This window comes from Pomacea canaliculata, linkage group LG1, assembly GCF_003073045.1.
Source record: "Pomacea canaliculata isolate SZHN2017 linkage group LG1, ASM307304v1, whole genome shotgun sequence".
In the NCBI taxonomy this organism is placed as follows: Eukaryota; Metazoa; Mollusca; class Gastropoda; order Architaenioglossa; family Ampullariidae; genus Pomacea; species Pomacea canaliculata.
This window is the reverse complement of record NC_037590.1, coordinates 2,846,602-2,907,549: the sequence shown is the minus strand read 5'-3', so window position 1 is coordinate 2,907,549 and position 60,948 is coordinate 2,846,602. Positions and strand designations below refer to the sequence as shown.

The 60,948-nt window shown below is 49.5% G+C and overlaps 1 protein-coding gene across 1 annotated transcript; it reads right to left on the bottom strand.

Moving 5' to 3' along the window:
- Window positions 1-835: 835 nt before the first annotated feature.
- LOC112562018 (AF4/FMR2 family member 4-like) lies at window positions 836-38,349 on the bottom strand. Its single transcript, XM_025234979.1, has 3 exons — window positions 36,424-38,349; window positions 9,402-10,879; window positions 836-6,174 (listed from the first exon to the last, which is right to left on the bottom strand). Exons 1-3 carry the CDS (start codon window positions 36,994-36,996, stop codon window positions 4,368-4,370), a joined length of 3,858 nt encoding a protein of 1,285 aa, XP_025090764.1. The 5' UTR covers window positions 36,997-38,349; the 3' UTR covers window positions 836-4,367.
- Window positions 38,350-60,948: the final 22,599 nt, after the last annotated feature.

Here is a 60,948-nt window from a genome sequence, read left to right as displayed (position 1 = left end):
AAAGCTATTTTTAGGCGAAATAGCAAACTACATCCCAGCAAGGCGAGCAGTTTATCTCCTTACCTCCAGCAGCAGGTGCCCCACCGACACACCTTGACACACGCAGCGGCGGGCACAGGTACACAGCAAGTCGTGACAACAAGCCTGCACTATACAGTGTGTGTGTGCGTGTGTGTGCTTGTGTGTTTGTGTGTGAGTGAGAGAGAGAGTTACGGCTCCGTAAGTCGATAAACGAAGAGCGTGGCTTCCCTCCCCTTGCTCTAGGCTGCTTCTCGAATGCGATGCTTTTTAACATTGTATCTCCCGTGCTTTTATTTATTTATTTTTCTCGAGTGTATCATCAGCCAGGCTCAGCCTGAACTTCCTCATTCACGACAGCGATGCCAGCAGGATGGAAATACTTCCCCGAGTCACGAGGCTGACATGCAGGGAGAACCGACCCCCGGTACCTGCTGCAGCCTGCACGGCGCCGGCGACACAAGATGGAGACTGTGGTCGGTGTCACCGTCAACTCCACGACTGGTGTAGCCGCCCGCAAACATATTGCAAATTATTTTACATCCACACTCGGTATCTGTCGAGTTTCAAGTGCCACCTACGGCGCCGTAAATCGCACGACGACGTCGTCAACACCGACAGCCACGTAGTCAACTACGTCGTATTGCGATAATACGTTTGTAAAACACTCCGCGTGTGTCTGAGAGAGAGAGGGGAGGAGTGTGTATGGCATGAATGAATGAATGGAACCCCGACACAAGAGGATGCACACTTATGTTAGTGTCTTTCTTTCACTCACTCACACACACTTGCAGCTACACCAAGACCAGAACAACGATGTTGTGACTCAAATTTATTGCAGTTACAAATGACAGTGAAGTACTTCACAGAACCGGTATCAAGTGAATGTCCGGGAGGGTGTGCTGCACGTGCAGGGTGGCTAATGAGGTGTGTAGTTCACATTGTCGGAGCGAGTACACCAACAGCGACAACAACTTCTAACCGTCTACCAGCAGGTCCCGTCACTCCGGGAAATGCTTCTGTACAATGTTTGTACAACTCAGTCAACTGTTGTTGACAAACATTGAGATAAAGGTGTTTGTTAGGGTTAGAGTGTTTTAAAGCAAAGGCCGACATTTCAATCTTGACAAGAGAGAGACAATCAGACAGACAGTTCCATCGCCTAGCAACCGTAGAGGGCAGAGGTTGACTGTCTGGGCCAGGGCATGTGGAAGTGCTGGAGTAACGGCCAGGCCCGGGGCACAATCACCAAAGTGTGCAGCCACCAGATGGCACCGCAAGCTAAGAGAAGCCTGACAAAGCACTAGATGTAAGGTAGTAAGTAATAAACACTCCAATGTTTGTCAATAAATGTTGTGTAGGAGCTAACTAGGTCTGTAGTCGAGTGCTGACCCCACTAACCCCTCCCATCTTTTCAAAACTTTATGGACTACTACAAGCAATCAAGAGATGATATCGCAGTACACATCTATGTGTGTGACAAATACATCACCAATCATTATTCATTTCATTAAATTTCAATTACTAACTGTACAATCCTCGTGCATCCACCGCCCTCGTTCATTTCATTACAGCTGTGGTTCTACAGTAGGAAATGCTGGATAAACGGTTAAACTCAATAGTTACTTTTACTAATTTAATCTCTCATTCAGGGTGGAAACACAGCTATTGATGATAGTCGTCAATATTTGTATCCACTGACATTCTCGCGAGAACCTTGTCCCAGGACCTCCCCCTCCCTCCATCTCCCCCAGTCCTACATTCCTCTCTGACCTTTGGCGCGTGACGCCAGCGTCTGGCCCAGATTGCTCCTCCTGTGATGTCTTTATTGCCGAAGCCCAACAGCAGATGGAGCAGGAACGCTTTTCATCGCCTGCTGCAAGCTGGCAGTCTTCCTCTCCTTCCTGTCGCGCGCATCGTCTCTCACCCGAGGGGAGCATGGCCAGGCTCTTTATCACACAGCTCCAACAGACTACTGCGGAACACTTCTGTCTTCCCCTCCACTCTCGCCCCACTTCCTTCTCGGCCTGAACACGACCTGCGGGGAATGCCAACTGATGGTTTCACCCTCAGTCAAGGTTTCTCAATTCAAGTAAATCAGGGCTTGGGGCTCACCCGTCTCCATACCCCCTTTCTCTTCAGCACAAACTTTCAATCTTATTCTCTACAGTGTTTGGTCTCGTCTCAGTTACAAAGACAGTTTGATATATTCTACACATTAGCCACATTTAATAAACTAACTTCTCGTAGAACAAACAAATCGTGTCATTAACCCTTCATTAGCAACAGCTAAATACTTTAAGTGACTTGTCTGGAGGATTAAACGAGCTTAATTGTAGCTACATGGTTTCCTCGGTTTCCATACCAATCACGGCTGTTGCCTTTATGGAAACTGATTTTCTGAAACCAACTGTAACAATGAAGGATAAGGTTGAGATGCTTAAAAACTAATGTTTTCCCATAGTAAATGTCTTTTAATCACTAAAGATTCCTCGTACTAATCATCAGATACAATGGCATGAATGTATTTTGTCAATCACGTGTCTAAGCCCGACAATACATTATTTCTACACACAGTGCAGTGGAATGAGGCTTGTAATTAATGTTAGAAACAATTTAGTAAGACTAGCTGAAAAGACAGATTCTTAAACAGAAATGCAACACAGACTAAACATTTTCTCTGGGTGTGTCTTCTGTAAATCAGTTCTACTACACAGGTGCTAACCTTCAGTGAAGAAACCATGTGAACAGATAATCATAAGCTAATGACTCTTTACACATCAGACTCATCACTCGCACTTTTTGGTAAAACCATGATTCTACAGCAGTGATTTAACCTTTTGGTCACAATGGAAGAGAAGGCTGTGTTTATCCTGGTCCTGTGCATGACATTTTGTTAGAGGTGCAAGCCACTACCACAGTCTCTACATCTGAGCCTCTGTATGTCACATACATTTCGCCTTCACACAACCCTGGTATCAAAGATCCTCACAGTGGACATGCACCACACCTTGGAGAACAGCAGCTTCAGATGCAGTGAAATGCTCACTTTTCCTCCGAGGAACACTCCCAATTTTTTGCTTAAAATAAAAATATTCTTAAATGAATCAAAATGAAAAATGAAGAAGATGCGGCCAGTTTGTTAAAAACATTTGGTAATACTGTGGAATACGATAAGTTCTGCTCAAACATCCATGTGCAAAAACAGTTTATTCTCTAGTGCAGAATGGTGTGGATGGACCGAGCAAACAGCCAGACACTGATGTCCAGAGTATCTCCACCTGGATTAGCCACACAAACACTGGCAGCCACATCCTGGCTTAATCTAACATCTAGTTCACATCTGTCCCTTCACTGGACTAAAAGCTGATGAACAAACATGAAAGGGAAGAAGAAAAAGGCAAAAAGAGAAAGCTCAAAACACGTGTTACACATCTCGGTAATCTTTGGGGTTTTGATTCGTTTCATCATTTCTAACTAGCACCTAGTCGACAAAAATAATCTAACCATGGAATCCACTTTTTCCGTTCAAGGCTGGATTCACTTTTAAAGCCATGTCCAGCTCCAAGAGACAGTCAAGTCACTCCTTGTATCCGCTGTGACTAACCTGGTGGACCAGTGTACAGGTGCTACTGTACAGTGTAGATGCCAGGTACAGACTGTTGTACACCATGTGACATGTGATGGTGGCATGTCACTAATACAGTAATCAACTCTGCAGGTAACCTGTGTTCACCAGAGGGTGTGGCCCAATCACAAGGCCACACAGCACCGGTATCCAACACTCCAATGTCACAAGTGTTTGTGCTGTTACTGGCACTGTTGTAAATGCAAACAATAATAATCCTGGCTGTATGCCAAGTGTCGGAAGATGCATCATGTACACAACGGTGGTAGAGGACTTATCCACCTCGTTAAACACTCCACTGTCAGAAGAGAATGGAATTCGCAGGAAATGTTTACACTGGTACACATTCTGCAACAAACTGCTCCTCTCTACACTGCCGGAGCTTCAAATCAACAATACTCCTCGTTCTCCAAGCAGCTGCCATCAGACTGAATGAAAAAAATATAAGGTGAGGAATGACTAGAAAGCGACATCGCAAACGCGCTGCTTGCTTTCCTTTTCTTCCGATCAGACATCAAGGGTGAACGGGTGGAATGCCACCCTCCCAAAGTGCGGTCTGGAATGGGTGCATCCACAGAAAGCGAAGTTCTGAACTCACACGCCCTTCTTAGACCAAAACTGTGTTTTTGTTCCAACAGGAGCTTCACCGTCTCCTCCCGGCATGTCGAGAAAAGAGCTCGAGGCGGGAAGGTGTCCAGGCCGAGGGCAGAAGCACCACTCACTACCTGCTATCCAGCTTCCGTTTCTTGACACTGAGGTCAAGAACTTCGCCCACGGGGCCAGCACTGACGCTGCTGCTGCTGCTGCTGGTGCCGCTGGTGCTGCTGGTGCTGCTGGTGGTGGCTGCACTTGCTCTGCTGCCACTGGTACTGGCCATTGTGCTGCTGCTGCTGGGTCCGGCAGCACTGCTGGTGCTATGCTTGCTGCTGTCCTCACTGCCGGTCTGGAAGCGGGACAGACGCGACAGGTCCATGGTGGGCGGGGGCTGGGCAAACGGGAAACAGGACACCCACATCCGGGGTGGGGCGACTGGGGAGACGGGCAGGGGGTTCGGGAGGTTCAGGGCGCTGTGTTTGGAAGATGACGAGGGTCGACCTTCTTTGCCATTCTCCTTCGTGTGGCTGGGGCGTGGTTTCAAAGACGGGGCTGATGGCAGGTTGCCTGGGAGGCCAGATCGCGAGGCCTTGACCTCGCTGTTGCCAGTGTGTGCCTTGCGGGGCTGCTGCTCCGCTGACCCGGCGATGGCGCTGTAGGGCCGCTTCATCCCCTCCCGTGGGTACTGACCGTGCCCGGGGTCCAGCTTCCGCTGCTGATCTTTCTGTTGGTGCTGCTGCTGTATCATGAACAGCTGTTTCTGCTGCAACTGTTGCTGTTGCTCGAGCAGCTTCTGTTGTTGTTTGCGCACCTCCAGTTGATCCTGCTTGAACTGCTGTTGCTGTTGCTTCTGTTGCTCACGTTCTCGTTTCTGTTGCTCTCGCTCGCGTTGTTGCTGCTGTTGCTTCTGCTGCTCTCGCTCCCTCTCGCGCTCCCTCTCTCGCTGCTGTTGCTGCAGTTGTTGCTGCTGCTGTGCAAGCAGGTGCTGCTGCGTTATGTGGTATGGCATCAGAAGTTCCGGGCGGGTGGCCCAAGGCAGCATGGACATTGCCAAGAGGTCGTGTTCCGTTTTTGACCGAGCCGACAGCGCCGAGGCGTGGGCCTTGGCCATCAGGTTCGCCTGCTGCAAGGCTGCCTCTGCCTGCGCCATCTGGAAAGCTGCCAGCTGCGCCAGCTGCGCCTGGTTCAAATCCCCAGGGGGCAGGCCGTGCACCATGGCCCGCTGCAGGGACAGCGCAAACTCCTGTTGGCGACTCAGCATGGAGCTGGCGGACAGGAGAGGGGAGACAGAGACGAGGGAGGGCGCAGAGGACGACAAGACGGAGGGGATGGCTGACGACGACGATGATGAGGTGGAAGACGACAGGCGAGTGGAGGATGAGTGTGAGGCAGCTGCCTGATGCTTGCTGCTGCTGCTTGAGCTGGTTGTCGCAGTGTTGCTGCTACTGTACTTGCTCCCGACACTTCCAGAGCTACCGAACACCCCAGGTGTGTACCCGGCTGGCATTCCAAAAATAGAACTGGCTGGTAAGGCTCCGAGTCCCAGCGACATAGCCGCCGAGACTGACGTCGGGGCTGATGTAACAGCCGCTGATGATGACGACGATGTCGTCGTCGACGATGATGATTTCTTGTGCTGGCTGGGCGATGGCGAGTGGTGGTGGGCAGTGGACGGCACCGGGGGTCCAGGAAACAGAGGCGATGATCGGTGTTTGTGAGCCGGAGGAGGCGTGGCTTCCGACCCCGAGCCCCTCCTGTCCTCCCCGGCGACAGAAGGTGGCCTCGGGACGGAAGCCTTGGAGGCTGGCAGCGGGAGGGGCGACTGCTTGCGCTCGGGGGTGTCAGCTCGCTCCCCTTCGCCACCCGTCAGAACCTGCTTCTCCTTGCTGGTCCGCAGGTTGTCGATGATGTTGCTCAGGCGAGACAACTTGTTACTGCACACAGAGACAAATGTCCATGAATGATCTGTGTCTTTGTACACATCAACATTCTTTCTCCTCCCTCCTTCATTGGAAAGATGAGTGATACGTTTCAATGAATGTATTCACACGATTGGCACATTATCGACGCATGCGCAACTGGAAGTGACTCGACTATCTCAAACCTAAATCACTTTGACTGGTGAACCGAACCCTACGACCACCAGATGTGTCGATTCGTATACTTAAATAATCAGTTAAGATTTTCTTTTCAAGGTTTCAAAAAAATCTTTCTTCAATTTAAATTACGAAAGTCGCATCTCTAAATATCTAAGCAGCCATGTTGACATGGACAGGTAACAATCCTACCACTCAACTACTTCACAGCAATCACGAGCAATCGGTGCTCCAGACAGGTCTCAGGACAGACAGCGAAGGCTTTTTTTAAAAAAAAACCTGGGTTCCTGATGTTCCCTCCACTAATTACACTATCGTTAGCTCAGCCACCTGTTCCTGTTTGCCAAACACCAATGTCACGTGGTCTTTACGTGTTGCGTTTAACCAGTAAAAGTCAATATTTAAGTCGAACTGGCTGACTAAAGATCATTATTATTATCATTATTGCAGTCACTCAAACATGTATTCTAAACAGTTTTTAGTTCCGAACGATGTCACATTTGACGACAATGAAAGTATGCTTTGGAGTGGAACTGAGGAGCAGTCAGGTGCGACACCTCAGTGTACTGACTGCTCCGTTGTGTCGTGTGACTGACCTCACTGTTGAACCGCTTCGTGGGTGGTTGGGGTCACTGCGGAAATCTTTGGTAGTCCTTGTCAATTTTTTCCCTAGTCAAATTTTTAATTACAGATTTTCCGATGATATTAATAGCACTAGTCAATGTTTGTAGAAAAAAAAAACTGTAAGAAAAAGCAACACACACACCACACATGCCTGTATGGTCACCCATGACTGCGCTCGGTACAGTGATCACGTGGTGTTAGACAAGCATCATGTCCTCCTACAGCCTGCACTGTCTTCGTGTTCACTTTTCACATATGTGATGGAGGGGTGCCAAGTGGGGCAGACGTGTGGCTAGACTCCACACCGACAGCCACCTACTCTGGTGTCGGGGTCAGTGCACTCCACTGACCACAGAGCAGGGGAGGTAAACAGTGGTGTCGCCACAATCGATACCAGCTTCCACTGGCCTGACATCCACAAGATGAAAGGCGGGTCTTAGTCCGAGTGAGGCCACCATCAGCAACATCAAGCTGTCGTGTTGCTAGGGGAAACAACACGCGTATCTATACATTCCCACACATTGTCAGACAGCGAGAGTGTGTGAGGAAATGCACAGAAAGTCTTCTGATAAATATGAATATTTAAGAGAGATATATGAAAAATGCAGACCTAATGTTATCTGGTGGCCCTACACCGGTACCCAACACACGAACTATTTCCGTTAAAATTCGACTCGGTGATAACCGCTTGTGGCGCCATCTCAGCTCTGAGACAAAGTTTGGAAGTTCCAGACACTCAGCAGCTGATGTTTCCCTTTCACGCCCTTCTCTCTCTCTGCCTTCCCCTGCCTGCCGACCTTTCGCCCCCGGAAGGAAACCCTGGTGCCCCGCGGAGGAAAGTACCGTGAGGTTGCGTCCCTTGTAACGACGGCCTTCACCTCATTAAACACAGGATAACCCTCAGCGCCACCCCTCCCCTCCCTCGTCGACAATGTCAAAACCACAGAAACAGGCGAGGTTGCTTGTAAGGCTACGGCACCGCCATTCACCTTCCATCGGCTGACATCTTGACGTCTGCTCCTGCGCAGCCGGAAGTGACGGAGCCACATCTCAAGCCGCAACCACTCTACACAGTAAACTGAGCCGCGCGCTCACTCCACTTGATTTCTGTTTTCTGTCTTGCAACATCGGGTGGGACGTAATTATCACGTGACTGCAATCACACATTCCTCTCTTTTTCTTTCAAACTCTCAAAATAGCAACTGCTGGTCTTTGTCGGCAGATTCTGCCATTGCATGGACAGAGAAAGTTTAAAGAAAGAGATTGTAAAACCATATTTACCTGTCAGCCGCTTACCTGTGAAGCAGACTTTAAACAGGTTCCACCCACCCACCCCGGTCTCCACGATATACCCGTGGTTCAACAACTAGTCCCACTCGCCTCTCTCCGTGAATTGCACCTAACCATCCATGTTCAAAAAATAGTTCATTGTTAGTGAACTCAGCGACCTGTGAACACTGTTCAGTCGTTTTGCTGTCTACAGTTTGAACAGCTGTCGCCCAAAGGAGGGACACGAACCAGTGAACCTTCAGAACGGGGAGACGGTGGATCCTCCCGTCAGTCTGTAATGTGCGCGTGCTCGCGTGACTAAGACAACGAAACACAAAAAGAAAACAAAAATAATGCTTACATTTTACTTGCCAATGCAGTAAATACACGGCCAGAGCAGTGAGAAGTGATTTTCTCTGACTGTACACGTGACCTACGACCACCGGCAGGCACCGGGAGGCATCTGATGAACTAACCTCGCTCCCTATCATCTAAAATAGTTTCTGGCAGCCTACGACATGCACGACAGTCATTCCTCCCATTCTGTGATTGGGGTTTTGTATGACCACCTGAATGTCAACGGCTCAGGTAGTTGGGAGGAGAGATGATGATGACGGGCTGGGGATATAACTCTAACGGAGAGACGATCGAAATATGGCGGGCTGTACAAGTCAGACTATGAGAAAGTAAAAAAAAAAAAAAAAAAAAAAGAGACAAATTAAGATATAAACAGAAAGGGAAGGTTACTGGTGGTGGTTTAACGTGTCAACAGCAAAGGCTGAGGTGAAGAAGGGGGAGGGAGAAAAATGGAGCGGCAAGATACAAAAACAAGAAGAATGGATTGAAGAAAGAATAACAAAGAAATAAAACAAGAAAGCAAAGAAAGATAAGTATTTTCCTCTTCTAAACATAATGACATTACGTCAGTTGCTCTCTGGCTCCGTGCAACACCAAAGAAAGATTTATGACCCCAGTAAGACTGAGCCACTTACATCTCTAGAATGGGAAAGGAAAAATAAGAGGTGGGGTGCATGGTGGGTAGGTGGAGGTAAGAACAAAGCTATCTGCCGGTCGATACACGCAGACAACCACGAGCACGAGCCGGGTGGCAGCTGCATGACAACATTGCACGCTTTCATCTCATCGACCGACCCCCCCTTTGCCCGCAATACCTTTTCTTCTCCACCTTCGTCGCAGGCGTGAGTGGTGGAGGTGCTGGAACACCCGGATCAGATGCTTCTGCTGGACTCTTGGAGGCAACTGTCATGGCAGCCGAGGCAGAAGGTTCAGTTCCTTCGCCCTCCAGGGTCTGGAGTTCCTCGGAAGTGGGCTTCACCAGTTCCTCCGACTCCGACACTAGCTGACGAGGCAGAACCTCTTCTACTTGCTTCACGTCCTCTTCCTCCTCTGTCTCCTCCTGAAATTCTTCAGGGGTGTTCGCAGTTCGAGGAGAGGTCAAATCAGTCTGTGGTGCCGGAGGATGCGCACCCGACTCTGTTCTCTCTTTTTCCTGGAGACTTGCGTCCATCATGTCTTCGTCTTTCGCGAACTGGACGCAGCCCATCCCGTCTTTCATCTCACCGTCCTCGCTGCCACCTTCTTCAGTCTCTTCCTTGAAGCCTTGCCCGGCATCGCTGCCCTCTGGCATGGTGTGCTCCGGGGTGGCTTTCACCTCTTCGCCTGTAACCGCTGGTGACAGCTCGTCGGTGAGCTCAGGGTCGGACACACACGCTGGATCGGTAATCAGTTCTTGGTAAGCAGTCTTGTCCTGGACTGGTTCTTGGCGGTACTGCGGGTCTGTGTGAATAACCGGTTCTTGATGAGCCGTCGGTTCTTGACGAGCGAACAGTTCTGAACGAGTTCCTGGATCGGGGTGTAGAGTCAGTTCCTCTGCCGACGATTCCAGCAGGCCTTTGCGAGTCTCTACCGACTCAAGCTTCTCGTCTGATTTCTGGTGCGTCTTCCTGTGAAAACTGGCGAGAGGCTCATCGTCCTCCGAGGATGAACTCTTCTCTTTCTCGATCTTCTTCTTGGGCGGCGCAACTTTGTACACCGAGGGCTTGACGTCCGGGAACAAGGGTTCGTTCAGCTGCGCTGGGTCTATAGGCACGTGCCCCTTCTCACTGTTGTCATCCTCGTCGTCATCATCATCGCTATCGTCTTTGCCGTCTGAGTCGTCGTCCGAGTCTCCGTCAGAAGAAGAGTCCGAGGAACTCGACGACGATGAGGAAGATGACGGCGTCTCCTCCTTGGTGATGTTCCGCGGGATCTTCACCTTGATGGCCTCCACCCGCTTCAGCTCGCCGGTCTTCGAGTCCGACAGTTCGTCCGTCCGGGCTCTCTTCGCCGCAACCTTATCATCGTCCTCCGTTTCTTCGCCAGAGGAATCCTCCTCTTCTGACGACAAGGAAGACTCAGCTGATGATGACCCGGTCTTCGTACCCGCTCCCTCGCCGTTGGCTTCACTCCTGTGCGAGCGCAGCCTGTCCTCGCCCTTCGACTGCGAGTCTTTGTCGTCGCGCCGGCTGCTGATGTCTTTGTCGTCGGCCTTCTTGACGAACTTCTTCTTCTTGGGCGAGCTGCTCTTGGGACTGCCGGGTGACTTCTTCCCTTCTTCTCCCGAGTTGCCGTCTACGGAAGGCTTGCCATCCTGCAACAAACACAGAGACAAACCACTTTAGCCGGGTAGCCGACTGTGCCCGTGTCTTACATCGTCTGACAGACTTATGGTAGTAACATTACTAGTAACATTATGGGATGGCTAAGGTAGCCTTTGAGGTAAAGGTAGCCGAGTATTTAATAATAGATTAATTATGAACGCCCGAGAGTTCGTTGTTTTTTTTTTTTACCTGACAGCTCTTTAACAATTGTTTTCTCCAAACAGGAATTCCAGACACTTTCTACCCCACCAATATCTAAGTACCCGTTTCCTACCCACCCTCCACCCCCGTCTGCGTTTCCCAGCGACACGTCCCACTTGAAGCATAGCGGTTCTATTTTGGGTTGACCTTTCACACCTGCCAGGCACAGACGAGGCTGACTTCTCCGTCAGAAGCATCCCAAACAAACCGGATCTAATCGGTTGTTGCCTCCCCTGCCGCATACAGCTCGACCCCAACGGTTCGATCGGCCGTCGACTGCGGCACACACCCTCCAGACGACGACACGTACAGCAACAGGGCCGCACACACGTATGCATACCTATGCACGCACGCACGCGCACACACACAAGTACCTCGGAGGAAGCTGTTACAAAGTCGCGGTGATCCCGGCTCGTTTGAGGAATGTCGAAGTGTTCCTTGCCCCGGCGAGCCACTCTAATGTGGCAGAGCTAGCCAAGAAAGACAAGCAAAAGGCCATCACGCTTTAATTGCAGCGAGACCTACTATACACCACGGCACCAACACCAGCAGCCGTGCGCGCGCGCGTGTGCCCTGCCCGACATGACATGGCGCGTGCCCTTTAGCTCGTGCTTTCCGTCTAGCACCTCGCCATGCGATATCTAGCAATACCTCGCTTTCCTAGCTCTGAAAAAAAGAGAGAAAATTGCAGGCGGGTGTGTGTGTAGGGGAGTGGTAGAAGCTGTCCAAGTTGTTGTCGGGGTTGTTTATGTTTTATCAAACGTTGTGGCTGCTGCTGTAGCAATCCGCGCTGAGAGGACCATTAGCCCTCGCCGATCAATCGGAGGCGTCCTTCTTGTTTATGTCATTGTGTCCGCCAACCTAAAGGAAAGCTTACTTTTTCATCTTCGCAACCCCGACACAGCTTTGTTTCCGGATGTAGCTGTTATCACTGACGTACTTAGCGTCACTTCCGGCGACAACTGCGTGGATTTCGATGGTGGCAGAGCGCTGATAAGAAATGTTGCTGATAAATGAAAACAAAAACAACAAAGAAAATCCTGAGCGTTGTACGACATTTTTTTGATGGTGTTGCCGCTGGCAACTGTTACAGCCGTTACTTTCGTTCCTGTCAGTCCTGTCTACAAGCCCATCCCTGAAAAAGTTCTCGGCGATCGATCTTACAGACCAGTAGCCACGCGGAATTAGCGGGTATCGATTGCACGCTGTCCAAGACCTCGGCTCTCTCGTCGACACACTTTCCGCTGGGAGGCGACTCCGCCATGCAGACGCACCTCCACCCGCTCCCTCCGAGTATGCCAGTCACACCAACCCTGTCACGTGGCAGTCACGGAACCCAAGCGTTGTACCGGAATATCGAACTACAATACACGAGAGGAGGCGGAGAGGAGTAAGGGGAAGGAGGGAGGAAGGAAAGGAAGGGAGGATAAGGTGTCGCTCCAAGGATGGGTTCTGCCGTCCAACGTTTTCTTGATCCGTTGGGCTGCGTGGTGTCATGGGAACCATGGCCACGGGCGGGGAGGCGCCACCTACAAGGCAGGCTGTAGCGAGTTACGGCGCCGCCGCCGCCGCTGCCGACAATAGCGCCCCCTAGTCGACCTCCTCCATGGTTCCAGCCTGCTGGTCTACCTCTTCCCTCGACAGGTCGATACACCGGCGACTGCCAACTGCTCTCACGCGCGCATAGACACACACACACACATACACATGAACACACAATCGCATAGACATACACGCTCGCACACAGACACACACACATATGCTCGCGCACATACACATACATGAACACACGCTCGCACACTCACACACATATAAACACACGTGCACACACACACACATGCACACGCTCGCACGCACACACACACACACATGCACACACATACACACGCTCGCACACACACACACACAAACACGCTCGCACACACACACACACTTGCGCACAAACACATAAACACACTCTCGCGCACACACACACACACTCGCAGCTGTATGCTTGCCACGCCAGCTGCGTCTCTTATCGCTGCTCAAGACCGTGGCCTGTGCCGACCCCGTGTAACGGGAGCACGACTGCTGGGGTCTGGGGTCGAGCGCCACCTACAGGGTCTGACGGCCGTCTTCGGGGTCTGGGTATGTTTGCGAGTAACGACCTGATAAGGAGGAGGTCACCTTACAGCAAGCCCTTCTATATCTACTTCGGGTGGTGGGGGGATGGTGGGGTGGAAGGGGGAGCTAAAGGACTCTGGGGGGGGGGAGTAGCGAGGGCGGGGCTTCCGGTGCGGACGGCGATACGCATGTCAACTGTTGAGCGGACACAAACACAAACATGTATGCACACGCACGCACGCACTAAGACTGCAAAAAAGTTGATGATTGCACGCGATATGTTCTTTGTTTACCTGATCATCTCTGTAAATTAACAGAAAGTTACATTAACAACGGAAAATAAGACAAAGATTCCTTGAACTATATTTTGCACGCAGTAGTGAAACGAAAACAATTCCCAGAATATAGGCCTACAGAAGGCGCCCGCGCGAGCAAGGAAACCTCCCAAACCCTCCCTCCGCCTCCCCCCGCACCAGAAACTGCAAGACTAATTAGAAAAGGAGGTTCTGTTAATGAAGCCTCGGTCACACTCAACAGTAGTTTAACTTCCCTCGGTAGACACGATGCAGGGTGAGGCTCTCTCTCTCTCACGACTCGTCCGCCCGTCAGACCTGATCCCCGCCTGCCCTGCTGCAGGATGTGTGGATGTCCTGCTGCACTTCTCTACTTGTGAACATGTACGATCTGACGATCACCTTCTCTGAATTTTTTCAAACTTCAAATTCCAATTTTAACTAAAAGAAGGGTTTGTAACAAGTGTAAGGTGCGGACGCAAACCTCCGGGGTCGGTGTCCATCCGCAGTGTGTCCACCCTCAAACCTGGTTGATGAGCCCACTGCTGACTGTAAAATTGAGTCGAACAAAAACAGTCACGTGGCTTGTGTAATCCAATCAGTTTAGTTTATTGTTTGTTACTCCTGGAGGAGGACAAGGCCGCAACTACACTCGCCAGCGGACCTGGTGTGGAGCTGCCTCGCCCACCCCTTGAGGGCGACTGAGGTGCAGTGCCATGGATGACAACAATGTCCTGAAACCAGTCAAGGATACCTGCCTGAGGTTACAGCAGAACAGAATTTATTTGAAAGACCTGCCTTGAAACAAAAACTGGGGGTTCTCCTTCAAGTGTGCTTTGTGATCATCAATCTCTGTCTTCTCTCTTTCTGACACTGGCCCACCCACCACCACCACCACCCCACCCCACACACAGAGTACAACACATTAAATGCTCTAATTAAGGTCGCCTGTTTGTCTCGCCTCGCCTGGGTGCACAGCATGAATCATTGTTTACTAACCTGATCCGATTACAGCACAACTCACGACAGGTGTGTGCTGCTTGAAGCACAACTACAGACAGGTGCGCCGAACACAGTCAACCGTTAGTTTACCCACCGACACCCGCTAGTCAATGGCATCTTGACCGTTACATGTTGCACGGAGCAGCTTTTATAGTTTGAAATGAGCGGCGAGTGGTATGGTGGGCAAGGTACAATAATAGTATAACAGCTACGGGGGAGGATGTCTAAATCGTTTGTACTCAGTGCCTCCTCCCATTCCGTGTATTTGAAGACGACTCATCGCTGATGCGAAGCGATTCATGTGTCCAAAAAAATGTTTTTCAAAGTTTTTGACAAAAGTAAAATACTATTCGACAGACAAAAACAAACAAACAAACAAACAAACCAACACTTTTTAGGGCTGAGTTAAAACTCAATCAAACCCTAAAATCAGGTGTACTCTAAAGTGACACTGACGAGAGTTAAGGAGGAGGGGGCCAAGCTCGGGTGTCCTGGGTCTCCCACTTGCGAGTACCTCGGACTTTGCAAGGTCCATAGTTTTAAGCTGTTTTGAGGATCCGGGCCCAAAAGTACACGTGCAAGATGACAAACTTTGGCAAGTATTTGTCGCCATGGAATCCAATCTTGTGGTGGGGACGAAGATGATGACCGAGGGTCTCCCTGACTTAACAGTGGATCTCGATGTTCAGCGGCCTCGCGGTATGCGCATGCGCAGGTTGATGGCGATCATCACACGAGCGCCACCCTACACGTTCTAAACATTTACAGACCGCAAACCCGTTTAAATATCGCGGCCTCTCCGTTGCTCGGCGAGGCCCTTGGAGAGAAGACGAGGTGGGAAATGAAGGGGGGAGCGGGTGTCGGAGGAAAACGAGCGTTGCCGTGCTCGACTGTGGCGGACTGTTGGTGGGGTGAGCGAATTAGCGCTGCGCAAGGCAACTGCGCACAGGCGGCAAGGGGAGGTCACCGATCAACTCCTTAGCCTCTCGAATGCTGACTCGCTACGAGGCACGTCGCCAGCTCCACTCCACCCCATCCCCCATTCCCCCCTCCCCAACAACCCATCCCCTGCCACCTTCTGAGTCACAGCTGCCTCCGCCATCTTTGCGTCTTGCAGCGCCGGCCTCGCTCACCTGTCGCCCATCTTTCTCTGCTGCTCGTCGTTGCCATCCTCGCTAACGTCAGTCGTCGCCTCACGCGCTGGCTTCTGCAGTCACCGAGGGGCGGTTCGTCCCCGATATGCATCGTCTGCCTGACATCGATCGCGCCAACCGTTGTGCCGACGTGAGACATCGACGAAAGGTGACGATTTCGTGTGCGTTGGGTATTTTTGTGATGGTGGCTGCGTTTGCCGCCAGGAGGATGCAGTCAAGGGAGGGAATGAGGTCAGGGTGTGCGGAGTGACATCCGGGCTCCGGCAACCACCATCAGCAGCAGACCTGGAGGTAGCGGGAAGTCACCGTTGCCGCAGTGGTCGTAGGGAGAAAAACATTTGTGCGTGACTGGTATTAACAGCCTCGCGTTCTAGAACCTCCGCTGAACAAAGGTCAAGTAAGGACGATCACTGGTGCGGTGGGAGGGAAAAAACTGCGAACAAAGGCAGCTTACTCTCATCGCCAACAGTTTCCGTCATTCGTGCCACATGTCAAGTGCTCCGCACTGTCAAACATCGCCCGGCCTGCCAGAACCTGGGGGGTAGGGAGGGGAGGATGTGTGATGGTGCTCCTTCTCTCTCTCCCATCACCTCCCACCCTATACCCCAACCCACACACTTCCTCCACTACGCATGCGTTTCAATGGCGGCTGTGAGTGAAGTGCGTGCATCTATCCCCCCCCCCACACCTCCACTCTTACCCCCACCTCCACTCTAACCTCCGCTCCCCCCGCCGCAGACTCACGGTGAGAGTAGCATACCATTCGCCACACTGCCAGCGACCCAAGAAATAGAAACTTGCGTGCACTTACGACGCCGTAACGAGTGACTTGGCGGCTACTACAGCTTCTACTCTCACTCCAGTGTTCACGTGCGAACACAAGGCACGCGCACTCCAACACACACACACGTAGCGCACATGTACACACAAACACGCGCACACACCTGTAACACGATCGCACGTACACGCATACCTACATGTCCAGCTAAAAATAAACCTTCGCCTTTTTCTTTCTTTTTTTGTGTTTGTTTGTTTGTGCCTTTTGCCAGATGCACCAGTGGGTTGTGTCGTACGCTGACAACACTATAAAATATACGATCTTATCAGTGAAAGACGAGAAGACCCCTGATCCCCACCCTCCTGCCGCCGTCCGACCATCCAGACAGCTACTCAGCTTAATGCACTCGATACATCCCAATAAAGTCCTCAGCTTCAAACTGTCCCACGTGATCACAGTTTAGCACAAATGTACGACCGGAGCTAATCCTACATATACTTAACCGAGTTTTGTTTCTAACGTTCATTTCTGATAATACCCAACCCCTCAAAAAAAAAAAAAAAGCGACGACGGCAACAACAATTTTTAGGATGTGACACAAGGCAATGTGGTGGAGAACCCTGCAAAGCACGATGGGATGTAGGCAAACAAAGCACTGGGTGGAATGCACCCCAATATTAACTTTCAGCGCGAAACAATGCCCGGAATTCGTCTGGGCCACCGGGCGGCGAGCGGAGGCCAGGTAAGACCCACCTGAGCCAACAGACCGCAGGTAGGATCACACGCAGCACGGCGACGCCTGCTGCAGCCCCCACCACGTGTTGTGTCGACTGTCGTCGCCGGCGAAACTAATGGCGAGAGGGAACATCATAAAGAGCAAAACAATTATCTGCATAATGAAATTCCTGCTCCATCCATCTTCCTACGCCGTACGCCCATCCTGCAATCACGCGCTTAAACCTCCGCCTCACTTAAGGCCCTCGTCAGTTGTTATTATCATTATTCAAATGATTAGGTTTAGTTTATTACAACTGGTAATGTCAGACAATTTAGCGGGAAAAACTGCCGTTGCTGGGGTATATTTAACAACGATGAAACACTCCGTTTTGGGCTCCCTACAAAAAAATATTGAATTCATGATGTGAAGTAAAAACATGTTTAGATACAATGAACATCTGCTGCCAGCTCTGTCATCGCCTGGAACTTTGATGACTGCCGTTATCCACTTGGATGTTGTTCCCAATGCAAACAAACAAACAAACAACGAAGGAGCATTTACGGAGCCGCTTCTTAACTCTTCGCAGACGAAAACCGAGAACCGTCAGACCAAAGTCAGTTCCCATGATGCAACTCCGAAAGCCGTGGTTATGTACGAACTCTGACCCGACTTTTGTAAGCACATCAGTAAAATAAACACGTGTCCCGCATCTTTGGCATTCCCTGACTAACTTTCAACCGTTTGACAGACAGTGAAAGACAGACACTGCCAGTGATACCAGGAAGCTCGCCGTTCACCAACCGTCCCACGAGGTCAAACAGGGTTCACACAGTCCCCACCCATTAACGAAACCTTGTGTCATCAAACAGCCTGCAAAATGTCCTCCGCGAATGAAAAACATCACGTGACTTGTGTAGATAATACTGCCTGTGTGCAAACCAACGATGAGGTGAAACCGTGGTTCTCCTCCTTTCTCCCTCCCTACCTCCCCCTTATCCAACGGCTAACACTAAGACTGAGGTTGGTTGACAGGGACAAAGATGGCGACAAAGAATGAGTGAGTGGGCGGGGAGGAGAACACGAGCTGGAAATATTGACAAACCTCCAGCTACAAAACCAACAGTTTATCGTGCGCCGACAGCAGAGTGGGATGAGAGAGAGAGAAGCTGGTGATGATAATTTGCTAACGGCCATGTTGATGAGAGAGAGAGAAGCTGGTGATGATAATTTGCTAACGGCCATGTTGATGAGAGAGAGAGAAGCTGATAATAATTTGCTAACAGCCATGTTGCTCCTGGTGTCGGCGCCGTGCTCTGTCATCTCGCCATGCTTTGGCTGTGGATCAATCACAAGACCTTCCCTCCTTCCTCTTATCCCCAAACCTTCCCTTTTCCTCCGGGTTTACCTTTTAAAGACATGGAGACACGATGATGTATTTTCAGGTAATTTAATGCCTTCATATTGAACCCGCGACTTATTTCTTGCAGATTCCTCCTCCTCTCCTCCTCCCCTCCTCTTGTAGGAAAGAAGTTTCTGACTCTCATGACTGGAGGACATGTCCGCTCGTTTCGTCTGTCGCAATCTTTCTATGTCGAGTTTTGCCCCCCTGGTGGCCGGAAAGTCGTGCGGTTGAACCCGTGTGGACGGCCGGGTGGCGTGCACCACACGCTTGCTGCTGAGAAGCCCAGTGGCGCCCCCTGCCATGGAGGAAAAGCAAGCGGGGTGGTCGGGGGGACCTCGGCGTGCCAACAACACATCAAATACCGCACGGCTCGATGGCAGGACAGCATGTCCCAACATGGCGACAGTGGGCTCCACTTGCACTCAAAGACCTGGTGAGACCAACACCACCCCCACCCCACATCCCCCCGCCGTCTGACCAGGAGGCTAACGGCCTGGTGGCAAGAATGCCTGTTTGACAGGTTGCTAGGCGACGGTCAGCTGTCTGATGGCAAGATGAATTGTCTGTCCCATTCACAGGAAACGAATAAAAACAACAGGACTGCCGCATTGGCAGAAAACCTGTGCAGTTAGAGAAAATGATCAACTAAAAAAAAAAATTTTTTAAAAACCCAAAAACTACTAAGGGCATGCAAAGCATTAAAGGTCAAAGGCCGCACAGCGCCACCTCCAGTAGTTCCCTGTCCGACAAAAGGGGAATCTTGTGGGGAGGAGGGGGAGTCTTCAAGCGTGGGAAAGCAACTCGAGGGTTAAGCGCAAGCGATTAAAATAAACTTCCTGCAGCTGTCCCTGATTGTCCCCAGATTGTCGCTGATTGTTTGTGAGTCTGGGATGATGACACGAGCTCGTTATCAACCCAAACACCAAACACATCATACAGCCTCGCCACCAGTCGCCTAAAATAATAATTTCATGATTAACACTCCCAAAACATTGCTGTGCCACACTGTCTATCGAGGGAGTGGGGTGGGGAGAGACAACTCTACACGGCGATGACGACACCAATGGGAGGACAATTTGCTCCGTGTCCAATGACGAATCACGAAACAATTAATCTCCAGCATGTGTGACCTGTCAAATAATGAAACAATCTTCTGTTTGTAAGTTTGCAATGGGGTCGGTGAGCGGCCTACAAAGATGCTGCACATCAGCGTGTGTGAGGCACAGCAGCAGACGCGCGGCATCGCAGGACCCTAACCGCTGTTTGTGAACAAGTCAATATGGCCGCGAGGGACGGTCCCAAACTCCATAACCACGGCGGGTGAGAGAAGCCTTCCTCCCTGATACCACAGTTCCATCGATTGATTTTTTTCTTTTTGTCATCCTGGGGATTAACCCCTTCGCTATCAGACCACCAACATTTGGCGGAGGCGTGAGGACGGCGACATGAAACATGTCTCTGCGACCTTAGTGAGGTTGTTTTATCTGCTGTCACCGTGTTTATAATTCTTTTTTCGTGGACACTGGTAATATGGCGATAATAAAAATAACTAAATAAAATCGCTCAGTAATTTCAACGTATCACGTTGTCCTAAACTGACTGACCCTTGACCTATTCCTAATGATTCATGTCATAATCGTTTAACTGCCAGTGAATTAACTATTCAAGGCAAATAGCGGAACATAGCAACACGCAAGCCAAAGTAGGTTTATCACGATGGGCGGTGAAGAGTCTGAAACTGAAAAACGAGAAAAGAAAAAGAGAGGCAACATCTCATTGTTCAGCGCGAAGCAAAGGTTAAAGGTTGCCGCGAGATAACGCAGCCCTCGTCTCTGCCTCGCCGTCCGAAGTCGACGGTGATCACGTGACACGTGCCGGTGTCGGCGCCTGCAGACAGGGAGAGCGTTCCTCGGCCTCTCGTCGTTGCTGTCACGAAGGATGAACTGCAGAGTTTTGCAAATCTTACCTGACAACCAAAAGCATCCTTATCATCATCGCCCACCACGCCTCTTTGAGGTTTTCCTCCAACTACAACCTCAACTCTTCCACCACACCCTCACCCACCCATCCCAACCTACACCTCCTTTAAATCATTCAGACCTTTTCTCCTCCGAGCCATTTTATATTTATAACATCATCTGCGGACCATACATCAAGCCGTAGCTTCAGCGCGTTAGCACGTGTCTGTCCCGTGATGTACCCGTATATCCTGTCCACCCTGTAATGGACGTTCTGGGTGTCCCTTAAAATAAAGGTTAATATCATGGTTCACTTAATATAAATTTATGTGGCTATGAAAAACGCTCTTACATCCACCGAGAGTCGAGTCCCGGGTGCGGCTGCCTTGGCCGGGTACACCAAATGATTACTTGCCCACCCCTGATTTACACCATACTACCCGTAAAACATCTCTTCCAAATATTTTGGTATTTGCAACCACTCACCTGAACGGTGCATTTCCTAGCTTTACTATTCATAGCAAATCCTGCTCTCTCCACAAACATGTCCCAAACATAGCAAGAACATGAAAAAAAGAAAACAACACAAAGGGGCGTGGTCAGCAAAAATGCTCAGGAAGATGCACGAGCTTTACAGCAACACATCCACAACAGGTTGTGAGCTAGTGCTCACTGTAGTCACCGATATTAACCATGTAAGACAACCCCAGCCCGCTCTTGCCATGATCTTGCCATGATCTTACCGGACATTACCTCTTAAGGTTAAGGTTGGCTAGGGTCACGAGTGTTGCCCTCGGGCACAGACATGCGCAGGTAGCCATGACATGGAAGCTGTACTCCCGGGGCAACAACAGCCAATGCAATGTGTGAACGCGGGGGGTCCAGGAAGCAGACTGACTTCCCCCTCCCAGCTAAGGAACAGAACCAACCTAACGGAAAATCTCGTCGACAAAACAAAAACAAAAACAAAACCCACTCACAAAGCGTGAACCCGAGGAAGGACTATTTGAACACGTGTGAAGTCCTGCACAGCTGTGTCCTGTCTGTACTACTGTGATATCGTTTCACCAACAAAACATCGTCACAGCAATGATCAATGAACAACCACACACTGTGCACTGTAAAGCTCATATTGAACACCGACTGATATCTTCACATAGTAATGGTGGCTCAGTAAGTTTAAATCACTGACACGCTGACCTTTGTTCTGACTACAGACTGGAACCTGCAGAACATTGCATTCCAGTGATTCTGGCCGTGAAATATTCTGATCGTGTTTGAAATCTCATCCAAATATTAGGTTATTTCTGAGTGAATATGTATAATGATCCTTTAAACACGTGGAATGTTGATATGTATGAAATTCGTAAACCGTCTTTTGTCATAATGTCTTTTGTTTTTGTTTTCCCCATCCACCCACTCCTGACATGTCATATTATGGTCTTTCCTGTCTGAAACACACTGACTTACATACTGACTTACATACTGCAGGTTGCAGCTACAAACTGAAGTTAACTGAAGCTAATGGTGAAGAGGAATGTCGATGGAGGGTTTCGTGCATCTTCAGCACCGTTCCGACATGCACCTGCAGCACCCGGCATGCCCAGGTAGCCAGGTGCCACAGAAATGTTCTCCTCACATCGCCAAGGCGTCCTCCTCCACCTCTCTGTCCTTCACCAACGAGGAAGGCGGAGGACGAGGCGAAAGTCGACAAACAAATCACGTGCATGGCTGACAAGCTTTCGGCGAGGACACAAAGAAGTATTCTTTCGTGTGGACACAAAGATTCTACTTTGAACGGGAAATATCGCGATTTATGTTGACTTGCACAGGACGAGTTCAATTTGACATACAAACATGAAGGTTAGTTTGACTTGGAAACACATCGCTCCACTTCAAAGTGGGAATAGTGTTCAGTGTCCATGTCAAAATGTAGCATCCTGCTCCGTGCTTCTGCGAGATAAATCTCACAAGGTCTCTTGGCGACATCAACTTTTAGCTCAATTCAGTGTGAAAGAAAGAGCAACCGAAGGAACACAATAAAAGCTTTTTTAATTTATTTAACGACCTTCGGGTTGAGAAACTGTCAGAACCAACACAATGGCGTCGCTAGGCACTTGCCTGGCCTTCCATTGTAGCGCCAATGTCGGCTGTCTGTCTGAGACTTCATACAAATGTCAGAATAAGCCTCAGAGACACTCTTCGGAAATGGAATTTATAAAGATGCTTGGCTATATGTCCACCGGGTCCACGGGATCACAAGACAGGGTCAGAAGGCAGGACTGTCTGGCCAGTGACTCGAAACTTCTGAGCATCGAAGAGTCGCAGACGATACTTAAAGGACAAGTGGGAAGCAATTTGTTGTTGTTGTAATGATTGAGTTAGGTTCTTACAAAATGGTGTTTTTTTTAAATCTGGTGATTATTTTAATTCTGTTTTAATCGTTGTTACGCTTTCCTTTCTCATTAAACTTTATTTGTATTTACTTTTATTTATCTTTTATCTACATACGTGTATTCAAGAACTGTATAGGTCAACTGTTGATTAAGTACAGTTAAATTTTTCTTCCTACCTCTCACAGGGTGAATGAGTAAAATAAAATGTCAAATGTCAAAACAATGCACACGATGGGATTGAAGTGGAAATGTTTACACTGTGAAGGCCGCGGCAATATGAGAGCTTAAACAATATTCTATTTATTTATATCTGTCCACACAGGTTTGTTCTTCATTGTAAGCCTGTCTGTCTACAGCGGAAGACGAGTATTTACACACATTAGGGACCTAGTATAGGGCTATGAGATGTACCCAAACATTTCCACAAAAATGTGCACCTTACCCGCCTTCAACATTTAATGTGCACCAGATGACAGGAGGATGAAAAGTGCATTTCCAACAGACCCTGTGTCCTCCCCGCGTGCACAGGAAGCAGGTGGCGACCCTGGAAGGTCAGCAAGACCAACCGAGCAAAAAATGGCGATGGATCAATGCATCGTCTGCTTCTTTATACCTTCAGTCTGTCTTCTCCGGCTTCCGCAGACCGGAAATGAAGGCAATACCTGAGGCGGCCCAGCTGTACTCAGTTCTCGTACCTCACCCCCCACCTCATGTTTACTCCTACTTCGTAAATTGTTTGTTTGTTTTGTTTTGTATATAAACCGAGACGCCATGGTGTGAGGTCAGAATTGCAGTTGGTGGGTTGGTGGGTTGGTGGCTGACAGCTCTGGTGTCTGGAACAGCTTCATGCCCTACAGCCAGCTGCTGACGTCAGGTAGGAGACTAGCGCCACCTAGCGCCCACCTTGCACGTGCTGCCCACACACGAGCTTTGCCCCAGTCGCCGGGTTTTCGCTGTGAACGTCTGCGGAGACCTTTGAACACGCTGACCTTTGAACGCGTTGACAAATTGGGGACTTGGCCAAGGACTGGCCAAACACAAAGGGTGAAAGAACTGGGTTTGTGTGGGGTGGGGGAGGACAGGCGGGGCGGGGATGTAAGGGGAACAAACTCCAACATGCACACAGGATGACAGACAATGCAAAGAAAGAAATATGCGGAAAGAAACGAAGAAACGGAGACGCGAGGGGGAAAAAAAAAAGACAAATAGACGGTGATGGCAGAAACGATTGAGGCAAATAAAGCAAAGAGTCTCAAAGAAAGAACAAAAGATAATGCACGACTGGCTATTCATCTCAACCTTCTGCCTGCAAAAGAACATTAAAGCCCTCGACGCCGGTTTTACTGCCTTCGGCTTTTCTCCTCGTCTTTCACCTCGTCCGCCCGTCTATGGAGCAGATAACAGCCTGACAATACAATGAATACACAGTCAGGACACAAACAGTCAGAGCTCGTTGCTGGGAAATCCAAACTAAAAGTAAAGGAATATTGTAATTACAAGGGAAGCAAGAAGAATGTCTAACAGAAAGAAAAGTTAAAGACCATCAATCCGAAACAGTCAGAGAGAAAGGATGGTCTGGAGTTAGAAACTAAATCCATTATCTACATTGGGAAGAAATAAAACTGTCCTTCTATTAGGGGACACTGCTGCTAATCGTCTTCTAACTTCTCCGCAATCTGCGAAGATTAAAGAACTTGGTAGGAAATAATAGTTGTTTTCTGGGACATAGTCTGCAACAGGGAAAAAAGTTCCGAGGAGAAAGACAGCATTGTAGACTGTGCTTCACTTCGTTTGATCGCTCGGACCACGTATAGGGCGTGGGTGACACGCTAAGCCGGACACAAGCTGGCGTGCCAAGATAAACACCAGAACACTGACCCTCCCCCACATCTGTGTAAACTGTTGAACACAACCAGTCACTGAGAGAAAGACGATCAAGACCTGTACCCACCTTATGTCTTCACGACCACCCTTTGGTACATCCTCTAACCTTCTGTTTGTTCTAGTAACGAATTTCTTTTCTCCAGACCTCTCCAGAAATTGTTAGACAACCTAGTCTGGTTCTCAGACATCTTCTGTAATGCAATTGTACAAACTTTTTCTTTTTGGACTTGAAATCCAAAGTTAAATGTGACTGACTTAAAAATGTGCCGGTGTTAAAGATACTTGTCTCCCATTTTTTTTTTTTTTATTTCTTTCTTAACTGCACACGAGACTGAGGCAGGCAGCGGACAACGGGAGATGGGAATTATGAACACAGCCGCAGTTTAGTTAAATAAGAGATAAAAGCCGGCGGTGGAGATGTTGCCATCGAGGATAAAAGCTTCTTACATCAAAACATCCTCGCGGCCACGTCCCCCGGCCAGACCGCCACAACCCCCAGACACCACCATCAGTCTCTGGGATCAATAATGCAGTGCTGGCTCCGCATCCTCCATCACCTTCCCTGTAGGTTAGTCACTTATCGAATTGAGGACACCATTGACATCACCACACAAAGATTTCTATTCACTTTATTTTGTCGCAGTAGTCGCTCGCCGCGACCATCAGTTCATCGCGAAACCAATTATATCGCTTACACTAGCAGACACTTCTTTACTTTTGTTTTTCCCTGCATTCGCCATTTCACGAGCTCCTAGACACCCGGCGACCTGTTACATATCAACGGTTTTTACTGCCTCCGTAGCCAGTGACGCACGTGAGCGGCGGCTAATGACGTCACCGGCTACCCTCGCGTCTTGTCGCTCCCTCCCTCTCGTGCTCACACACACGGTGTTCACTTTTTTAATATCGATTGAACAGAGCTGTGGACAAGCTCGACACGATGGATGTCCGACTGCGGACGAGGGGCTTAGCGGACCTACGGACACGGAGCATGTGGTGTACGCAAGATGAATAGGCGCCTCGGGAAATGGTGAGATGGTGTCGGCGCCGCTGGTGTGGTTGTGGTCGTGGTGATAATGGCACGAGGTTCATACAGTACTACTCTCTTAACACTCAGTCAACCTGATTCTCAAAAATAAGGCGATCGCTCGAGTTTTCTCAAAAGATGTTGTACTGGACGATCCGCCCCTCGGCCAGGTTCAGAACCAGCCAGAAACCATCGTCAGAAGCGCGCGCCAAGCTCCGCATACGTCGCAAACTAGGTTTTGCAATGTCAAAAGATAGTAGATAGTTCTGACAATGTTGTCTGGAAACATTATTGTCCCGCCATCCCCAACGACACCAGCTGCGACACGGACATCAGGTCACAGAACCCAAACAAGTTCACACTTTGAACCTGACACGTGTCGAGGGTTTGCCAGCCAGCAGACGGTTTTTTGAAAGCTGACAAATGTTGACATGTTTATTAATGATGTTGTATACTGCATGGCATCACGACCTACACTTCATCAGCAGACGACAACTCGTGTTGCAACATGGCTTCCGCCATCCCATAGTCTGCGTTTTGACTGGTTCATGATGCGCACCTCTATTATCTCCGCCATGACAGATGACATCCGGAGGATGCTCCTCATTCACTGTCCCCGCCGCCAGAAGGTTTCACGGTAAAAATAAAAAAGTTCCGACCAGTAGGACGACTCGTAGCAGGTCCCATCCCCTCCCCCAACCCCCAACCTGCCAGGCGGACTAAAGGTGAGCGGAGAGCACCTGGATCTGAATAGTTTTATTACATACACAACGATTCTGCGTAAATTAAATAAGTAATGTTTATTGTACATACTACAGTGTGTGGCATTAAGCTGAATGCTGTGGGTTCGTTACCCAGCCAATGTTTACCGATCATTAATAATTAGCTGCTAATATTTTGCGTGTCAGGCATCGTGTTGTGCACCTGCTTCCTGGTGTGAGCTGAAGGCGAAAGTACTGTCACCAACTATCGCTTCCCCCCATCTGCTAGTCTCCTGTCCGCGGTGACACTTCCCGACTACACTGACGGCCTATTTCCTGCAGCAGCTCACAAATCTTACTCCGCGAGGCCTCGTCACCACTACCACGGCATTGTATTCAGGTTATCAGGAAATCCTCTGTACTCTTGTCACACGTGTACGTACGTCCATGTTGTTTCCGCTGAATTTACGACTTCAGCACGTGACACAGGGTGAGACAAATGTTGTTGTTGTTGTTTACATACACACAGGACCGCCTGCTTACTGCTCCGCTTCGTTGATTCTGATGTTTGTGTGTGTGGCGGATATGGTATAGTAACTAATTTCAAGATGGGGAGGGAGAGAGGAATAGAAAGCGATTCTTATAACACTGACAAAGGTGGGGATTCAACGGGTGGAAGAAGAAATCCGCAAACACCAGCCGGGGTACTCTATTGTCACGTGACATGCCAGAGGTACAGCGACCACGGGTGGAAATCAATGACTAGCTAGTCCAACAATGCAACACCGCCAACACTTTCAAAGGTGCATTTCTAGAAGTCACCGGGTCTGGCAGGCACCCGCGGTGTCGGCACCAACAACGTGCGATCTACCCGCACAACACGGGGTGTGTGCCAAGTTCCCCCCGACATGCATCTCGCCACCGCCGCGCGCGTGCTCTCTGAGACTAGGCGGGAAGCGCAGCTGGGGACAGGAAGTACCTTGTACGCCATTCCGCAAAGGTCAAAGGTAAGCGCTGTGCGCACGGCACGGACCCGTCACATCACTCTTCGCAGCAGCAGCAGCGATCGTATGACGTGCGCGTCTTGTGTCAAAGGTCGCGTTATCTCGTTATTTTCACGCTCGCCCTCGCAACCATCTGTTCGTTAGCTGAGAACGCGACAGACTTCGGTTACCTCGTAAATGTTTGCAGAGAAATATCAAACAGGAACGGAGAAATAAATAGTGTTTATATCAACACGTTGTGCTTACAGAATACTGTGATGTATACATGGCGGGTTACAGAAATACTGCGTTTATAGAAAATTATAAAAACACTGTATTTATAGCAATATTCACTACATTTGTACAATACTGTATGTGTATAATATACAATTTATTGAAACAGTTTTCAAAAAATATAGATGCAAGTGCTGGTCTCCCCCGTAAGATGAAAACATAACGGAAATTACTTCTCTCTCTCTCACACACACAGACAAAGAGAGACAGAGATTAGTAACTTTAACCTCAGTGACTGGATGTATTCGTGTAAAGTTCATGTCACAGAACTGTACAGGCTACAAAAGATCCAATTTTCGCAGGACTGGGGCCGGTGCTCGCGCGCAAACGCAAACAGAAGCAGACAGGGTACAGGACAGGGAACGTCGCTCGACAATCGCGGGGACAAAGGCGAGGGGAGCTAGTACCCTCCCTTCCCCTCCCCCCCCCTCATTCCCCTTGTCCTCCCTCGGCCCCGTGGAAAACAAAGCGGCCCGTGAGGCAGGTCACGAGTTGGAGAGGCGCCATGCTTGGCGTGACCTGCACGACCTGATGGCTGCTGACCGCCGTGACTACCAGTCCGGACAACCGGATGTTGGCCATGCGACTGTCTGCAGCATCTGTCTCTCTCGGCTGACACCGAAACCTTTTCCTACTGACACTATTTCCTACTTGTTAAAAATACCATGGAAAATGTCAGACGAAAATTAAACTGCAGCAGTCCCTCTCTCTCTCTCGGGCACCTACAAACATTACCACAAACATTACCACAAACATTACCACAAACATTACCATGCACAAAAAGTTCTAAGGGTTGTACCCTCATGTCTGCCAATGGCAGGTCTGGTCCATATGTTAACTATGTGAGTACAATGGTATACTTATGTTTCTAGACGCATATCTTGAGAAAGGGTTAGACAGTCACCAGATTTCCGGAAATACTTATCTGGACTGAGCTGTACTCAATCATGACCCCAGTAGGTCTTTAACCCGCACAACAACTACTACCTGTCGATGACGAGGACTGAACGATCTGATATAGTCTTCAGATACTCGGTCAACACTAACGAATGAAGTAGCCGAGCTTGGTTTCAACTCTCCTCTCTGTACCCTGCTACCCTATGATGCGAGTCGTACAAACCTCTACGGGGTGGAATGGGAATTATCGTTATCATTATTATCATTATTCTTACCACTGTCCTCCCAGCCAGTCGCTCAGCTTGTGCTCAACACACATCCCCCGATCCTCCGTCCGTATGATGTTACAATGATCATGGTGCACTGCCAGGTGGGGGCAGGGGGGGTGGTGGTTGACAGAACACGTGACGTCCTCTTGGCAGGTGTGTGTTGGGTGACGTGTTGTTGTCTCTGTGACGCATGCGGTGTTTTCTTTGCCGTTGTGTACCTACTTCTCTCTCTCCAGTCAAACCCGCCACAAGTTTGCAGACGCCGAGGTCGGCGAGACCTGTCTCCTGGCCCTGTCGTCTGACATCTCTGTCTCCTATTGATTACCCTAGTCACACTCGCCTTTTGTATTTCGTGAACCAAGCCCTCGACTGAAGATGAAGCACACGTTCAGGTCAGCATCCCGCTCACCCTCCGCACAATGTCGTCGCTTCCACCATCAAGCGGAAATCCACAGGCAAGAAGAAGAAAGTCGCAAAAACGAGGAGAAGACAGGCTTAACGAGGGATGCTCAAGCTTTTCTGCGCCGATTGACACAATGTGGTCTGTGAGGAAGGCGGGCAGTTGACGGCAGCTGCTGTATCCGAGCTTTTATTAGAGTTTTGACTAAGCAGCAGAACCGTCGGGTCAATATGACATGTGGGCGTCCAACCCTTCTCCTCCCTCTTTAGCCTTAAACAAATCGTTAGAAAAATAAAGGCGAGAAAACCCATAAACCCTCAAATAATCGATTGCGTTGAAACTGTAAACAAGTGTCTGAGGATGTGTTGTCCTGGTGTGTGTGTGAGCGAGCAATACGGGGGTATGGGTATCCATCCATGTGTCCGGCAATGGGACTGTGAGATACAATAATCACATCATTGCATGGTCAGGAAGCGGTTCCAGACTTCGGTCCGCCCATCTCACCGGATGGTAGACACCCAGGTTCGCACCCTGTCCTCCCTTACTTACAGGTAACATGATGCAAAGCACAGGTGTCGCTGTCGCCTGAGGTGTGGAGTAAAACACCTGTCACTGACATGACTTGTGAAAAAGAGGAATAGATGTCACCGCTGCGCCGGTGTCACTGAAACCGTTGAACGCACGAGTTCAAAAACTGGGAAAGGACGAAAGAAATTATTTTGTGTGATTGGAGAAGTCGAGACGCTTTGTCTCCTGCAGCAACCTCGTTAATGTCAAACTGTGCTCATCTCATCTTTGATCTTTTCAAATATATATATATGATTAATATTTCAGAAGAGAAGTAAGAAGCCAGTAAATGTGAACAGGGTCAGTAATGTCCTGACGATTGTGTAGTCTAAAGAATAGTATGAGGAAGTTGCAATCGGTGTTTTCAGGATCCTGCAAGGTGGTGTTGTGTGCGTGTCTGTGAGTGTGTATTGTGTCTGTGAGTGTGGATAAGATAGATGTTCACATTATCTCACAGTCACGGTCGTGGTCTGAACACACTATGTCTTCCTTCCTTATTAGGCTATAATATTACAGTTCGCTTGCTACCTGTAACCCGTGTGATTAGCTCCACGGTCATCACCCGACCCACAGACATCTCTCGAGTCGTCAGAGCTGCTGACTACAGGATAAAACAGGTTCTCGTCTACTGGATAGACAGACTAATTCCACAGAATGCAACAGACTCACTTCTTGCACGACGAAGGGGGAGCTGAAATGTCACAGTTATCGGACGCTGTAGGTCATGACCCCACAATGGCGGAAATATCAGCCACTTCCGGCCAACACAAACACGTGCGCACAGCACACAATACTCGGTCTGCTGGCCGTGCATACGTGTCCTCCTTTCATGAAATCGACCATTACATCTGTCTTTAGTTTGTTTGTTGGTTCTTGTGTGCTTTCTTTAATAATATGTTGAAGTTAAAGAATTGTTGTGTCTAATGTGAACCTGTGTGAGGACAACTGTGTCCTACATAAAGGTGGCTGAGAAAGAACACATACACAACTGCGCCATCTACAGACGCCAGAACGAGTCAGTAAACTTTACCAACATCAATTCGACACAAAGTAAGCACACAACGACTTCCGTATTCCTCATTACCGCCTCGTTCCATCACGTGATAGGTTTTGATGGGAGAGCTTTGGACGACAGGACTTTGGCTACTTAATGAAGAAAACTGTCTACTGCAACAACAGTTTGTCTTGCAGGCACGCGAGCAAACGATAATAAATCCATTACAGGGAATTACACTCAACACGGAAGTCTGACAAATCAGTCGAGCTGGTAAGTCCGTGTAAATCCAACTCGACTGACAGGTGGACTGTCACAGTTCGACATCCACCCCGGGTGTCAGCAATATTATACTCAAAGCTGTTAGGTCAGCAGTGACGGACACCGCGCACCCTCCAGTGTAGAGGGGATCATGTGACCACAGAACCTGTTACCTGAGTGTGGAGGGAATCATGTGACCACAGAACCTGTTACCTGAGTGTGGAGGGGATCATGTGACCACAGAACCCTGGGGCAGCTTTGACACTATCCTACAGGTAATGGAAAGTTGAAAAGCTCATTGTAGAATCATCCACACAAGAAGGAACCATCATCCCATCCGATTCTGGAGAGACAGAGTTCTTTAGATGGATACAATGTAACAGAGGCACAGACCTCAGTCCAAGATTACACTGAGTAATTATGTAATAAACGCAGGCAGGAAGACACTTTCCTCCCAATCTTCTTACACTGTTTTCAGAACGAATAACCACAAATCTTTATGCGTTTAAACGCCTACCTCGTTCAGTCGCCACCACGGTCAGATGGGATGATAGAGGGTCCTTAACTGAGCTTCTAATCTTCCTCTAGTCGCGGTTACATGGCTCGCTAACGCTCGTCTCAAACCTGTTATCTCTCGCAAGGTCGAGGAAGGTGATAGAAGATGACACCGAGGATGATTTATCGGAAACAGAGTCAGACTTCCTTCAGCGACTTCTGCTCGTCAACTCAGCTTTTAGTTGACATTTGCTGTCACTGTGGTGACATTACTCGGGCTGTGTATTCACACTGCCTCCAGCAACCGAAGTGCGCGCAGTTTGTTATTTGTCAAAAAAAATATTTTAAAAAAGTGCCATCTCTCTGAGGTGTCCACAGTCAAAGGTCACTCTACCTACTTCCTAACAGCCCCCTTTTAGACTATAAGATGTAGGTCGTTACGATAATGAAGCTCATATGACATCCCAACTTCTTGACATTTCCTTTGCTACCTGCACTTGATGTCCACGCGCGCTGGCACTTTAATGGCGGCCATGTTGGGCTTTAATCAGTCGGTTGATCCGCCGAGTCGCTATCAGTGTTGCCGTAGTCCTGGAACTTTGGTCCACTTGTTTACACCTGAAACTGGGTGGCCTGCTTCGTGTTCTTTGTTTGAAAGTACTGTGTGGCACGAATCACCTGCACGTGCTTTGCTTGTCATCATCAGGTAATAGCTAATGAACCCATGATTAGCTGCTAACCCCCGAGGTCTACACCTGTTTAGTTACTTCACTGGACGCCGCCTAATCCCGGTGTACGGCAAACCGTAGGATTATCTACTTTATCGTCTTAACTCCCTCCCTAGGGAACCAATGAGGGGACATCTTGGATAACTCGTGTCCAGCAGCTAGCGCCCTCTGAGAACCGAGGAACACCCGTTAACCCTCGGATAAATAAACGCTGTATTTCTTACCAAAGTTGCCACGAAACAGGATCCCAGACAGTTCTGTTTAACGGCCATTACAACGATTTAAAAACAGATCAGACTTCTTACGACCAGACGATTGAAATCATAAAATGTTAAACGTTTTGTAATCAGCCATCAAGATGAGCAAAGTATTATCGTATGTTACTCTCCTCCCCAAGTTTCAAATCGCTTTTCCGCCATTTTAGATGATAGACGACAGCACGAGCGTTAAGGAGGGCAGACGATGCTGAATCGTGTTTTGATTGGCATCAGCACTTTAATGTCATTACGAAATGAGAGAGCATGGGAGGGAGGGCAAAACGACTGGGTAGAAAAGAGCGGGAGAGGTGCGGGGCAACACACGACCGGGTAGAACAGGGTGGAGGAAAAACGAAAAAAAAAAAAGCCGCAGTGTGTCGGTTTCAGACCTCTGTCGTTTCCATGGCGACCGCGCGGTACAGTGAATGTAACGAACTCCGAAAGAGATCTGCAGGCGAGGAGATGTGCGTGACCGCAACATGGAACCGGCGCGGATTGAAGCAAGGGGGGTATGAGGGTGGGGGGGAGAGCGGGTGGGGCACTTCAATGAGACCATGGCAGTGGGCGTTAAAAGCTGCGGAGGGCGGGGGGACAAGTGAAAGCGCAGGAGGCAAGGTGAAGGAGAAGATCGAGGGAGGGAGTGAGTCGGGTGGGGAGTGAGAGGGAGGGTGCTAGGGGGGAGAGAAGGCGCAGAGCCGCAAAAATTACCGGTGGTGAAGGCGAGGCTGAGACTGAAAAACGGACGATGCCCGATTACGCACGCGTAGGGAAGATAAATGATTGACACGACTATGGAAACGAGGAATGGGCAAGTCGAAATGGAGAAGACGGGGTGGGAGGGAGTTCGAGCGAGTCCACTGCTACTTCCCCGCCCGAGCCCCGCGAAAGATCAAGGCGAACTCGCAACACCCTTCTTCTTTTTTTGAAAGGATGGAATTCGGTGGGACAGTTTGAAAGATGACTAAAGTTGCCGGGAGGTCCCTCACCGACTCATCCCACGTCACCCTACCCCTCCCTCCCTTCCACCCCGCCTCCTCCTCTGTGGTGGGACGTCGCACAGTGCAGCTTCGATCCTCCGACTGCACTTTGACAAAGATATTCACGCGGAGGAGCTGAGTGTTGGGGTCCATGACGTGTCCCAGTGACGTCACTGTCGGCTTCGCGCGTGTCGGGCTTTGTTTGAGCGAAACTCGGGTGGTTGCCAGTCCCCACAGTCTCCCGCTTCTGTACACAAACACCCGGGATGGCCTCCTCCGACCTGCACGGAAAGTAGGTCTTCGCCATGAATGGCTCGGGAACAGTTCCTGACTACTTAATGACGTTCCCACAAAGTCAGGGGGGAATGTTTACACGCTCGATTGACTCTCGTCTCTCTCTCGTCAGCTGACGACATAGCAGGAAAAGTTCGCCACGAAGTGCCGTCCAAATCTCGCTCTGGGTTTTTTCCTCGTGGGTTGAAGTGACGTTCCGTGGCACGTAATCTCTGGTGTGTGACATGCCTGGTAAGACGACGTGGCTGCTTGAAGTGCCAAACCGTTCGGTTTATCGACCGATCGCTTGCTGCCTCGCAGCCATTTCTTGTTGCAGCCGCTGTCGTCCTCCTCGCCGTCGCTTTTGACTCCCGCCGACGATCAACGCCTCGACAACCCGACAATCGATGGCGTCGTCGTCGTCAAAGTCGTCGTGTGCCGGAAGACATCGCCGACACCGACTCCATTTTTTTTAAGGTCTTTTACGTAACTCGTGCGTCACGTGACTTTTGTTGTTCGTAACTTGAACGTCGCATAGCTTTTTGTTCGTAACTTGAACATATCTGAGTCAACAGCCCAAATTGCGACAGGAACTTAAGACAGAAAAACATTGACAATTCTGGAACTGCCCCCCCTCCAAAAAAACACACACACACACAAACAAAAAACTAGTCTTTCATCAAAGCCATTATTTTAAACCCTCGGCTTTTCAGGCTCTAAACGTGCGTCATGTGCTTGAGTTTTAAAAAAGCTGGAAATAGCCCTCGGCAATAATTAAGCTCTCTGTTTGCAACCCTCCACCTCGCCACAGCCACACCACTGATCTCGGTCACGCCATTTTCTTTCCGTGATAATGCTCGTCGTTACACAACCCCACCCTTCTCCCCACCCACCCAACTTCCCCCGACACTCTCGCGGGTCCCACGAGGTGCTGGTGTGCAGTTAATGACTCGCAGTGACAAACTTGGTGACGTGCAGGCCACACAATCGATACGTATCTACACATGGCGGCCAGACCAGTCGTAGCTATCGATTAACTGTAGTAAATGAGGAACTAGCGACCGAAGCCCACCCTACCCTACCCCACCACCACACCCACACCACCACACACCACCACGACCAGCTTGTGTGTTTGTCTCTTCGGGATGAGATCGATGGTCTGGAAAGTGCTCGCGCCCAGTCAACTTATCGCTTCTTTCTTTTGTTGCCGAGCTTTGAAAACGAGACGAGAGTTCGGAGAGTGCGAGAAGCCAGCAAGATTGGCGGTTCCGCAAAAGAGAACAAAAAAAAAAAAAACCAGGAAGGTGGTGGGAGCGGAAGTGGGGTGGGAGAAGTGGAATGGGGGGGGGAGAGAATCCTGGCCCTCTCCCCCCCTAAACACACCAGCCGCACGCTGCCGCCCAGAATTTACGACCCCGTAAAGAGAAACGAGAGCGCGCACAGTGCCTGCTTCTCGCGTCAAGCACGTCACAAAGACGATGCCAAGAGCGATGGCAGGATAGGGGGGCAGGTGCATCCTCCGCAACAAAAAGGGTCAGAGGTCAATGAGTGACACGGCTGTGACGCCACTGCCACGAAGGTCAGAGGGCGGCGAGTTCGCCCTGCGGCGAAGCGTGTTGCGAGTGACGGCACCGTAAAGCTCGGTGTGTGCGTGAGTGGCTCAACCTTCCGCGCCGTCTGCTGTGGTGTGGGTGCGGGAATTTTCCACTGCCTTCTTTTTTTTTTCTTCCTCCGGGCCAGTCCATCCAGGACCGGCCGAAAAACAACTTGCGATCCCCCCTCCCCCCGTCATCCCCTCCGCTCTTTATCTTTCGCTCGTAAACATAAGCCAGCCGTCAGCTGAACCCACCACAAGCAGCCCATCCCATCATCCATCAGCCTGTTTCAGGGGCCGAGTCGTCAAACTCGCAAACTCTTCCCTCACAAATTGAGTGCGATGTCGGTTCGTCATCCGAGGGTTTATCATCGCTGCCCAGTCTCCGGGCTGACGTAACGGCCTGAGTCTAAATTTAGCGTTCGGACGCGAAGGCGGCCAAGGGACGTAATCGCGGGAAAAGACGGAGCCGTAACTGCACGGCACGCGGCTGACATGTCACGTACGCCCAGCTGCCAGTGGCTGTCAGTGCCGCGCTCGTGGACTTCTTTTCCGTGGAAGGGTTGAGAGCGAATTGCTCATCTGGCAAACTGCTACGCAGTAACGTGGTCTGAGGAACACGGCGAACCACGTGATGAGCGAGCACGTCACTGCACGTTGACTGTGCGCGTGCTTCCACCGACTTAACGAAGCATAAACTATGTTGTAACATACTGTAGAAATGTACGTACGTCTGTTTATATATTTACATCGTTTTTAAAAATAAAACCCTCGTGCTGCTCTCGTTTTTTTCACACAAATATTTATAACCTAAGATTAACTTCTAGACACAACGCTGCAACCGCCATCTTTGTGTGAAAACAAGACAATACAATGAAAGGCGAAGTAGCACGTACACACACACATACACACAGGTGTCATTACTCACCGACTGCTGGAGGTAGAGGCAGCTGTGGCACCGACACGCCGGCGGGTGAACATCGATCACGCCCTTTCCGAACAGAAGTTTCAGGCTACGACCGCGATGTCTGATGGACCTCTTCCAGTCCTTGGCACTCTCACGCCCGCTGACGGCCTGGAACTCGTTGGGAGTGATCCACGCGCCCTGGAACTCGATGCAGCGCCCCTTGCTGCCCTGGTACAGCTTGGACAGGTACATGGTGGCTTTGTTCTCGCCGCACTCCACCTCCAGGGCGATGTCGTTGGGCTTGACGCTGTAGGTGATGTCCTCGGGGTTGGCCGTGGCCAACTCCAGCACGGCGCTGCCACATCGGTAAATCTTGGAGCCAGACACCCCCGTGTCCACGCTCAGCCCCTCCCGACTGTGCTCGCCGTCTGCTGCAGACCCCTCCTGCGACGACGACGACCCTGCTGGCAGCGGCCCCAGTGCAGGGTCCAAAGATTCTCCGTTCTCGTCGTATTCATCAAGTCGAACATCGCTTTTGTAAAGACTCTTCGGTCGAGCTTTCGCCGCACGCTTCGATGTTTTTCTTCTCGGCATGACCGATGATGGCGGCGACGACGACGATGATCTATTTCCGACGACTGCGAACGACGACGAGCCACCGGAATGGCGGAAACCAGCAAAACCCTTGTCGCCTCCCGTTCTCGTCTTTTCTCTCTCCTCAATCCGAAATGGCGTCCGAGGTGAGGTGGGGCGACGACGCCGTCTGTCGGTTGAGTCTTGGCCTGATTTCTCTCCCCCTCCTCCTCGCTAGCCGCCCTATAGTCAAGCCGTTGTCCTTTTGTGGGTTAATCACAAACCCCTGCTGGCGAGCGAGCACAAGAAGCGATCTCGTAGATGATGGCGGTGGCGCAGACGTCGACGAAAGGACGAGTTGGTGAGGCAAGTGAGTGGATGGTAAGGTTGGGAGGGAGCGCGGTGGGAAAACAACGCGTCAATGACAGCGGAGGGCAAGCCCAGGAAGCAGGCCACTTGGTACCACCTTCGCCATGTGTACAATCAACACCAGGCACGCTCACAAAGCCATTACGTCCGTCTGGGCCGCCAGTAGCAAGAGAGAAAGAAAGGCGGCGGGTTGAAAATAACCCCTCCCCTGGTTCGCAGTGCCCTGCCGTCGAACACCCCCCACACCCCCTTTTCCGCCTCCCACCTCCACCACCACCGCCACCAGGCTCGTCGCTTCCCTATAGGGGCCTCACGCACGCACACTCGCGACGACCACGGCGATTAGCGAGGGAGAGAGAGCGCGAGAGGGAGCCCCGGCCGTGTAGCATGTGGCACTCGGAGTCGGCGGCAAGCGACTATTCTTGGCAGCGGATAGACGAGATGAATCCTCGTGATTGATTGACTGCTTCAAACTCTCTCTCACCACCATCAGCCCGGCTCCCACTTCTACCAAAAATTCCTGATTCTTTACTAAGACTTGTTTGTGCTCACACTTACTAAGTGCGGGGTAGGTGGAGAAAAGCTAAAGGTCGAAACTGTGCGTGGGCCGCCAGCTGCAAAGATCACTTGTCGCAAAAAAAAAAAAATAAATAAATAACATCTCTAGTTCCATTAACCCTTCTTCTCTCTATCTTCCCCCACTTCAGTGTGACCTAGCGAGGTGCACGACCAAACTGTCGCAGAAAGTGGCATCAGCGTCGTCGCCATCGACCGCAGCACACAGCCACCCACCAAAATAGTACCCGATCGAAAAAAAAAAAAAAGGTTCAGTAGCTGCTGATCCGATTATTAAGTGCGATGTTCCAGAATGAGAAGAATGAGCGACCGACTTTCTCCTCGGCAGCATCCTCCCTCGGACCGACACAAAGTCCATCCTCCCCTCCTCCTCCTCCTCCTGTGTACATCCTGAGTACAGAGCGTGACACGTGCACCCGCGTGACAGTCCGGTGGATCGCGTGGCTCAAAGACTGAGAGTAAGATAATCAATGCTCGATAGCGAAGGACCGCTTACACGTCGCCCTTGTCACGTGTTATTATTGACGAGGCAGGAGAGGCGAGGCCCCGTCGTGTCAGTGCGCGCACGCGAAACTGCGTGTGTGAGTGTGTCGGGGGGGGTGGAGCGGAGTCAGGAGGAAAAAAAGTTCCTGCACGCAAGTACACACATCGTGCGACTTACGGCCCCGTAATTCGTTTCTCCCTTCGAGCCGCGCAGCCCGCCACCATCCATCCCTACCCTCAACCTTCCTCCTCCCCCCCCCCCCCCCGTCCGACAGACTGGCAGACATGGCGGACGCCGAAACTTGAGCATCGACATCTGAACACGTGAGGGTGAAGGGGCGTGTTGTTATGTTGCCCAGCGCTCGTTTCCCTCGACTTATCCCCTCCCTCTTCCCCCTTCCGCAACTCGCGGACAAATTCTGCTCCTTGTGTGCTCTCTCTAATCCTGCCACAGGGCCGGCCAGCACGAGTAGCGCGGTGTGAGAGGCGGGAGAGTGCGATGGCGAGCGTTTCTCGTCTCCTCCGGTGCTGTCGGCCTGGGAACAGCTTTCTTTCTGCTCCGCGCCACGACCGGCTGACGAAAAGTTTTGTCTCGGCTGTCCCGAACTCTATCGACAGCCATGTTTGCGTGTGCCCGAGCTAGCACACCTCCCTCCTCCTTCCCCACCATCCCTTTCTCTCCCCCCCCCCTAACAACGTCCTATTGTTCACACTCCCACCCCGCAACCCACCCCTACCTCCCCCTGCTGCTTGTCGGTATCCCTTGGAGCCGAGCGTGAAAAACGAGCGCGGAACACACGGGTAGGGGGGTTGTGGGGGGTAGGAGTAGGAGAGAACGGGGGGTTGGTGGTTGTGGGGGGGTGAGCTTTTGTTAAGACGCTAATCTAACCCTCGCCCTTTGTTAATGACCTCTACCACGTCATTAGCTGGCAGGCTGCAATGGCGGCCATGTCGGGCGATGAGCACACACACACACAGCCCCACTTCCCCTGTCGACCTCAACACGAACGTTGCCGGCGGCGCGGCTCGAACTAGACGCGCGGTAAACTCTGTGCCGCGTGTTACGGAGCCGTAGATGCCAGAAGGTTCTACGCCTCCTTCACGTGGGAGTGACGCCAGCAGTCGATTCGGCTCTCCACGCAATCCTCTACCCACCCCCGCATCCTCCGCTTCTCCATCTTTTGTTTTAATAACCGTTAATCATTGGAATGGAGGGTGTGGGTGGGTGGCACCTGGAGAAAGAATGAGAATAAACGACAAAAACCTCTCAACTGTCCTCTACGATGTTATCCCCCTCCCTCTACACCCCTCCATGGTTGTGAGTGTGTGGCCGTGTGCATTAGGTTTTACAAGGAATGTGACTGCTAAACACAGATTAGGGAGATACCCGCGCTGCCCACCCCGCTATCAGCTACACACCCGCCATGTGCGGATGGCAGCGGCTCTGGTCATCTCCTCGCCGACGATAAACCGCGCAGCCACGTGTGACAGCTGTGTCGTGGCCGTCGCAGAGACAGAACCTGACTGCCTCTCCGTATCACAAACTCGCTGCCAAGTGTCACGCGGCGAAAATGAGGTCAGCTAATTAAAGACGCTCGCCACGAGGGGCTGGTGCGAGGCCCTTACCCTCCGCCAAGATGGCGGCCGTCTGTGCGGAACGCGAGTAACGACCCGGGGGGGGGGTGGTTGTGTGTGTCCGTGGTGTGCGATGGTGTGGTCGCTGCAAGTGCGCGTGCTTGTCTTGCTTTGTATTTTTTTTTTTTAAGCGATGCAGTCTCGAGGTGTCTGCCGAGGTTTCAGCAAAAGGTCATGAGTCAACCGTCAACACCCTCCCTCCTGTTTCTCCGCAAACCTTTCTTTCCTTTCTCAGTCTCCATTTTCTGCTCCTGCGGGTTGGACGCACTCGACTGTCAGTAAGCTCTCGTCGGGAGGGGGTGCATGTGTGTGTGTCGGGGGGTGAGGATGGGGTGAGTTGATGTCAGCACGGTCCGTCGCCATTATTCCCCCGTCCCTCTACCCCCGGCCAGCGCGTGATTCACCCTGGTTGACGACACTGATCTCCACACACTCCCCGATAAAACCTGACCTCACCTTCCCCGCTGATAAACACCTCGCCGGCATCTTGATAGCATCAAAGACGAGATAACACCTCGACTTGTAGACTTCACGGCCGCTCGTCATCTCACAGATCGAAATAAACCACCCGTACTCACACTCAAACACACACTCAAACACACAAACAGCCACACACTTGACCCCAAGGCTGCGTTCGGGATTCGAAAATAATCAGACCAGACTTCGTTTGAACTTTAATACTTTCTTTCAATTTCAAAAAGCGAGTTTCTGCGGGAGAAAATGGATTTCTAACCGGCAAAGGTCTGTCGCACGTGACCTTCCACCTGACTGGTACAACAACATGTTGATGGCAATAATGACACATGTAGCTTGTACATCACTACCTGTGACAGTCGGCATATATCCTGTTTGTATACCTGTATATCAACCTGACGTTGATATATCCTGTACATCACGTGTGTTGATATATTCCTTCCCTCACCGACCATCGTGTATCCCGGATGTAGATGGGTACAGTGAAGTGTGGGGGGTAACACACACTGGGTACAGCAAAATTTCAGACTGGGACAGAAGACAGTACTGAGTAAATGTTTATACCTGCTGAGGATTCTAACAATAAAAAAAACCCACAAAATAAAAACAGTGAGAATCTCATTTTTCTTTCTCTCTATCGCTCTCACTGTGTGCGTGTGTGCGTGCACGTGTGTGACTAGATAAACATTTGTGTGTAGTAATTGTACTTTCTCATGGAACCGGAAATTCTCCACCTGCTGGAATATTTCAATACGGGTAGAATTTCTTCTGACGTCATCAGAGCACCCCGCTTGCTCTTAATTGTCGATTTGTTTACCACATTCACTGGACTCGCTGTAAAGACGATGTCGGATGTCGTTTGCCACGTTATCTGTCATCTGCTCGTCGATGGCGAGACAACCCACCTGACAGCGGACACCTGCAGTGTGACGTCACAGCGTTGTCACGAGACACGTGTGTGGTCAGTACGTGGGTTTGTCCGCCTCATGATGTCATGTGTTTGTGTTTGTGAGTGCGTGCGGACGTGTGTCGGCGAATGACAGCGTGTAGCGGGGTGTGTGGCTCATCGTGCCAACAGTGACGAGTGACAACTGCAACTGCTTCCTCCTTCCGCCCTCAGTCTCTCCGCCCATCCGCGGTGGGACTCGATGAACAGTCGTCCATCTCCATGTCTGATAATAACAACTGTCTTAAAACAATAATGTTTTAGCAAAGTAATAAAGCAATTGTCATTTAGCAACCTCTCGCGTTTTAATACAAAAGGTCATAGTTCAGCTGTGATTGAACTGCCGTGACAAATCACACACTGCGATTAAATGTGTCTTGCCAAAAAATAACACAGCTTGACATAATCTATCATAATAATCCTCACATAGACTTTTTATTCCAGCCATCAGCAGCAGTCACGGTTTGCCGAGGCAGGCGGTTAAACCGTTGAGCTCATTTGAAAGGCGAGCACGTCACTGAATTAAAAGGAAAATCGAGACAGAAAGAAAGAAAAAAAAGAAGTGTTCTTCAACTTTCCAGACGGTCTGAGGCTGACTTTTTTCTTTGTTTGTTTGTTTTTTAAGGGTTTCTGGCAGTAAATCCACGTGGATACAAATAACTCGGAACCGCGTCCTGGCGAGAGAGTTGTCTCAGAACACGCGCGTGCATGCACGTGCACAGTCCGTGAAGAAAGAATAAAGCAAGCATCTGCATCTTGGGAAATATCTCTCTCTCTCCACACTGACACGCACGCACCGACTGTGTCTTGTGTGGCGCAGCACTGACGTAACCTCATCTGCGGCCTCGATTTCCTGCGGCGTGATGCGTCAGGCGTGGCGGTGCTGCGGTGTGCTGCTCGCACAGTTCTCGGTGTGTGTGGTGCGTGTGTAATGAGCGAAACACACAGCTGCAGGTCGGTACACGCACTTCACAGCCCTGTGACGGTTCCTGTGCTGTGCCGCCCATCGGGGGGTGTGCGTGCGAGTGAAGGAGCAGCGCAGCCAGTGTGGGAAGGTATGCGCGCTCCTCCCTATCATCATGCATCCTCCCTCCTCACTCACTGAACTGTCAAAACTTCTTCCAATCCTTGTTAGCGAGGGTCAAACGAAGCCGATCCTGCGGTTTACATTTTGTTTGAAAGTTCTCAGTCTAGAATCGATGGTGTGTTCCGAAAACCGAGAATTCCGCCGAGACGACAACAAGGGGCGCGCGTGACGTCTCCGTAGACATGTCACGTCACAGACACAAATCAACATGTCACGTCACATACAGGTTGCCTCTACGTGCTCTACGATTTTGTGGGTAGTGTGAGGCCCACAGTTACCCAGTCTCGTGTGGATCATGTCACAGGAGGGAGGGGAAGAGGAAACAGCAGCTTAGATGACTGCGATGCCCTGGAGCGTGCGAGGGCCTGTACGCTGTTTAGGAGGTGATGCTGTGTGGAGTCGATGTAGGCCAGCAGCCCACAAGATGGAACTGAGTTCAGGAAAACTAGTTTTGTGGAACAGCTGAGAGTCTGCCTGTAAAACTGCCGGAGGTTTTCTTTACAGTTATCTGTAACACTCTCAGGTGCAGTCCTGGCCTCGAGAGACTGTGTGGAGGTGTACACCAACCGACTCTAGTCCGGTGTGAACAGAAAGACAATAAAGAAACAGTTAAACATTTAAATCTGTGATTGCATCATTTGTACAAAGACGATGACAAAACCTGGTATGTGGTTTGTCCTCCTCCCTTCCTTTCTCCATCCCCACCCCACACTTCCAACCTGTAAACAAAACCCGGGTGTGTGTTGCGTTCACCTGGTCGCTAGTCTCGTGCACAATGAGCGACTTCTTTACTCAGCTACTGTCTGTTTGTTTGTTTAGTGATTTTTGTTTCTTTTGACACGAGTATTCCTGTTGTCTGTTGTTGGGGTCAAGGTCTAGATGTCCCAGAGTTTGTTTACTTTCTCCCCACAAGATGTCGTCTCCCAGGCCTGTAAATTACTGCGCAGAAACAGTTTCTCGCGCCTACACTAACTACGCAGAGCAACATAGTTCCGTAGATGAGCCTGGGCTAGGTAGGGCAAAGGTCATCTCCTAACCTTCATCACTTTTATCGAGTTCAGCATATTTGAGAGAAATGTTTCCATCCAATCTCTTCTCGCTGCTGTATCTTTACTCTGTGGAGGCAGGTACCCGATCCTGACAGCTGGGTGGACCAGGGGGAAGTTCACCACGGGTATCAAACCAGCGCCTCCGAAATTCAAGAGATCAGTGTTATGACCATTTTATATCCGCTTCTCCAGACTATGTGCTAGAGCACGGGTGGGCAAAGTTTTCTTTTTGCCGATTCTAAGCTATGTGGCGGGCCGGTAAAATACCTACACAGGCCGGGTGACTACACAACCCACCCAGTGATAATGGAATGGACAACAGGGTACATAATGGCCTTCACTTACCGAATTTGTTGTGCAAAGTGGAGCTGCTTCAATTCACTCACAATAAAGCTTTAAAACTTCAAATTAACCTAGGCTGAATTAAAAAAAAATAAAGTAAGTACCCTTTACATTTTGGCAGAAAATGGCCGTACTTTGCCCTCCCTTGTGCTAGAGCGAAAGACAGACTAGAAGAAAACGAGGCTGAAAGAGTGAAAAAGCGTGAGCGAACGAGGGAGAACGGGCAAGCTTGCGACATGGTGCTGTCAACCTGTCAAGTTAGGGAAGGGTCATCAGAGTCTATGGGCCTGACTACTGCGCTACACTGACTGCGCATGAATAAGCTTGAATGATAAACAGAGATCGAAAGGTGGCTTTCGTTGTTGGCAGAAATCAACCCAGGCAAAGCGGCTACACAAAATAGTTTCAACATATACTACTAATTAACATCACAGAACACTGTCATAACCACACACACTCGCACTCAAGATTTAGAGCTCTCGTCTGTGGGACAGAATAGTGAGACAAAGTATGTTGCACGAGAAATTATAGTTTGTAGTGAAACATTGTTTTGGTGTAAAACTACGCGTAAATATTTCCTGTGGCTTATTTACCGGAAATAACAAACTTAGTCTGTGTGTGCGTGTCAGGTTACTGGTGACGTACGCCGCCAGAGTCTGCGCAGTTCTGTGACAGTGTGCACGTGACCTGCTCGCCTGACCTGTAGGCTTCTTGCGAGGGCAGTGCACACAGACACACGCACGCGCGGCCAACCTCGTCATCGCATTAACAGTTTTTAGTTCCCTTCAACCCTAGTCTTCCTCCCTTGACGGCCGTACGACGTAACACCGAACCCTCGGCAAAGGAAACAGGGGGTAGGGGGTTGCCGACGAGCAGAAGATAACAATTCCTGCCGACAAAATTTTGCAAGAGTCCGACCCGACTAAAACCTATCACATTCAGACACGTAGACACAGGAAAGCAAGTGAGAGCATCGCTGACATCAACATCCACAAAACTGCCTGCTGACCCACTCACTCCTCCCCGTCACCTATCAGCTGTGACGAATCACCTAGTAAAAAAACGGAGAGAAAAAGAAAACTTGCGCCACTTCCCCTCAGAAGTCGACCTCGGTGTGTCGAACTGTGACCTAACCGGCGAGAACCCAAGTGTGACCTAGTCACTGAGCAGTAGACACGTGACCTAGCTGGCGGAGAGCCTGAGCGATGCTTCGCCCACATTTTTCTCCTCCGGCCTCAGTGCAGCTGCCTGGGGGCTGAAACGTCCCTCGTCAATCACGGGAGCAGGCTCGGCGTGCAAGTCCATTACACGCTGGCAAACTCTTTTTCTTCTCTTTTTGGGGGCTAGGGGGGGGGGAAAGGGTAGGGTTGCGGGTCCGTCGATTCCGGTTGCGCGGCATATGTCGTGGCTGCCGCAACAAGAACGCGAGGCTCGTCTGACCGCAACACAAGATGGCGGGGGCGAGCGGACAGACGAGCGGACAGACTGTTTCCGTCTTGGTGGCATGCGAAGGGAAGGAGTAGGGTGGGATGTTTCCATCCATGGGTAACGAAAGGGGACTGAGCGAATGTGAGAAGGGTGACATAGTTCAAACATCGCAGTCACAGTGCTGTTCATGCGGAAGACTAAAACTTGTGATGACAGGAAGGACGGGACAGGTGCTAGGCGCTGAGCGCCCAGGTGTGCATGTGTCGCCAGGCTAAGGTGAAACCTGGCACCTACAATCCTCGTAAGCATGTTAGTGGACTGGTGCTCGCCAGGTAGTGCCTAGCAACCAGGTATGCTCGTGGGATGGGCTGGAGACCACCCACCAACTCGACCTTCCACACAGGCATCAGTTAAAGAGTAAAGCTCTCGGCGACTGTGAAACAGGTAAGTGGAATACACACCGCACATCATCTCCTAGGCTGCCACTTCACCTGCAAGACACATCTTTGATCAGCTGACAGGTGTCCACACCATCAATTAACCGTAACACACAGAACACACCGGTAGCATCTTTTCTCATTAAGAATAACCTGTGCAGTCTACACACTTACTGACACCCACAAACAGTTCAATCCGTTTCCTCCCTTACTTAACACACACATGTCCTTAACTCAAACCTTCCGTAACTAGAGTTGTTTTCATCTGTTCTGTCATCTGAACTTCTGCTGGCCTGTCCATTGGTTGTTGGGTGGCGCCGGGTGGCCAGAGGACGAGCTGACACACAGGTGAGGAGAGGACTGGCCGTCAGGTGCAGGACCTGCGGAGTTGCAGCTCCCCTCATGTTCCCTCCAACAACAGGTTTTAGTCAGGGAATGAATGACAGATGACTACACTAATGTGTTTGGTGGAAACTTCAGATGTGTTACATGTTTCCTGTCCAAAGTTCTTCGTCGAGGAAACTAATACAATAAAAGCCCACAGCGAAAACGGCAATTATTGTTGTTGTTGTTGTTAATAGAATGTACGTGTCTGGGGTGAGTGTTATTTAGTGACAGCCGTTAGTGACACCTAACCAGTAATAGGCTTCGTCCTTAGTTGTAATGTTTGAAGTTTTCTGGTTGGGTGCGGGGAGGAGATGGAGGATTGTGACTTTGTGTCCCATCCCTTCTCCTGTGCGAAAATGATTTACTATGCAACGTTTGGAGAGGACAAGTACAGCAATTTTTGTTAACAAACTGACATGGTCATGACAACAACTCGCTCAAGTGTGACTGGAGGGTGTGAACAGCTGTACCAATGTCCTGTGTGTTCGGAGGATGTTACAGCTGTACCTACTTCATCCCCACCAACTGTGAGCTCGACAGTCTCCTGCCAGCCGCATGCACCGAGGCTCGGATGCTCAGACTGGGTGTCGGTCAGGCCGCTAGTTTCTCTGACACCTTGCTTACAAGGCTGCTGCTCTGCCTTGATGTGGACTTGACTTTCTAACTGCCTGTCAAACACTAATTACCTCCCTACCGCTACCACCTCTACCACCTCTACTCATCCCCTTGACAACCGCACGCCTGGCGCGCCATGACACTCTCCAGCCTGCTACGGTCTGTTGTTCTCTGAAGACGTCAGCGGAACGTCACGGTCCGTTGGTGCTTCCTCTCGTCCCGCCCTTCCTTCCTCTCTCCCTCTCTGTCTCTCACCCTTCTCTGTCTCTCCAGTGAGCACAAACCCTTCCTGTGTGCTGGTCACGCTCATGTAGGCGAGACGACTCCTCGCCCCCCAAAGCCCACTGCCTGCCCCGTCACGTCCTCCCCCCCGACACAGCCCTCTTCGACCCCTACAGTTGCCTGGCGACAGGTGTTGGGAGAGCTGTAGCAGGCCAGGAAATTAATGATTAAACTATGGTTGAGAGGAGGGGGTAGTCGTAAAGCCGCCCCCGTGCGGAGGAGCGCGAGTGTGTTAAGGGGCAGCAACAGCGCCACCTGCAGTCAGCACGGACACGTGACGCCAGAGGAGCGAGCTGCCAGCCAGTGCTGCGAGTGCCAACTGCCTGTGTGCGATTTGCTTGGCTTTGTTTTTTGTGTTTTTTTTTGTCCTGTTTGTTGTTTTGGCGTGTGTTCCAGACATGCAGCCAGAGATTGCACTTTCCAGCGCCGCTGCGCGTGACACACGTGACACACGTGACACACCGACATAGCCTGTCTGGCATCTGAACGACTGAAACACAGACGGGAGGTCAGAGGTGAATGCGTGCAGAAAGAAGTTTAGAGAGAAGATTAGTGTCGTCTTCATCGTCATCATCATTATCTTTGTTTTTCTTTCTCCACTTCTTTCTCTTCTTCCTTCTGTTGCTGTGAGCTGTTGCAGCTGTCCTGGCAGGCTGGCAGTTGCATTCCCAGCCGCTGTGCACCATAGTGAGCAGACATAAACTTGATATAAGGCCACAGTGGGATAGTCATGTGAACTGTTCAGGTCCTCCCCACACGTGTCATGTTCTTTCTCATTCTCACAGGTGCGCGCGCGCACACATTTAAACAAGTATTCATGAGACCTAAACTAAATTTTCTGAAAACAAGTTCACCACGAGGGGAAATGCTGCATGCGACAACATCAACCTTTCACGCTGGACGTCATTTAACCGACTCAACACATCTGAACTAGTCCGATGACCTGTCATTACAGGCAGTTAATTAATGACAATGGCATGCCTGACTCTGTGTTCAGTCTGCTCAGCTTCAGTCCCTTCTGTTCAGTGAGATCGTAGTGATGCCGCCCAGGAGATGTTTGGAGTGGAGTGAGTGAAAAGGTCAGCGAAGTCAGAAGAACACAGAAGGCACAAAGACCTGAAGAAGGAGGGAAACAATTTATTCTCTGTACGACCCCGTGGACGCCAGAGGAAAATACGAAGAAGTTTTGCCAAGATCTCATTTTTGTCAGCCGCTGGAGTTCGTTGAGAAAAAACAAATGAAAGCGAGACAAGAGAGAATTCCTGAGGGACATCATGACAAAACAAAAAGAAGGAGGACAGACCCACAGACGCCTTCACACAAAATATCAGTCCTGTGGATGTCAAAAACAAACATGTCGACATACATAATACAATCACAGTTAAACCAAGGTTCGTGGGTGAAGAAGCGATGGATCCAAGCACAGAGTAAGATAGCGGGACTGAGTTTGTAATTATCAGTAGAGTTTTCTGTCTTTTCATCGTTAAGTTTGTTTGTTTACAACCTTCCAAAACTTAACCTTGAAGACACAGGATTCTATTTTGTAGAAAGAGGAGCGCGCCATCTGAAGTTAGACAGAAGTGTGAAGATAAGTGTCAACAGCAATGGACTGACATATTGGCATAAGACTGAACCAAACAAGATAGAGGATTTGTGTACAAAGTAAACAAACGTAGCCAAGCACTGAGTGTCTAGAGGGCGACTGCCGAGAGCTGTCCATCATGTAGTACGACTCGGTCTTACCCACGAGATAAGGATAAACCATGGAGAGAGAGAACATCAACTGTAAACAGCAGTCAGAAGGCTCGGCAGCAAAATTAATGAGAAATCGTGTAAAAGGTTCTGACTTGTCTAACAAGCTGATTATTGACACCTGCCTCCTATCCAGCAACACAATTTTATTTATAACTTTCAGCAACCCTTTCTTCTTTAGTGATATTTCGGATGTTTGAATTATTTTTTGACTGCTTTCACCTAATTTGCCGTTACTACATCTCTCATTTTTAATAAAACTCCATTTTACTACCATCAATCTTTATATCCGTAAGCACGAAGCCTTTACAAGTTAACTTCCCTCACGATTACTAGGTTTCAAGAATAGACATTATTTACTTATTATAATCAGTTCTATATATAGACTCTGCTGTTTGTTCCATTACTACAGTCAACCACATTGCAAAACACGATTCTGGAGAGTTTGGATGCTGGTCACCAACCATTAAGTTGCCGATTCCTCGTGTTCTCGCCACTCATGTCTGCGCATGCGCAGAGACCGGCAGTACAGCAGCACGTGCGACCTTGCGCTCACCGAGTCCATCACATTCCTCTCATACCTGCCGTGAGATTCCTGACCTGACGTCTGCTGACATCCCGGAGATCGTATCTGTGGGCGACGGACAGCCACCAGTCGTAGGAGACAGGAATGTCTGAAGTCTGGGTGGCGTCAAGCGGGTGGCACTGGGTGGACTGGTGTCTGCCCCCCCCTCCCCACAGGCTCTCTCAGAAGCCCCGTCTAGGAAATCCCGAACCGATCACGCCAGTCATCCATCGTCACCCGAGTCGTTATCGTCCGCTGCAGATGACTGTGGCGCTTCATCCCTGGAATGAGTTATCTGCTCCTTGGGCCCTGGCCTGGTCTGAAAGTCTTTGACGGTTAGGAAGTTCTCTTTATTGTGGGGCCGGACGTGTGTTCTGGCAGTGAGGGTAAAGGTCAAGACTCCCATCACCTTAGTGACAACACAAGCAGCGAACGGTCCTCGTGTCGAGGGTTCTACATACCAAAGGCGACCAATCATATCACTCAGATCCCTATTTCAATACAACTTTATTGATATTGAGGTAAGATTTTATAGGTCCTCAATCGCTAGCAATGCACATCAATGTCAGACACAGACATGTTGAGTACAGTGAATAAAGTTCTTACCAGAGTAAATATATCTGCGTCTCACATACACACCGCCAACATCTTAAATTAAAATGTTCTCCAACTTTTCTCTGCTCGATATGAGCCACCCTAACACTTCAGAAGGAGGAAAAGAAAGAGCAAAAGTAAGCAGCCTCCAGAGTAAAGCACACAAAACAAACAAACAAGACCATTTACAAGTGAAGGTTCCATGACTGGTGCAAAGTTTGATGGCAGTGGTGGGACATAACCTCCGCTCTTCTGTTCAAACTGCTTTTGAAATGTGCCTTCCTCTCCGGCATCAAAGGCATTTTCTCACATTTTTATTCACTGGTGAGCCGCTGAATGATGCCTGATTGCGCTGTCGGATTACTACTCACCCACAACCCCTGAAAATGCCAAACGAAGGAGCTCAATAAGCTCCATAACCCAGAACCAGAGTTTTATGCCAGAAGCGAAACAGAAAGCCAGAGAAGTTTAACGAGGACAACGAATGGCGGCGATGACACGCGATTGTCTCAGGGAGAACATCCTCTGGATCCCCGGCCACACGAGGAATGTAACAGCCAAGCAACACATATTGATTGCGCCGTCGTCAGCAGAGGGTGCGCCGTGCAAACACAGTGAACACCGTGTGGGCGAGATGTCCTTATCACGGGGATCAGGGACACAGCAACGTCGGGGTCAGAGGTCAACATCGGCACCGAGCGCGCGGCCAGGCTACAAACGCCGCATCAGTCTAGAACGATTCTTTGTTGGGATGTTGTAAGCTGATCCAGCCAGAGAGGATTCTTTGTCGGAATAGAGATAGGCTGAAGCAGCCAAGAGAGAATTCGTAGCCAGGGTAGAAGTTAGACTGAGAAGTGTCAAGATGGCGGGTAGGTGCCTGGGGAACACCTTATCATTCTGCAAAACTTTCCTTGCCGGAGATTGTACTCTGACATATTCTTCTCCTAGTCTGTCCCACTTGGTGTCCATGTCTGAAGAAGTCCTATGATAGTGTCTTCACGTGACTTTCCTGACATCCCCACCCCCAACAACAGCAATAACAAACATTTTGTTTGACTAAACAGGAGGAATGAGAGAAGCGTCCCCAGCACCATCCTCACAAGCTTCAGGCATGTCAACAATAAATCTTCTCTTCCTCACGTGTCGAGGAATGTCATGTCCAGATTCACAAGAACTTCTCCAGGGTCACCAACCTCCTCATGCTGACCTCCTTTCTGACCTTTGTTTCATTCATTTGAAATCGTCGAAGAAAGCGCGGCTTTTGAGCTTTCTTTTGTTTATTTTAATAATATTGCAACCTTCCAGATTACTTTATTGGCGTCAACCCTCCCTGTAATGAAACTCGACAACAATGCATATTTCTGTATCGATGTGCGCATTCTAACTACACTCGTTTTTTTATTTTCCTAAGACGAGATGAAAATTGCTCGTCCATGGTGTTTCCAAACACGGGATGTGGCGCCCGTCGATGCCTCCACGCAGATCTGCGCATGCGCGGGAAAAGATCAGGGATGCAAGAGCATTCAGAGAAGCCTTTGATCATTTCTGGAATTAAAGGAAATTACCCAGTCAGACTGATTATTTGAAACTGAAGACCTCACAAGTTTCTCTTGTCGCGACCTTTACAGGAATGAGCGGAATGTGAGCGAGCTGCTCCCGCCATGCCACACAAAGACGGGTGGACTAACTAACCACACAAAAATACTGAATTGTTTACACAGAAAGAGCTGAATAAATGCCACTGAGTCATGTAATACTGTATTCATCTATAATTTATTCTGACACTTGCGGGGCCGCCATGGACTGCGCGCTCGGTGTCTGCACGTGGATGCCCCTATCATCACGCGGGTGGTTCTGTCACTAGTCGACATTTTTATTTTCACGGGGTGCTCTACAGTGATGTGGGCCCTGATCCACCCTACATCCGTGTGGGTCCATTTTGTCTGAGCACGTGCTTAGTTGACTACACGTGCGCCGAGCAGACGATGGTCGGTGTGTCAGTGGGTATGAGACCACCATAGTCGGGTAGAGCAGATGTTTGTTTACGAATGTATGATAATACAAATGTGCACAAATTGTTTGGAATGTAAATCACAGCCCACTCATAATCGTAAACAGTGTGCACGAGGTGTGTTGGTTGTGATCAAATCTTCCCGTACTCTCCTCTCGTATCACAACACCTGGCGGTGGGAGGCGGGAGGTAGGCATCGTCAGCAGGGCGCCGGTCCGAAAGGTAAAATGAACGACCCAGGTGTCCCCTCCTTTCCTTCACGCTTGCATCGGTGCAAACAATGCGTGCACTTAGGTAGTCAGCAGGCAGCGTCGCAGGCCGGAAACGGAAGTCAAGAGAAAGAAGCGGAAGCGAGTGCCGGCGCGTTTGCACGCAGTCAGAAACCGCACCCGGAAGCAGGGCGCGAACACCAGGCACGTGACGTCATCTCCGCCGCCATCTGGGGCCTGTAGGTGCGGAACACGTGACCCTGCGCCCCTCGTTCACTTCAAGCTCGATCGTTTATATCTTCAGGCAACATTCAACATCACTGGAGGGTCATGAACTGTGAACATTAACCCTTCAAGCAACAAAGTCTTTGAATCTTTTGAATTCTTGCTTTTTCTTTTGGTTTTAAAAGACACACATGTGTCGACCATGTCGCGTCCGACGTCACTGATGTAGTCCGACCTCTGACATCTGTCACTGAATGGTGCAATGCAAGAGTAAGGAAACATATGGTAATCAGTGGTTGCCATGACAGCGAGCGCTTACGAACAAAGGTACAGGAATTTTTAATGTGTTTCCGCAAAAAATATGAGAATGAGCATGCGCAAAGGCGCGAATTCCGCGGAGTCGTTGCCTGAGAGCGTGGGAATAGTTTCACAGAGTCAACAGCTCCACGGCGACCAACTGAACTGTTGTCGAGGGCGGGTGTGAATGTTTACTGCTAGTCTGCTGTTTATACTTGTTTACTATTGGTGATTTCAAAGTGTGCGACACCCTGTGGTGCTGACAACTTCTCCACCTCCCATCACCACAGCAAGTTGCAGTTGTCGTGCTGTGGTGGCAGTCGCTGGTGGCTGGGAGCAGTCTGCCCGAGTCTCGCTGACCCAGGAGGGAGATGGTGTGCAGCAGCCTTCTGCTCGTCTGTCGGCTGATGTGTTTTCCTCCCACGACGATCAGTTACCTAGTGGGAGGGAGAGAAATGCTCACACCAGCCATCCTCCTTTCACTAAAGTGCATTTTTCGGGGCAAGGGGGGGGGGGAGGGAATCGAGAGAAGGGGGTGAGAGGTCGTCAACAGGTGGGTGCTATGGCGGCCGCAGCGTCATCCTCCAGGATGAGGCGTTAGAGATGTGCTGTTGGAAAGCGATCGTCTGTTTGTATTGTGGGTGTTTTTTCCAAGTCACTCGCAGCTGGAGTTCCCCCCTGCTCCTCCAACTCCCCCCCCCCAACACACACACACTTCACTTTATTGCCGCCTGCGTCCCTTGAGATGGTGTACAGAGTGTTGAACAAGGGTTGAGAGAGTACTTGGCAGGTAGTGTCGTAAGTATCAACTAAGTATTTGAAACATGTCCATGTTCACACCTTGCAACTGCCTCAGTCTCTGTGATCGTTGATAAACGTGACGTGTTCACATAAACTTTGCCAAACTGTCAACACCTGTGACCTAAACAGATCTTTAGATGCAGCTGTTTGGGAAACTTTAAACTAATAAAATATAAACAGGTGTTGGTGTGTTTGACAAGTATTAGAACAAGTGCGAAGTGTTATTGCTTCATTTTTAATATTCATAAAATTTATTATTTTTAACAATACAAGGACATAATGATGTGTCAAGTCTTCATTTCCACACAAGATAAGCACACACACTGTCCTCAACGCACGAAGGTGGTTCAAACCGAGATTATTCCAAAGCACACACGAAAGGGAGTTAAGACATAAATAGTAGTTAAGATATAATAAAGGGAGTTAAGACACAAATAGTAGTTAAGATATGTTAAAGGGAGTTAAGACATGATAAAGGGAGTTAAGACATAAATGGATTTAAGTCATAAATGGAGTTAAGACACAAATGGTAGTTAAGATACAATAAAGGGAGTAAGACATGCGACACAGAGGTGAGTCAAGGAAAGCAGACACATGACAGAAAACGACCTCCACAACACTTGCAAACAACACCTAGGAGGAGGCGCAGCAAACAACAAGAGAGAGGATACAGGGAAGGAGGGGGAGAGAGAGAAGGAGGGAGCTAAGTGCAGTGGTTGGAGTGGTAGTCGACCAAGGCATTCGCTTTGTTTGACCTTCCCGTGCAAACAGCGGCGCCGGCGGCCAGAGGCTGGGTGTCGTGCTGGAGGCATCCTCCTCACTCACTGCGGCTGTCCGGTCGTGCTGTTACCTCCCCTTCCACCACCCACCACCACCCCTACCCCCGGCGGGTCACGTTTCGATCCTAATATGGTCACACGGCCAGGTCCCAGTGACAAGACAGCGACAACAGTCACTAGTCCGTGGTGTGTGTCACAACTCTCGGTGCTACAACTGTCAGGCCCTGCTCCATGCACGCGCCGCCATGTTTCTCGGTCACGTGCCGGGTATCGTCTACAATCGTTAGTTCCAGAATAAAGATGTCAGACTCAACGCTAAAATAACCTCGTGCTAGTTCAAGTTTCTGTAGGACTGTCCTGAATCACTCCCTCCACCCACAACAACAGATAATCGTTTGACTAAGCAAGCCGAACAGTTGATTGAACTGGGAATCGACCCGACCATTTCGCTTTGCTGGAACTTAGTCAGGCACTGTGAAGTCACGGTGAGAGATGCAGTCAAAGTCAAGTTCCTCTAGGAGAGGAACATTAAGTCTCGAGTATCATATGAAAGGCACCTCCCATCCTGTCCTGCTGTCCCTCCTGTCCCAATACCTGTTCCCGCAGTGCATGCTGGGTGGACTGGTGATGGGGTGCTGAGGGAGGGCAAAAGTGCGAACAGGTCCTTCCTGTCATGACCTGCTTCACAGCCCCCAGACCATTTGTCCAGCTCTTCTTCAAAGCCTTCTGACACAAACTCGTAATGGCCGCAAATCCAGCCTCGTGGCAAACTTTACACTCGAGTCTCCGAGGCACGAAATAAAACAACATGGCGACTGAGGTCTCCAACACCAGCAAACAGTTTAATCCGGAAGTAAAAGTATACCCATGAACATAAGACAATACTGTAAACCTCCAAACCACATCATCTAAACAAGAATTTTCTACTGCTGTCGCTCTCTGTACAAAGCGCCAGCGACCTGTTGTGCCGCCCCGGACATGTTTATCCTCACCGCAGGTTTGTGTGGCGGCCATCTGTAAACAGTGACGCAATCGTTGTATAAGATTCACGCTCGGGCTGGCTTATCGCCGCTGATACAATGGCGAGGCCTTGCTTCCCCCAGATAAAGGCTGTCTATACCCGGGCAGGACGCTATCTCGTGGTTAGCAGCACGTGCGTTAGCGCGCGTCAGTAATTGGCTCTCGGCCAACCGACGTCACTGTGTCGCGCCAGTGCGCATGCTCCACAAAACGAGCGCTGTTTGCAGCCAGGCGTTAATTGCGTTTGATCGCACATCTGTGTGCATGTGCGTGTGTGTGCGTTGGCAATAATGCGTGTGTATACCTAGGTGTGCGAACGTGTGCGTCGTGCGAGCGTTGTTGCGTTTATAGATCGATTTTATGTTCATGATTGTTCTTTACTTATTATTTATTTTTGGTTTGAAATGTTGCTGCATCCTGAGACAAAGTCGTCTTTATCAATTTGTATATTATTTTTATATATTCGAGAGAAAAAAATCCTTTACTTAGCTACCGTAGTGATATTATTCTAGTCAATCCGTCGAATATTTCAAAAGTGTGTGCATCTAATTGTTTTGCGATGTCGCATCTTTAAAAAAAAAAGAGTCGCAGGGATTCAGACACTAAAATAAGAGGGAGTTGATGGATGGAGCTATCAGCTCACAAACAGCTCTCCTTGAGGTGAGGGGTGGGTCTGTTGCTAAGACGACAGATCCTGGCTTATAAAGTTCTAAAATGTCTGCCTGACGAGATAAGCTGACACAGACCCACACTTGACTGGATAACTCAATCCGGATGTAATAATTGTTGATTTCCTGAATGATCGCTCAAAAAAAAAGGTTGGAAGTTTAATCACAGCCAATAACTCTTGGAACTAGAGACTCCGGCAGTTCCAGGGACTTCAAGAAGGCCTTTGATCGTGTGTGGCATAAGGAATGCTAGTATTGTTGAATACAGAGCAGGGCATCAAGGCATTTTATACACAGGACTACACAGTGGTGCATTCTTCATGAACACTGGTGACATTTCACACGACAATCGGAGTACATGGAGGTTTTTCCCCCTTTTAAGTAAGTATATTCCCTGAAATCGATGCAGGTTCCCTGAAGACCTGCTCCGTGAACATGACAGCTCTATACTGACTTGCTAAGTATACGACGATCAGAAAAAAAAAAAACGAAACATTGAACCTTCGAGGGAAGGTAGTCGAGGACTACAGCAGCCTGAACTAACAGTAAACATCTCATCCAACAAGCAGTCTCCGTCGAAGGATTTCTAAATGACCTGACTACTGAGTTTCCCCTTCTCCAGAAAATGTTCTCAAGTGTCCTGACACAATCGAAGACATTAATTATGTCCCAAGACCAAGGATTCTTTCCAGCTTGTGTATCTTCCTTGAAACCGAGCAATGGCATCAAAGAGCTTCTCTTCGGGGGCAACTTTCAGTCTGTATTTTGTCTCCGCCAGCTTGGAGCCAGACTAATTGCAAGCAGGCAGCTGGAGGGACCAAGATGGTGCCGCTGACGTCACCTGCGCGTTCGACCGGAGCTTTTGTGCGAAGTTTGGTCAGAATGTACCCCGGACCTGACGTGTGCCCTGGTCAATACCCGTACCTTGAGGAGGGTAGGGGCGGGGTGTCCTTCTGTGGGGCTTATTTCGTCTTATAGTGGGTCTGTGGGCCTGTGGGCCGTGGGACTGTGGAGTGTGGGCAATGTGGAACAAAACAGCTTTCCCCGTGGATCTCCCTGTTGCCCACACCACCAAACCTTCTCGAGCAAACCTACCGCCCACTCCAAATAATTGTCGCCACTTGCCACTGCCACCATCCCGATCTGCTCCCATTTCAGGTATGTATTGTACTTGCCGTCAATGATGGACGAGTCCGACTTACTGAGTTGTCTGTTGGGTCAGGGTTAGTCTAGTTAGTTTCTAGGTGACACAAATGTCCACACCCACTGAATAATTAATATTAATAGGTTGCGGCCCTATGTGGGGGCGATAGGGTGGGCAAGTCCGAAATCATTTGATCTGGTCCGCCAAGGCAACCGCGGATTTCAGTAACTCTGTAAACGTTTTCCGTAGCAATATAAATTATATTAAGGGATAATAATAATAATAATAATAATAATAATAATAATAATAATAATAATAACAACAACAACAACAACAAACACATTTTGAGGGACAAACAAGGAAAATCCATTACAAGATAGACAGGGTACATACCAGTGCATGACGGGACAGGCACGGATGTTCATGGTCGGCTGCCCACGGCCTGAATAAACGACTTTGGAAAATGTTGCCTGAATGTGACCTTCACCCCAAGACGAGGGAAGACCACTTGGTTTGATGTCGACTGTTGATGTGGGTTGTCTTCTTCGGCGACGTCGACTCTCATAATAAAAATTAAATTATCATCGACATCACTGTGTACCTCTCTCTCTCTTTCTCACTCGCATCCAACAGATAGGTAGGTACCTGATTTGTCAGCGAAGGTTTCAAAGAAATAGAGGAAGATGGAAACGGTCTGGCATACTGTGCTGTAAACACGGTGAACCACTCACAGCTCACTTGCTTGTCATGAGTTCGTGTTTACTTATTTATGCACACACACACACATGCACAATAAATTAGTACACCCATACAATACACCTCTGTCCAACCTATCCTAGGTGCACCATATATTCAAACAGTTATAGCAACAGGTCGTGGAAGGGGTCACAATCGAGGCAAACAGACATATTGGAAACTGTCATCGGTCCAGGCAAGGTACGGACAGCCGGTGTCCTGAGGTTTCCCTCGAAGTGGAGAAATCAGAAACTTTTGCTGACAGCGATGAATTTAGACACTTGGCAGTGTTTGGGCTGGGAATGATGAGGTGTTTGTGGTGTTCATGACATTCGTCACACAATGCAGACAACTCATGGTCCTCGCCAGCTCTGTAGACCGAGGAGGACAGGGGCAGGGGAGATAAGCACAACACAGCCTAACCACAAGCATCAGGGGGAGATTATCAAGTGATGATGTGTAAGGTCAGTCGTGGCTTTGACAGTTTTGGTGACATCAGAGGATGGATTAGTGTCTTGTAAATGTAAATATGTTTATTTATTATGTTTATAGCGCAGGCTATTCACAGATGTTGCAATGTTTTGACACACACACACAGGCGCGTGTGTACTCGCGTGTGTAGCAATGAAGATGCACGCACACAAGCTCACACACACACACACACACAGAGGACAAGTAAATATATATATAAGTATATTTTGTTATTTTTTTCTTTGGGGTGGGGAGAAAGAGTGTGGCAGACAGTGGCTACTGACCAGTTCTCTAGATTGATCAGTCGGAGGTCTGGCGAGGTTCAGTCGTGTCAGTGAGTGTGTACGCGAGCTTAAGTGCTTTCCTTACATTGCGGAATAATTCCACGTCTGCTACCAACTCCAAATCGGAAAAAAGCTTTCATCCAAAGAAAATCTTGAGATCAAATTCTCTCAGAAATGTGGGTAAGTGTTTGGTACTGCTTTTGGTAGGATGTAAGCATCTATAGCAGACCGTCTCTCCAGCAGGAATGTTGGAGTGTCTGTGAGACTAAGTGGCGACGAATGTACAAGTGTTTGCCGTGCGGCGGACAGTTCGTGGATGAAGGGGGGAGTAGGTGTGGGGAGCGTGCCTCCATCGAAAGGACGACTCGTCTGATGTCCATGGACACTAGCTTCAGCTGCGACAACATCTCCTGACCCGGGGTCTCACCCAATATTCAAAGAACCTTGAAAAACCGACTAAATTTACCCTGTCTGTGTAATCTTTCCCTTGGCAAGATTTGCAATGACTGTAAGAGCGGGTGAATGAATAAGTAAAAGATTTATTTTCTTTAGTCTGTTGTTGTTACTGTTTCAATCCTCCAACGACCCTCCCCTCCCTTTCAACGACTAACTCAATCCAGGAACGGCTCGCTCTTGTCTTGTAGTAATATATTATATCTACATCTACGATGTTCAGATGCTGGTCTGTGGATTCAGCTTCCAAAGTAGCGAGACAAAAAGCAAAACAAAGCAAAGTGAAAGTGTAGACCAACGACAGAAGTGATGAGGATGGCGGACTGTGTGGTGCACTCACCCAGACGACAGCAAAAGCTCGAATTACCCGCGGAGCAGCAAACGAGTAAATTAAATTATTTGTTTTCACTTCACCTGCTCCTGTAGTTGAGGTGTGCAGCCTGCATCTCAAGTACTCGGTCTTCTTGTTCTTCAACAGCATCTTGATAATTTTCCTCTCATTCCTTCTTACCGTCTGTCTCATTACCTCCACCCACTACTGCCACCCAAACTCCAGACTACGAGTTCTGTCTTTTCTCTCGAGGAAAACAGCGAGACACAGACAATGAAGTGATGTCCTATCAACAACACCAAAAAAAAAAAAAAAAAAAGAGAGAGAGAATATTATGGTCAGAGATTACAAAACCGAGATTATGGAATGACAAGACTAGAAACATGAGATAATGACAAGTGTTGCAGGCAGCTGTGAAATCTCTCTCTCTGTGACATTCCATTGTTTGATTTTGCTTTTCTTTTCTCGCCTGGTCATTTTTCATGTTGAAACAATTTCAACACAGACATAAAACTGCACACAGACATACAAACTGTACACATACATGAAAACTGTACACAAACATAAAAGCTGTACACAATTATAAACAGCTCGCAGAAAATTTCTCAGTGTGAAGTTTCAGAGTACCAAGGTTCACTTCTTGCTTGGGTTCTGTGTCTTCAACTTTGACACTCGAATGAAACTTGAGAAAATAAACACAATGAGTGATAACCATCGTCTCGTGCAAGGTCACAGTGCTAAAAGCTTGGGGTGGCAGTCTCCCCTACACCTCCAGGCAGGAAAAACAGAACACAGGAGAGAGAGAGGGAGAGAGAGAGGGAGGGAGAGCCATGTTCTTCGACTCAGCGACTGAGAAATGTTTCTTCATCTGGCGCCCAGATGGTCTGGTACCTTCTGGTCCAGATACAATATCTGTGAAACATGTCACACAGCACAATGAAAACACTTCACCTTCTCCATCAACATTTCTCGACAAACTCAAAGCCCGTATGTGGATGACAGTGTCACGTGTTTTACCTATGTCTAGACATTACTCTCTACAGTTTGCTCTGAAAGCCTCGTTTCTGTACAAGCGAACTAATTGGACATGGCTGTCGTGTTTTGTTGTTTTCAAAACAGTTTTGGAGGTTTGGAGGCTGTCGGCGATGATTGCAGAGTGGCTACTCGTCTGTCCCTCCCACGCTGTCGACACGGACTTCCCAGCATGCAAGGAGCACTTACTCCACTGAAGAACTGATGGAAACAGTTGAGTAGGTTTTCATTTTATCTCTTCTCTTCTGTTATCGTAGTGCTCATCTGCTAACCTCCCTCTTAAATCGTTGGGTGATGAGCGTCTTCCTGGCGGCATGGGAGTTGTCTCGCTTTTTAAACATCTCTTCTGGATAATTTCCCCATAGACCTGTACGCTTGTTTGTCCAACATTCTTTCATTTTCTTCGTGATGGTACTTTCCGACAGCCGGAACTTGTAGAATTCCATTTCGAGTTCGTTGTCTTTTCCTTCCTCCATTCTTCTTGTCATATCT

Coding starts and splice junctions, on each gene's coding strand:
- LOC112562018 (XM_025234979.1), bottom strand. CDS start 36,996: ATGCCGAGAAGAAAAACATCGAAGCGTGCGGCGAAAGCTCGACCGAAG. Junction 10,880..36,423: donor GCCTCTACCTCCAGCAGTCG/GTGAGTAATGAC, acceptor TGTTTGTTGCAG/GATGGCAAGCCTTCCGTAGA. Junction 6,175..9,401: donor ACGAAGGTGGAGAAGAAAAG/GTATTGCGGGCA, acceptor CTCTGTGTGCAG/TAACAAGTTGTCTCGCCTGA.